Source organism: Mustelus asterias, chromosome 7 (assembly GCF_964213995.1).
Source record: "Mustelus asterias chromosome 7, sMusAst1.hap1.1, whole genome shotgun sequence".
Classification (NCBI taxonomy): domain Eukaryota; kingdom Metazoa; phylum Chordata; class Chondrichthyes; order Carcharhiniformes; family Triakidae; genus Mustelus; species Mustelus asterias.
Window position 1 is genome coordinate 35,134,290 of NC_135807.1, and position 72,089 is coordinate 35,206,378.

A 72,089-nucleotide genomic window follows, 5' to 3' on the forward strand; every position below is an offset into this window, starting at 1 on the left:
CTATCTCCCTTTTGAAACCATTCAACGATTCAGTCTCCACCATGTTACGGGGCAGCGAGTTGCACAAATTCACCACCCTCTGTGAGAAGTAGTTCCTCCTCACCTCAGTTTTAAATCTACTGCCTCTCACCCTCTACCTGTGACCTCGTGGTTGTGATGTGGCTTCAATTCACTTTCCTGCCTGTTCCCGCATAACCCTTGACTCCCTTGTTGAGCAAAACTCTGCCTAACTCAGTCTTGAATAGATTCAGTGATCCAGCTTCAACTGCTTACTGGGGAGAGAAAATTCCAAAGGCTAATGACCATCTAAGAGAAGAAATTCCTCCTCATTACTATCTTAAATAGGAGACCCCTTATTTTGAAAATGTGTCCCCTGGTCATAGGTTTCCCCCATGAAGGGAAACATCCTCTCAGCATCTATCCTATCAAGCCCACTCAGAATCTTATGTGTCAATAAAATCATCCCTTGTATCCCCCCCAGGAGTACAAGCACAAACTGTTCATGGGGGAAGGGAGTGAGCCATGCAAATTGCCATTAACTTGGGCGGGCCTAGAATATCCCAGCAGCACCCAATAACACACCACCTCCATCGCAGAAAAACCCAACCATAGTGGGGGCTGTGAAATTCCAGTCATTGTGTAATTGTGTACAATCTTCAAGGTCAGAACAGAAGAACTTCATCCCGTTAGAGTGGGTAGAATTCAAAACACAGGCTAGAGCTATTATTAAACTACTGATTACTGTGTTGGAGTGTAAAAGCATATCTCCTTCTCTTCCAGGGAAATGAATAGTAAGAGCGACCTAGAAAACAGACACCATCAGATTTCAGCAGAAAACAGAAACTTTATTGCGAGCACCCGATTATAAAGCATAACATCATAACAACGTGAACTCTGAGCAATGTGGCGATAAATTACCCAGAACTCTTAAATTCTGTGTTGTAACTTGCAGTTTTTACTCTGTTTTAATAAAGGCATCAATATATGAACTGTGCCCAAAGAAATGCGTTGCTAAGAAATTAGTTTGAAGGAAAAGATTTTGTGTTAGTAATTTGAACACAGGAAGAGCTAGCATGGATTGGTGCAAAGAATTGTGGGAAATGTTCATTGTAAGTGACTGAAAGTGGCCAACGTGTACCAGTGATTGGGCTCCCATCGATGGGATCAACATCTGTGATCTCAGCTGGAGATGTGCAACCTCAATGGTTCATCTGCTGAATGAAGATAGCCCAGTCCCTTTGGAGGAACTTCAAAATAGCTTCTGGTTGAATTTGAAGGAAAATTAAAATAGGGTGCAGAATTTTACAGTCCCCTGCTGGTGCATGTTTAGGTGGGGAGGTGGGGAAAGACCCATCAAATTCCCCAAGTGGCCTTCTTGCCCCCTCCTCTGACCTGTCTGCAATTTTACAGGGGTGAAGTGAACCCAGGGTGGCCCGCACACCTTTGTCCAAATTAAGGCTCTTAAGTGTTTACTCAAGGACCACTTTTCACCCGGCCTCAATTTTGAGGCTTTCTGAAGGAATTCGGGGGGAGAGTGGAAGCTTGGTAGGCTACCCTGCTCAGGCGTCAGATGAGAAGTGAGGGGACCATCTCCCCCAAGGGCCCCCTTCCCACATCAAACATCACGGCCGGAATTTTCCAGCCATTCACACTCCGCCACCGCTGTAAGCGAAGTCAGAGAATTTGGGCTCAGCCAAACCTCTGTTCAAAGAACAAAGAGAACAAAGAACGAAGAAAATTACAGCACAGGAACAGGCCCTTCGACCCTCCAAGCCTGCACCAACCATACTGCCTGACTTAACTAAAAATCCCTACCCTTCTGGGGACCATATCCCTCTATTCCTGTCCTATTCATGTATTTGTCAAGATGCCCCTTAAAAGTCACTACCGTGTCCACTTCTACTACCTCCCCTGGCAACAAGTTCCAGGCGCCCACCACCCTCTGTGTAAAAAAATCTGCCTCATACATTTCCTTTAAACCTTGCCCCTTGCATCTTAAACCTGTGCCCCCTAGTAATTGACTCATCCACCCTGGGAAAAAGCTTCTGACTATCCACTCTGTCCATGCCTCTCATAATCTTGTAGACTCCTATCAGGTCACCCCTCAACCTCCGTCGTTCCAGTGAGAACAAACCAAGTTTCTCCAACCTCTCCTCATAGCTAATGCCCTCCATACCAGGCAACATTCTGGTAAATCTTTTCTGTACCCTCTCCAAAGCCTCCACATCCTTCTGGTAGTGTGGCGACCAGAATTGAACACAATATTCCAAGTGCGGCCTAACTAAGGTTCTATAAAGCTGCAACATGACTTGCCAATTTTTAAACTCAATGCCCCGACCGATGAAGGCAAGCATGCCGTATGCCTTCTTGACTACCTTCTCCACCTGCATTGCCACTTTCAGTGACCTGTGTACCTGTACACCCCTTGCCTATCAATATTCTTAAGGGTTCTGCCATTCACTGTATATTTCCTTTCTGTATTAGACCTTCCAAAATGCATTACCTCACATCACTGCAGCGGGACCAGAGAATCCCGCCAAAGTGAATGGCCAGAAAACTCCAGCCCCCATTTCCACATCAAGCATCATACCCTACTCTCCTCTCCCCACTCACCCGGCCCCGACCTCCTCTCCCAACTGTGAGATTCCCACACTTCCCTACTCCATCCTGGAAACTGGGGTTTAGAATCTGGAAACTGCTTGTCCCAGTCCTGGTGTAATGATATATTGTTGGAGATTACTTTAGTAGAATAAAAGAGCTTTATTTACAAGACAGTTACATGAGCTGCATTCACAGCTAGTCCAAAGAACCTTTACCCTAGGAAAACTCTTCCCCCTGGAGAGATTCCCTGCTCTGGGGCTTTATTGGTTGTTCAAAGCACGGGACATTTATCAGTTATATTGCTCTTAAAAGGACAGCCACCTCACCTGGCCACCTCCAGTTAACACTTAAATGGCTGCTGTGAATGGCAGGGATGCATTCCCTGCCAATCCTTTGGATAGAAAACCTCACCTGCAGAAAAATTGTGCCCAAAGATATTAATTTACAATTCCAGTAATGTTTTAGTCTAGTAGCATTCTGACGAGTTGGAAGATTGTGGGCTCAAGGATACTCCAGGACTTGAGCACAAAACCCAAGGCTGAAACTCTGCTACATTACTCAGGGAGTGCTGCATTGCTCAAGGCGCCATCTTTCGGAAGATATGCAAAAGCCAAGTCCTGCCTGCGCTCTCAGGTATCCGTGGCTCTCATGTGGAGGAGATGTTCTCGCAAAGAAGCCCAACATTGTAATTTCTGAATTGTACACGGAGTGTGAAAGATGGAAAGCGGACTTCTAACTAACATGTCCACCACCTCAGTCCCAGCTCCCTGGCTAAAATACCAGGAGGCGGGGGAAGCCTAGCCCATGGCCACCCTGCTGCAATTTAATACTGGGAACAACTCGATTGATGCAGCAATGGTGTAATGGGCGTGGCTGTGTGCTGGATAAATGAATTAAGATGGGTCTTCACGATCACAAGGTTTTTTTTCCTGAGTGATGAGATGGCTGAGCTGCTTGCAGTCCTGATTCTAAAATGGTGGCCTGAACAACACAAAGAGATCAACCCATTGGATTCACTGGAATCAAGATTGTCGGGATAGATTTCCGGAATTAGCGCTTCCCATGCAGAGCTTCATGTGACAGGAGTGATTATTTGGAGACTCGGGTGTAATGATCAGTGCGTATCCCTTGGTTACTCATCCTTTAATCCAGATTAGTGCCGCTCGTGCATCGCCTGTCACAACATTAGAATTCAGACCATTGTGCTGAGGATGATTCACCTCAACAGATGATAAATCGATCAAGTGACATCCAAGTCCCCAAAGTGCACTTCCATTGCATAAATACCTTAGCATAAATCCAAAATTGACCTGGATGAGGGGATATCACCCCCCACCTGCTTCATACCACATAGGAACTAACTCTAGTGTAGTATCAAATCTAAAGTTAAAAGATCCCCCAAGCCTTGGACGTTCTGGGTACTTGTCAAATGTACCCGAAGTAATGAAAATATATGGATAGGGGGCACTACCTTTTTAAAATTCATTCATGGGATGTGGGTGCTTCACGAGAAAAAGCTTTTTCACATAACAAGTGGTTAAGGTCGTGAATGCACTGTCGAGTGGAGGCAGGTTCAATCGAAGAATTCAAAAGGAAATTAATTGGACTGTTATCTGAAGAGGAAGAATGTGCAAAGTTACAGGAGAAGATGGGAGAATGGTGCTGGGTAAATTGGTAATTCAGAGAGTCGGCCCCAACACAGAATGGACTCCTTCTGCACTGTAACAATTCTGCGAAACATGTGGATAGAAATTGTCCCATTGGGAAGACGCAGCACGGGTTTATGAAAGGCAAATCATGTTTAACTAATTTAGTGGAATTCTTTGAGGACATTACGAATGCGGTAGACAACAGGGAGTCGGTGAATGTGGTGTATCTGGATTTCCAGGAGGCATTTGGTAAGGTGCCGCACAAAAGGCTGCTGCATAAGATAAAGGTGCACGGCATTACGGGTAACGGATTAGCATGGATAGAGGATTGGTCAACTAACAGAAAGCAAAGAGTGGGGACAAATGGGTGTTTTTCTGGTTGGCGATCAGTGACTAGTAGTGTGCCTCAGGGATCAGTGTTGGGTCTGCAATTGTTTGCAATTTACATAGGTGATTTGGAGTTGGGGACCAAGTGTAGTGTGTCAAAGTTCGCAGATGATACTGAGATGAGTGGTAGAGCAAAGTGTGCAGAGGGCACTAAACATCTGCAAAGTTTAAGTGAGCGGGCAAGGGTCTGGCAGATGGAGTGCAATGTTGGTATATGTGAGGTCATCCATTTTGGTAGGAACAACAGCAAAATGGACTACTATTTAAATGGTAAAAAATTGTAGCATGCTGCTGTGCAGAGGGACCTGGGTGTCCTTGTGCATGAATCATAAAAAGTTGGTTTGCAGGTGCAGCAGGTAATTAAGGAGGCAAATGGAATTTTGTCCTTCATTGCTATAGGGATGGAGTTTAAAAACAGCGAGGTTATGTTGCAGCTGTATAAGGTGCTGGTGAGGCCACACCTGGAGTACTGTGTACAGTTTTGTTCTCCTTACTTAAGAAAGGATATACTGGCCCTGGAGGGGGTGCAGAGGAGATTCACTAGGTTGATTCCGGAGTTGAGAGGGTTGGCTTATGAGGAGAGACTGAGTAGACTAGGGCTATACTCATTGGAATTCAGAAGAATGAGGGGAGTTCTTATAGAAACATATAAGATTATGAAGGGAATAGATAAGATAGAAGCAGGGAAGTTGTTTCCACTGGCAGTGAAACTAGAACTTGGGGGCATAGCCTCAAAATAAGGGGAAACAGATTTAGGACTGAGTTGAGGAGGAACTTCTTCACACAAAGGATTGTGAATCTGTGGAAATTCCCTGCCCAGTGAAGCAGTTGAGGCTACCTCATTGAATGTTTTTAAGGCAAGGATAAATACATTTTTGAACAGTAAAGGAATTAAGGGTTATGGTGAGCGGGCGGGTAAGTGGAGCTGAGTCCACAAAGATTAGCCATGATCTTATTGAATGGCGGAGCAGGCTCGAGGGGCCAGATGGCCTACTCCTGCTCCTAGTTCTTATATTCTTATTAAACCGTCATTGACAAAAACTGCCATGCAAACCAGCTCAATGAGCAAAGGAGCTGCCTTTGGGTCCAGCACTAATGGAATAACTGGCAGAGGTGACAACTGTAGAACTCCAACAACCATTGTTCTTGTTGCCATCCACTAACTGAGCAGTGAACAGGAATTGAACCCTGGAGCCTTTGTCTAGCGGCTTGGTTTCACAATTGGGAATGCATTTACAAATGGAAGCACAGCAGCCGCATTAAGAAAATTACAGATCAGCACATTAAATATCAAATTCAAAACTATTGATATTTTAAAAGATGCACATTCTTCCCATGTCTGCATGGGTTTCCTCCGGGTGCTCCAGTTTCCTCCCACACTCTAAAGATGTGCAGGTTAGGTTGATTGGCCATGTTAAATTGCCCCTTTGTGCCAGGGGGATTAGCAGGGTAAATACATGGGGTTACGGGGATGGGGCCTGTGTGGGATTGTTGCCGGTGCAGGTTGATGGGCTGAATGACTTCATCCTGTACTGTAGGGATTCTCTGAAGAAATCCAGATAAGATCTATGGCTTATATTGTAAAGTCTGAAACAGAATCCAATAAAATTGATAAAATATTAAAAATGTTTATTAAGGCAGGCTGTGGAATATAAAAAGAAGAAAATACTTAGCAAACAGTTCACAGGCAGAAAGATAATAGAGAAGCTGATACATTGTGTTGGATGTAATTAAAGTATCAGGGAAACTTGAGGGAAAAAAATGAATAGTAATTCAAAATGGTAGTCTAATTACAATCACAACACTACAACTCTTCAGTAAAATACAGGAAACACTGGAGATATGCTACACACGAGGGGGTAATTTAAACATTGAGAGATGGTGTGAAACTGGTAACATTGGTAATATTGGCACCCAATACATGATTTCCTGTTCCATTCGACAGAAAAATTGGGAGTGATATATAAAAAGTGGCTAATTCGATTAAAATACGTATTACACCATTGCCCAAAGTTAAAATTATCCCCTGCTACCCCCTCCACCGTTGAGTCCAAATGTCATTGTCAAAAGCAGTGTTGAACCGAGGAGCAGTGACATATGAAAACAGAATAGATGGTCAATATTGTGATCGTAAGCCCTTAGTCAAAGTTCAACTCTGTTAAGGATTTACATCTTAAACAACATTAACTCGTCGTTTCTCTTTTCAGATGTTGACGAGTTTGCATTAAACTTCTAGATTTTCATTTCAAGTCTCCACTTTTTTTTCTTCTTCTGGAAGAAATGGTGAAGAGCGGTTGGCACTTTTAGTGTGGGTCCTCCATTAGCAGTGGATCTTCTACCTGCTTGTGCCAGTCTGAGGAGGTGCCCACACTTAACCCATCCCTTCAGATGCTGACCAGGCCTGCTGTGCACTTGCAAGACCTTTTTTGGTTTGATTTCAGATTTCTTGCTTCATGTTTTATTTTCTTCCCAGCATTATGTTCCTCGTACACAGTGCCGTAGGTTGCACTTTAAAGGAACCCGGTGTGACTCCAAGATTTAACATCTCCTGGCTGAATTGGGATTGCCATAGGAAACAAAGACCACTCCACTTTCTTTAGCATTTGGATGTGAATCTTCTGCCAGCTTCACTGGGCTCTGCAGGTCCCTGTTAAGAAGGGGAGAAGTAGCAACTTCATATCTGGGTGGCGCTTGAACAACTTCATATGTTGATGAGGTTCTGGACTCTGATTGCTTTGTGACTGTGGTTGAGGTTTTTGATGTAATAATTTTGTTCCCAAATCGATCAATCTCTTCGTATTTTTCCATGACAGTCTTCGTACCAACTATCTCACCTCCATCAGGCCCCGTCTTAAACTCTATGACACTTTTGCTTCTCTGAGGGACCGGGCTCTGCGTTCTATCAATGACATTGCCTTTAAATCCACTTAAAGGACTACAGCCAGTGGGGGCATTTTCGCAGGCACTGACAATGTTGCTTCCATTCCTATTCTTGGCATGAATGAACTCATCGGTGTCTCTCAGCGTGGAGTTCTTCCTGCATTCAGACTGCTGCTTCATTGTCTCAGCTTTAGCACTCTGCATCCTAACGTCCTGGTATCCATTGCAAAGAATTGAATCCTCAAGGTCGTTGCATGTCGTCACTTCCGGAGATCGGGGTGGGACATCCTGCTTATGAGGAGCGGGAGAAATGCACACACACTCTCTCGGTTGAGCTGACAGGTCTTTTTTTAAAGAATCTGTAGGTTTTCTAGCTGCCGATTCGATGGAAATGTAGGAAGGAGATGATGGTGTGCTCACACGGGCTGGGATAGCTGGAATATTTAACTGTGGCCTGGCTTGTTTCTCTGAATTGTTTAACTTTTCTTTTCCCTCTTTAAGTTCTTTAGTTTTTTCTGCACCTGACTTGCTGGAGACCAAACTGATTTTTTTGATATTGCCGGACAGGGGGCTTGAAGCAGCTCCCAATGATTCTCCGAAGAGGCCAGAGAGTCCTGCAATGTCAGATTCCGATTTCAGATTGGAGACAGAATAGAGAGCCTTTTTAATGGACTCTTCAATGTGTAACAGTTTTGCCAATGTCTGCTCCTTCAGATAGATGATCTCTACACTTGCCCTTTCAAGATCTTCAAAAACAAGTTCCACAGAGGACAAACCTTCGAATTCCTCCTTGGCTACCCTTGGCTGATTCTGCAGTGCATCCTTTCGGCGATCAATTGGTTTGATTGGCTTAACCATCTTATTCTTAGGGACCACCCAATCAGGCACATTCTCAAATAAACTCTTGAGTCCTTTCACATCTACTTTGAAAGTTTCCTCTTCAAACTCTTTCACTTGAGACAAGATCTTCTGCAGCTCTTCTCGCTTCCTCAGGTTTTCAAATATCTCCATTGCTGCCTTCACATTTCCTCGCATTATTTCCTCCTTGTGAACAGATAGTCTTTTCCTGCGATCGTCTTCAGTCTCTTTCCCCTGCTGTCGGTTTCCTCTCATTATAACCGTCTCTGATTGCAGGCTGCTTTGCTGCTCTGTGCGCAACGGTTCCCGTTGGCGATTTGCAACTGATACCTGGTTACTGAACCCATGCTGATCAACACGTCTTTGGCACTGGGTAATTTGGGACTGCGGTTGTTCGGGTGACACGCTGACTGACTGTTGCGGGTGCAACTCTGGACTCGGTTGAGGCTGTTGATGACTCTTTTGTGTCTTAGCCGTGGCTGAGGTTTTTGGCATAATTTTAACTTTGTTTGGTAAAGCAGGCACACCCTCTGTCATTATCACATCCTCCTTCAGACCATTGGCCTGGTTCGTTTGGAGAGAACTTGGCCTGTTCTGGGTGCCAGAAGTATGAAGAGCAGCTTTAAATCCTTGAGACATTTCAACACTCACTGCGCTTTGCTCTGAATATGATGACTTGAATCCCTGGATCTTTCCTGTTGCAGTCAATTCCTTTGATACAACTTGTTCCCTGTTCATTGGGCCACTGGCCTCGACAAGGCTTTCAGAGCAGCTCCTCCCTCTTGGTTGACACATCTCTTGTGATGCCACACTTTCTGCGGGGCTAGTTAACATTACAGTTGGCAGGCTGAGTCCTTCCTTCCTTTGCTTGAATTTCTCTTCTGCCAACTGCAAGGGAGTTCTCGTTAGTTTGATGGAAGGTGCCGCTGTCCTAGATTTTGGTTCTGATAGAGACTGCTCATTGTGCCCTTTCATCTGAACACTCTCACCTTCTGACAGACGGGCAGCTTCTGTATGCAGTGATGCTCTGGTAGGTTTTACTGGGGTCATAAACTTGGGTGAGTTGCAGGCTGTAGAAGGGGTTGAATATGGCATGGCTGGTGCATAGTTTTTTGGTGGATTAGGTGGACTCGGAACAGAATGGTTCGCTTGTAAATGTTCAGGCTTCGGAGGCGGAATGGGTTTGCCCCCCTGCATTGTCAAGTGCCTGGCAGGGACTGCCTGTGGCTTCGGCGCGATAGTTTGCTTGGGCGAGATGTTCCTTTCATGAGTCTTGGGTGGAAGAGGTGGAGGGAACTGGGAAGTAGCTGGGATTTTCGTTGGAACAGCCTCGGACAGGTTGCAGGGAAAAGAGCTGCCCTCTACAGACGGTCGACCGCAAGCCTCTCTCGATGGCTCAGGGGACTTGGTCACTGGAACTGGAGGAGGAAACTCAGTGTCAGATTGTGATAGCGAAATTTGATTACAAACAGCTCTAACACCACTTTTCTTTTGGTCGCACGGCTGTGACTGGCCTGCAGTTCTATATATCATGGCAGCTTTAAAGTCGCCTTTGGAAACATTCATATTAGCTTTTCCCAGAGAATGGAGAGCTGCCTGCAAGTTACCTCGGACCACATCCTCTCTCTCGACAGGCTTCTGCTCTGCCACTGAATTCTTTAAAGATTCTATGGTTGATTTTACGTCTCCCTTGATAATTATCGCCTGATCTGCCACTGCCCGATCTTCCTCCTCTAAGTTAGTGGGCGAGTACTGACCATGAGTCTGCATGTGTTCTGAAGCAGTTCCTATTTCGTCTCTGCCATTTTTAACTATCTTGGTTAAATGTTCACCTTTCTGACCTTCATTAGAGTAAGCTGAATATGACTGAATATGTCCTGGCCCCTCATTGGCACTGACCTGTTGAGTATTCTGTTGGTTCTTTAGCTGGTGAGGCTGAGTGACAGTCACATGGGCACTCGTTCTATGCCTTGGCAACGTGGTGGCTTGCTGCTGAGTGGATGTTTGGGCATTTTCCTTCACCTTTTCCACTGCATTCTTGTACTGAACAGCTTGATGACATTGCTGAGATGTTGCTGAGACTTGGGTGCTACTTTTGAAGTGTTCTCGTGTGCTAGATTTGTGCTGGATTGTCTGCGCTTCAGCTGTAACCTCTCTAAGGCTCTCCATCGCTACTCGAAGGTCCTGACCTGTGGCACTTGCCGTCCTTAACTCTGACACTGCAAGGGATGCATCGCCTCCTGAATGGACAGAAGGTGCTGAATGCTCTCCAACTCTCACTCCTCTTTCACAAACGAATTCCTTTGGTGCAACCAGAGGGCCTTTCACATTGTCATAGATAACTTCTTCCCTGTCCAACTGTCTTCTTTGATACTTTGCATTCTTCAATGACTGCAGTGGAGCCTTAACATCACCAGCCATAAACTCTTCTTTCTCCATCATAACAGACTGAGTCGCAGCCTGACCCAAAGACTGACCCACAGGATTGGTATCACCGCCTGATATTTCTTCTTTCTGACCAATATCATGGGCAGTCTGGGCTTCAGTTAAGAAGTATTTCTTGGTTCCTTTGACATCCCCTGGTACAATGTCGTCTACCGTTCTTTCAATTTGTCCTCTATTCTCTTTCAAATTCCGTATAGCACCTTCCACATCACCACGTACAATCTCCTCTTTCTGGGAAGAAACTGAAGGGTCATCAGATTCCTCATCTCTGTCTTTGAGATGGTCCAGTGTACCTGATTCAATGCACGTTGTGTACAGTTGGACATTCCCCCTCTCATTCTCCTCACGTTTGACTCTCGTTGACATTGTTTGCTGTTTGGTAGAAGCAAGAAGGCTATCAATAGTAGATTTTACATCCCCTTTGATCACCTCTTTCTCAACTCCTTCATTTTGGAGATGATTAACTAGCAAATAAACAGTGATCTGAGCAATTCCCCTTTCAGTCTCCTGAATCAAAATACCTTTGTTGACTTTATTGTCTTGTGTAAGAAGACCATAAAGTTCATTAACAATGTCTCCTTCTTTCCTAACACTAACTTCGGACAGGGAGAACAGCTGAACCTTGTTTGAAGAGATTCTCCCACTTTCATCTTCCTTCAGCACAATGCCTTCAGGATGGAGGGATTCCTTCCTTTGGAGCAACTGCCACAGAATTCTCTGTAAATTACCACCAATAACCTCTTCTTTTAGAATATGTGGACCATCCTGACTCACCAGTTGATATTTGGCCATTTTTAGAACGCCCATCTCACTTGATTCAATGATAAGTCCCCTTGATGTAATGGCATTGCAGTTGTAGAGAGTCTGTAAGCTTGTATAGACACTTTGTTCTGTTGTCTCGGCACTCTCTGTGCTACATTGAGCACAAATGAATGTGTCCAGGGGTGTTGTTTCAAATAACCATGTCGTGGTCTTCACGTCAGCGTCTGTCACTTTTTCATTGGTTTCTTTGCTCATTGAAGTATCTGAATCTTTTAAACTGTCCAATGGTTGGGACTCAAACAACCAAGTGCACCTTTTTACGTCTCCCCTCTGTACATCTTCTCGGTGGACAGTGTTCGCACCAGTGCTTTCTTCAGCTCCTCCCTTCAAGGAGTCAATGGGGAGATTTTCAAACAGCCATGTTGATGTCCTGACATCTCCACTCTGAACATCACTGACACTGACCATCCTCACATACTTGCGGCTTATCTGCTGCTCTTCAAACAGTTGCTTGCTTGCTTGCACGTCTCCTCCTCGGACATCATCCACCACTTTTACTCCTTGGTGCGCTTCATCTATGATTGAATCCAAAGGCTGGGTCTCAAATTTCCATCGAGCTGCTGTCACATCTCCCTGGTGCACATCCTCCTGTGTAACAGCTCTGATCACAAACACTTCCTCCTGTGGCTTGATTGTATCCAATGGTTTGGTTTCAAAGAGCCACCTAGTACCCCTTACATCTGCCCTCATGATTTCCTCCTTCTTTGCTGTAGTAACTTCATGATATTGACCTTCTTTATCTCGGATTGCATAAAGGGGTTGTGTTTCAAACAGCATGGTGCACGATTTCACGTCACCAGTAGCAACTGACTCTTCCTTTCTGGAACTGAGTTCCATGATATCAGTTTCATCTTTTATCTGATCCAATGAGCAGGTCTCGAAAACAAACCTTTTGCCACCAACATCACCTCCCTTTACTTCAGTGATGGTGTTCCTGGGTGTGGTCTCCTCTGCCATGTCTTTAATGGAGTCAATTGGGCAATTCTCAAACAGCCAGGTGAACTTGTGAACACAACCTGACCCAGACTGCGTGGCATCTACCTGCGTGGATTTGAAGCTCTTTCCCTTTTCCACCACATCGCCTATTTCACTGAGCGAGGTGCTTTGGTAGATTTCTTTCACCCTCGATACATTCCCTGACTGGATGTCCACCTCGCTTGTGTATCTCATATTCTGTGCCTCGTCCAACCCCTCAGCGATATTGCCAATTTGTTCTGTTTCAAAAAGGTGCTTTGTGGTCTTCACATTTACCCCTTTAACATCATCCAGGTTTGCACTGAAGACTTTCAGGTGCTGTTCTCCATTCTCATTGATGCTGTCCAGTGCTTGCGTTTCAAACAGCCATGTGTATGATTTGACATCGCCTTTTGGTTGAGCTTCATCCTGCTGCTTGGTCTCTACTTTTTCATACAAAGCATCCATCGGCTGTGTCTCAAACAGCCACTTACATGTCTTCACATCACCCTTTATCACGTCTTTGTTGTCAGAGCTTTGAATTTCTGTTTTATTAACATTGGCGTGTATGACGTCAAGTGGCTGGGTCTCAAATAGCCATCTTGTTGTCTCCATATTGCCAGCTCTCATCTCCTCTTTGGTGATGCCTTTAACCAGTTCCACATTTTTAATATCTTCATCAAACTGATCCAAGCAGCGGGTTTCAAACATCCATCTGTAATGTTTGACATCTCCACTGATGACTTGTTCACGACTGACTGTCTTGACTTGATGGCAATGACCAGCACCATCCATGATGGCGTAAAGAGGGATGGTTTCAAAGAGAGCTTTGTTTTCATTTACATTTCCAGCCAACACTTCAACCTGCCGCTCAGCAGAGATTTCATCTGAATTTTTAATGCTATCAAGAGGTAGAGTTTCAAAGAGAGATTTATAAGTTTTGACATCTCCCTTCTGTATCTCTAATGTCTTGTCGAGGTTGGAGGTCTCACTTTGTTCCTTGCTAATACTATCCAGGGAGCAGCTTTCAAACATATGAGCTCTTTGCTTCACATCTCCCTTCTCTTCTTCTGTCACGACTCTCTTTAAGTGGCCAACTTCAAAGCTGTCCTTCAAACTTTCCATTGGCTGTGTCTCAAACAACCAAAGACTGCTGTGCACATTGCCTCCAATTATTTGTTCTTTAGCAACCTCTTCGGACGAGCTTTCCTTTAATGAGTCAAGGGACTGAGTTTCAAAGAGCCAACACTTCTTATTCACATCTCCTCCTTCTATTATCTTCACACTAGCCATGCAATCTGACTCCTCAGTTTGCTCGTTGATGGTATCCAGTGCCTGTGTTTCAAAGAGCCACCTTTTCCTGCCAACACCACCTTGTTGAGTTTCTTCCAAGGAGATGCCGCGAATAATTTTTACCCTTGAGAAGTCTCTATTAATGCTGCCCAGAGGTTGAGTTTCAAAAAGCCAGCGGGCACTTTGGACATTACCACTCTGTTGGATTTCCTCCCTGCAGATAGACTTGATTTGATGGATGTTCCCGACAGTATCTCGAATGGCACACAGCGGTTCTGTCTCAAATAACTTCACTGTCTTGTTCACATCCCCTTTCAGTTCCTGGATTTCTGAGCGCAGTTGCAGAATGCTGCTCTCTTCCACTGAGTTGCTACGTCCCAAATCACCCAAGGGAAGGGTCTCAAACAACAATTTTGCACCTCTTACATCCCCTTTCTGCACATGTTCTTTCAGGACTGCTTCTTGCAGCTCATTCTCCTTGGAGTAGATTTGATTCAGGGAATCCATAGGCTGAGTTTCAAACAACCACAGCGCTGTGCGGACATCGCCCTTTGTTTGTTCTTTCCCATCGCTTGAGATTCCGGAAAATTCTGAATGCTGGGCACTGATGTCATTAATTGTTTGGTTTTCAAACTTCCATGATGTGCTTTTCACATCACCGCTGACGATGGTCTCTTCCTCCTTCAGCTTCTTAGCCGCTTGGTGATCTCCAATGGTGTCCAGTGGCCAGTTGTCAAATATCCAGCGCATGGATTGCACCTCAGTTTGAAGCGTAGTGTTGGCACTGCCGCTCGCGCCAGATGCTAAAGCAGCAGCTGTCCGTTCAGCATCCAACACCTCAGCCCACTCCTCATTGACAACCTCCTGTAGGTTTTTCCTCAGCTCTGGGTGCATGTGCTTATAAAGCCTCTTCAATTCATTAATTTGGCGCTGCTGGTGAAATTGGGCAAAGGTTTGGTGTGGAGGGGGTGGTATATTTTGCGGTTGGTCTTCCACTGTTACGCTTGGCTTGGTAGCAGCCTCGAGGATGTCAGGCGGTGGGGGTGGTGGTAGAAAATCATTCTCCAAGTTCTGAGTCCCACCTGACTGTTGGATCCTATCCAAGGTCTGTGCCATCTTTAGTAAAACAAGGTTACATGTGAGGATTTAGCAAAAGTACCTTGTGCTGCAGCATGCAAATGTGGTTTAGTATTGATCAAAATTCAAGTCAAACGGTTAATAGTGAATATTTTTTAAAGCATTGCTGTAGCTTTCTCCAGTCCTGTTGACACAGTTCATGCAGTGTGGACTGATGAGAGGTGAATACCAATACGCAAGACCTCTTCACACCACAAAAAGCAGCACCATAAATTATTCCAACAAGATGTTTTCATCCAAAAAAAAATGCCAGTGTGGAAATGACAAGTTTTCTTCAAACTAGGTCAAAATTATCTAAACCCTATGCTGACTATGGGTGAGATTACTCCTGGAATGTATTTTATGGACCTAAACTTCAAAGGAACGTAGATGCTTTGGAAATGCTCAGAGAAAGATGGCTCGAATAATTCCAGAATGGTTCCAGAACTAAAGTATGAGAAAAGATCCTGGAATTGAGCACACGAGGGAGCATCATCCAAAACGTTCAGGTGATATAATAAATACTTGATACTTTGAGAGCTCAAAACGGCTGTGCTGTAGCCTTCTGGAGAAAGGGTGCCATACGTTAGCCTTTAGTGTGCTCTGTAGTCCTCTGAGTTTCCTATCACTTTTGCACTGATGAGTAGCTTAAACCACTTTACATTGATGCAAAGGAGTCAGGAAAAACGCAGCCTAAAATATCACAATGCGTAGATAATGCAGCTGCGAGCAGGCTAACTGGGACTTGTAAGAAGAACAATGTTATAAGTAAACTATGAGTATAGAACTGGAGATGGAAAATTACACATTCAGCAAGAGTTGAACAAGATAAAATTGGAAGTTAAAGGCATACGTGGAAACAGAGATCTGGTGAAAAATAATGGGCCTGGTATTGGTGGAAGTCAACTGGTCAGGACTGAATAAGGTACATGTAAGTATAGATAGGTAGTATGAAGTTTGCTTAACAGAATTAGGGGAACAGAAGACTATTAATGCAGAACTTCTCCTCATGAGAGTAAGTGGGTGAGTTAGAATACATAATAGAATCATAGAATTCCTACAGTGCAGAAGGAGGCCATTCAGCCCATCAAGCCTGCACCGACAACAATCCCACCCGGTTCCTATCCCTGTCACCCCATGTATTTATCCCACTAGCCCCCCTGACACTAAGGGGAAATTTAGCATGGCCAAATCCATCTAACCCGCAATCTTTGGAGTGTGGGAGGAAACCGGAGCACCCAGTGGAAACCCACTCAGACTCAGGAAGAACGTGCAGACTCCACACAGACAGTGACCCAAGGCTGGAATTGAACCCAGGTTCCTGTTGCTAACCACTGTGCTGCCATGCCATCCTAGGGTTTGTTGCCTGTGGAAGGAGCTTAAATGAGTGGGTACAATCTACCAGTCCAGTCTGGAGCTAACCAGCTGCCCAACTGTAATTAAATATTGACTGCATACACTCAAACTATTGTGAAAATTTATTGACATATCAATGGAATGTCTAAAGATACCTATGTATCTTGACAATAAAATCAAACAGGTGATGACATCAGTAGAGTAGGCAATAAATAATAGTTTATGTTAACGGGAACCAGGGCGTACAATATCTCTTGAGTAAGTTAGTTATCAAAGCTAAAAAAAAGATTTCTTTTGGAACCTATGGAATGCCATTACAACTCTCTTTCCTCCATCTCTGTAGTTTACATGATATCGAGTCCAGCCCAGACACGATGGGCTGAAGGCCTCTTTCTGCACCATAACTTTTCTATGGAATGAACTTGGTGCCTTTGATGTAAAGTAAGTGAAGGTTACATCAGAGAAGCAGCAGAAGTCCTACCCCTCGCTAGCCCAGAGTGCCTGAGTATTAATAACACAGCAAACAAAAATGTCTTAAAGGGGAAAACATTATCATTTCAGGAAGAACGATGACCCAAAGAGCTCAATGCAGTATCTTGTCCTACTGTTTTCATGTGCAAATGGTAAAGTTTTTGTGCTATTATGGTGTTTTTGTCAATAGTGTTGGTGAATGCTGTTATAAAAACAGTATAATTAGCCTTTTGTTGACATGATCCCCCTTTAAGACATTTGTTAATCAAAATCACTGCAAATTTCACACACAAACACATATGCAGTGATAGTACTTCCAGGTCAAGGTGTAGCAGATTTTATACAATATTAAAATACCACAGATTACTTTTGCTACTAAGAATATATCAATATTGGCATTGAGGTGGGTGTGTGATATTTTGAATGGTGAACAATAGAATATAGACTTTGTCCTTCTCAACTTGGACCGGAGAAAGGATTTTGAACTGAGCGTCACTAAGGTAAGGAATTGGTGGAAACAAGTTTAACATGTTGGAGAGAGCAAGTTGATGTAATAAATTAGGGCAAACACACAAGTAATCTATTCAAACTTAATGCCTTGTAAGTGATCTTCCTCGAGCATATTGGGTTTCTATTTACGCTGATATGGGGACTATCCAAAGAATTGAGCCTAATCATGTGTTAGTCAATGTCCAAAGATTAATGATAGATGCAACTTATCTTTTGATGAGTTTATGCTGGACATTGAATGTAAACTTAGCACCAAGGTGGCACACATTAGGAAATGTCAAACTCATTTCACTTAGTGTCCATACCACTGGTGGAGAGAGGAGACTTTCATGCCATTAAAGCTAGATTTGAACACAAATACCAGAGGTGGAAATGTGACTTCAAGATCCTTAGCAAGTAGTCTAGTGGATCTATTCCAATTCCTAATTCAAACCTTTGAGTGAAATTAAAAACAATCAGATATCAAAATGTTTATCTTTAAATGTATCTGGCATGGTCCCTTGATCTCTTAGAATTATAAAACTTATAAAATTCTAACAGGATTAGGCAGGGTAGATTCAGAAAGAATGTTCCCGATGGTGGGGGAGTCCAGAACTAGGGTTCATAGTTTGAGGATAAGGAGTAAACCTTTTAGAACTGAGGTGAGGAGAATTTTTTTTCACCCAGAGAGTGTTGAATGTGTGGAATTCAATACCACAGAAAGTAGTTGAGGCCAAAATGTTGTGTGATTTCAAGAAGGAATTAGATATAGATCTTGAGGCTAAAGGGATCAAGGGATATGGGGGGAAGGCAGGATCAGGATATTGGATTTGATGATCAGCCATGATCAAAATGAATGGTGGAACAGGAGCGAAGGGCCGAATGGTCTACTCCGCTCCAAGATTCTAACAGACTGGAAGTTAAAAATGAAAAAAAAACAAAGTAACTTGGCAGAAATCTCTCCTGTCATGAGGCAACAAGCCAGAGTCAGATGCATTCCAATCCCTAACGAGAAGGAATGAAAATGCAGAAGAGGGATGACAGGGGAGGAGGCAGTAAGGTCATTTCCCAGAATCTCTCATGCTATCCTGTTAAAGGCCCTCTTCGGAACATTATTAAAAGGGGTGTCATGGAGGGTAGGCTAGGGACAGTGTGACAATGTGCAGTGTGGACTTGGGAGGATGGAAATGGGAAGTGAGGAATAGAACCAATGTAATGTCAGCCATTGAGGCCACTGGAAAATAAAATCAATGAATGTGTCATTAAACACACTCTTTTCTCCTACCTTGAGCTGGTGAATGTTGTTCACTGATTGATGAATACTCTCTTGAGAAGAAATGATCTAAAAATAAATCAAATAAATTGATAACTATAGGCCTCAGCAGGCACCAACCCATTTTGAAACCCAATGAATCCAGAAGTTTAAATAGAAGTTTACTCAAACATAATTGGTAGTAGATGTTAGCATCGCTCCTCTGCTACACTCAATATGTGCCCATCTGCCACTGCTCCCTCCTCAGGATGCCTCAGTTGCTAATTACATAGATCTGAGACATACAGGTTAGAAAACCCATATTCATAGGTTTCAGTCTCGCTTGGTATTACCAGATTATCTCAGCTGGAGAGAGAAGGAAACGGAGAGAGAAGGAAAATCAGATTGGAATTCCTCTCCCGACCCTAGGGTTTTAAAAAATTACTTCAAGGGATGTGGGCATCACTGGCTAGGCCAGCATTTATTGCCCATCCCTTATTGCCCTTGAGAAGGTAGTGGTAAGCTGCCTTCTTGAAGTGCTGCAGTCCATGGTACACCCACAGTGTTGTTAGCGCAGCAGTAGCAGGGTATTGACCAAGTGACAGTGAAGAAACCGTGATATATTTCCAGGAAGGGATGGCGAGTAACTTGGAGGGGAATTTGCAGGTTGTAGTGAACCCATGTATCCACTGCCCTTGTCTGATGGATGAGGTAGCCAATTGGATACAAAATTGGTTTGATGACAGAAGACAAAGGGTGGTTGTAGAGGGCTGTTTTTCAAAATGTAGGCTTGTGATCAGCAGTGTGCCTCAGGCATTGGTGCTGGGTCCACTGTTATTTGTCATTTATATGAATGGATTGGATGAGAATTTAGTATACATCATTAGTAAGTTTGCAGATATCACCAAGATTGGTGACATAGTGGACAGTGACGAAGGTTATCTAGTATTGCAAAGGGCTGTTGATCAAGTGGGCCAGTGGGCTGATGAATGGCAGATGGAGTTTAATTTAGGTAAATGCAAGGTGATGCATTTGGTAGATTGAACCGGGAAAGGACTTACTTAGTTAATGGTAGGGCATTGGGGAGGGCTATAGAACAAAGAGATCTAGGAGTACAGGTTCATAGCTCCTTGAAAGTGGAGTCACAGGTGGACAGGGTGGTGAAGAAGGCATTTGACATGCTTAGTTTTATTGGCCAGAACATTGAATACAGGAGTTGGGACATCTTGTTGAAGTTGTACAAGACATTGGTAAGGCCACACTTGGAATACTATGTACAGTTCTGGTCACCTATTATAGAGAGGATATTATGAAATTAGAAAGAGTGCAGAAAAGATTTACTAGGATGCTACCGGGACTTGATGGTTTGAGTTATAAGAAGGGGCCGGATAGACTGGAGCTATTTCCCTGGTGCGTAGGAGGCTTAGGGGTGATCTTATAGAGATCTATAAAATAATAAGGGACATAGATCAGCTAGATAGTCAACATCTTTTCCCAAAGATAGGGGAGTCTAAAACTCGAGGGCATAGGTTTAAGGTGAGAGGAGCAGTTTTTTCACATAGAGGGTGGTGATTGTCTGGAACAATCTGTCAGAGGTAGTAGTAGAGGCAGGTACAATTTTGTCTTTTAAAAAGCATTTAGACAGTTACATGGGTAAGATTGGTATAGAGGGATACGGGCCAAACACGGGCAATTGGGACTAGCTTAATGGTAAAACCTGAGTAACATGGACAAATTGGGCTGAAGGGCCTGTTTCCAAGCTGTAAACCTCTATGACTCTAATGGAATAGTGCTCAAACTCTTCAACTTAGGGGTTAAGCATGCTACCAACTAGCCAAGCTGGAAGAAGCTCTGATGTACGCCACAATTTAATAGCCATTTCCAAGTGTATAAAGCAGGGCAGCTAATGCCCTTGGAAGAGTACCCTGCCATGACCTAGCACCTTAAGCACATCCATCAGCTGTGGCCTTTACAGATTACTGACTTTGTGTTCTCCAACAACATCATCCTTACTTTCAAATCCCTTGGCAGCCTCATTCTGCTTCTAAAGCCCAGCACACAAAACTGGTTCTGTTGATTTTGGTGGGAAGCTCTGTCGAAGAGCCGGTGCTGTTTTTCAAAATGTAGGCTTGTGATCGGCAGTGTGCCTCAGGTATCGGTGGGCTGAATGGCCTCCTTCTGCGCGGTAGGGATTTTATTATTCTATGGTGTTCTATCTCCCTGAACATTTTTGTCTGGCTACCTCATTGCCGACTATCGGACGCCTCCTTAAAATGTAATTCTTTGACCAGCGTTTCCTGCACCATTTGGACATTTTACTATGTTGTAAATATGGAGTGTTGAGCGCAGCGACAAAAGGATAAATTATGGTGTACATTGTGTCCATTTTACAGTTGGAAAAAGGAGACAACAATCACCAAGTTTGCAGTGTTATGCCCACCACCCCAAGAATGCCTAGAAAGCAACTGGCATCAGACCAAAATGGACATGTGCACATTACATGTGTTAATGAGGATCCTAATGTCTGGTTGGGACCCCTGAGGAAAATTGCTTGGGCTCCAATTGCTTGAGTGACCTTGGTACCATTCTAGTGAATCTTTCCTGCACCCTTTCTGAGGTCATGTTTTAGAAAGGTTTAACATGATTTTCTTGCTTTTCTACTCTTTTCCTCCGAGGGTGGCACGGTGGCTAGCACTACTGCCTCACAGTGCCAGGGAGCCAGGTTCAATTCCGGGCTTGGGTGACTGGCTGTGTGGAGTTTGCACATTCTCCCCGTGTCTGCGTGTGTTTCCTCCGGGTGCTCCGATTTCCTCCCACAGTCCAAAGATGTGCGGGTTAGGTGGATTGGCCATGCTAAATTGCCCCTCAGTATCAGGAGGATAAGAAGGGTAAATACGAAGGGTTACAAGGATAGGGCCTGAGTGGGATTGTTGTCCGTGCAGGCACGATAGGCCGAATGGCCTCCTTCTGCAGTGTAGGGATTCTATGATCTTCTATGATCTTCTATGATCTATGATCTGTTTGTGAAGCCAAGGACCTCATATATTTTTCTAACTCACCCCTTCACCTCCAAAAATGCTGTATGTTCACAACCCGTTTTAGTTTAGATCACCTCTCTTCCTTTCCACAGAAGTGCACCTTCTATGTGTCCTTTTATTTCAGCAATCTGGCTATGTCACCTTCAAATTTTGAAATTATGTCCTATCTCTCTAAGTCCAGGTTATGTATCAAAAAGATCAGTTGTCCTAATAGTCACCCCACGGAGGGCACCATACACTTCCCTCCAGTCCAGGAAACAACTGTTCACAACTGTCCTCAGTTTCCTGTCACAGAATCATTGAAGAATCATAGAATCCCGACAGTGCAGAAGGAAGCCATTCGGCCCATTGATACTACACTGACAACAATCCCACCCAAGCCCTATCCCCTTAACCCTACATATTTACCCAGCTAGTCCCCCTGACACTAAGGGGCAATTTACCATGGTCAATCCATCTAACCCGCACATCTTTGGATTGTCTCCGAGCCAATTCTGTGTCCACACTCTCACTATCCCTTTAATGCCATAGGGTTCAATTTTGTTAACAAGCCTATTTTAGGTGGCTCATTAAAAGCCCTTATGCACAACATCAACCACGCTACTGTTGTTCTCTACAACGGGCAAGCTGCTTATGGAGGCTTGGCAGGTGACAGCAGCTCACCACAATTAGTGAGACAAGGCCCGAGGCTTGGTGCCGGGCTTGCCTCAGGCCTTTCGATTGGGGTGCGTACTGTGCTAATTGTGGGTACGATAGAGGCCCAGGCGAATTTCCACCCTGTTCTTTTTTTTGAGTAGTAGCCCTGCAGTAGCAACATCGTTCCAAAAGGTGTCATGTGAGCATCGTGTACAAGGATGCAGCTATGCGTTCAGCCAAGAGGGTACATTCATGAAGCAGCGCAGCAGCTGCTCTCTGCTGCGGGAAGCAGCCTGCTTGACTGCCTGATCCTTCACTGAGCTGCCAAAGAGCTGCCACTGGCGGGGGAAACACTGAGCAGGTTCATGCGGCAGTCGGATAAAACACTCTTCAGATCCGTAAAAATAACAGGCAGAACGGGATAAAAATAGCTCAGCACAAATGTAACCAACGCACACACATCAGCTACTGTGCTTAACAAATTCCACTGAATCTGATCTTCACAAGGAGTATAATTTCTCCTTGACGGAAGTTTTCACGTTAACCAGTAGCTTGATTGGCAAGCAAGAGACTTTTTAAAATTCAAAGTGCAGGTGTTGATTTGCCCCATTAAAAGACTGTGCTTCCCGTGTCTGGTGGAATATAAATCACTCTGCTCCATACGTGCCTCAGTGGAACTAGTGTTGTCCCATACGTGGTGTAATAAAAAAAAGCATTTACACGGTGTCTTTCACTACCTAAGCATGTCCTTGTACTTCACAGCCTGTTAAGCACTTTTGAAGATCAGTCGTTGCTGTAATTCCATTCTCCTGATGACACAAATTTAAGTGGGTTTTGTTAGCCCTGTAGTTGGAAGCATAAAATTACAAAGACTTATTGCTAGGCGGCACAGTGGTCCAGTAGTTAGCACTGTTGCCTCACAGGGACCTAGGTTCAATTCCTGGCTTGGGTCACTGTCTGGGTGGAGTCTGCATGTTCTCCCCATGTCTGCGTGAGTTTCCTCCGGGTACTCTGGTTTCCTCCCACAGTCCAAAGAAGTGCGGGTTAGGTGCATTGGCCATGCCAAATTGCCCCTTAGTGTCCCAGGATGCGTAGGTTAGAGGGATAAACATGTGGAGTTAGGGGGATAGGGCCGAGGTGGGATTGCTGTTGGTGCAGACTTGATGGGTCGAATGGCCTCCTTCTGCACTGTAGGGATTCTATGATTAAACAAAGAACAAAGAACAGTACAGCACAGGAAACAGGCCCTTCGGCCCTCCAAGCCTGTGCCGCTCCTTGGTCCAACTAGACCAATCGTTTGTATCCCTCCATTCCCAGGCTGCTCATGTGACTATCCAGGTAAGTCTTAAACGATGTCAGCATGCCTGCCTCCACCATCCTACTTGGCAGCGCATTCCAGGCCCCCACCACCCTCTGTGTAAAAAACGTCCCTCTGATATCTGAGTTATACTTCGCCCCTCTCAGCTTGAGCCCGTGACTCCTCGTGATCGTCACCTCCGACCTGGGAAAAAGCTTCCCACTGTTCACCCTATCTATACCCTTCATAATCTTGTACACCTCTATTAGATCTCCCCTCATTCTCCGTCTTTCCAAGGAGAACAACCCCAGTTTACCCAATCTCTCCTCATAGCTAAACGAGTGGACAAAACTCTGGCAGATGGATTTCAAAGCAGATAAGTCTGAGGTCTTTTATTTTGAAGTTGCAGAAGGAGACCATTCGGTCCATCAAGTCTGCACTGACAACAATCCCACCCAGGCCCTAACCCTGTAACCCCATGATTTATCCTGCTAATCCTCCTGACACTAAGGGGCAATTTAGCATGGCCAGTCAACCTAACCCGCACATCTTTGGACTATGGGAGGAAACCGGAGCACTTGGAGGAAACCCATGCAGACACAGGGAGAATGTGCAAACTCCACACAGTCACCCGAGGCCGGAATTGAACCTGGATCCCTGGCAGTGTGAGGCAGCAATGCTAACCACTGCGCCTCTGTGCCGCCCCGAGAGAAGGTTAAAGAAAAGGATAGATCCAGGTATTTTTCGATGATGGAATGCTAGGAACTGTGAAGGTCCAAAGAGATTTTAGGGTTCCGTGTGTACAGTAATCAAAAACTTTAAAAAAAGGGCTAATGGGGAAGGAGGTTTGCTGCAGCTATGCAAAGGCCAGGTTGGACTGCATTTGGAGTATTGTATACTGTTCTGGGCACAAGATCTTTAAAAGGATTTCAGGGACAAATTATGAGGAGTGATGACACAACCTAACAATGTGCTCCCTGGAGTAGAAAAAGTGATCTGATAGAGACGGATAGAGACTTTGACAACAACTAGTTGGATAGACAGCAACTGTTCCCACTAGTCGTTCAGCATTAGAACAAAGGACATTACCTTAAAACCAATGGCAGACCATTCAGGGGGAAAGTTAGAAAATACTTTTTCACACAAAAAGCATGTAACAATCTCTCCTAGAAAAAGCAGTAGATTATCTGATTGATTATGTTAATTCTGATGTCAATAATTTTTAAAAGTTTAAACTCCATTCTTAATGTTACAAAGCCCAGAGTGGACTGGGCGAATCCATCTCCTTGCTTGCTCCAAAAACCAAGTTAAAATTCAAATTGAAACCAATTCCTGGTCCCCACAAGAGAGACAAACAAGATCCAACCTGATAGGATAAGGCATTGCATCCCATTTTGAGCTTGATCCAACACTTATCTTAGCAGTTATTCAGAAATATGAAGCCAAAGCGGGCAGACAGAATTAGGATAAAGATCAACTATGATCTCATTGAATGGCAGAGAAAACTCAAGGAGTTGAATGGCCTAATCCTGTTCCTATTCTGTCCCACAACTGGTGAAATGCAACCCTTCTGTCACCGTTTTATTTCCCGGACTTTTTAACTGAATTTAAGTTCTCAACCCACAGTGGTGGGATTAGAAGTTGTGGATTACTAGTCTAAGCCTCTAGATAACTGGCGAGCTCACATAACCAGTACCATAATACAAAAGCAAAATACTGCGGACACTAGAAACCTGAAATATTAATAGAAAATATCAGAAATAGGTCAGGCAACATTTTTTCCAAAGAGAACAAACACAAACTCTTTAATGTTTCCAGTTTACCTTCCCAATAATACAACTGTTGCACGTTAGTTACTAACAAGTAAATCGAAACATGTGCCAAACAATTTTTTTTTAAATGGAGGTGCCCCTTTAAGAACAGTTCTGCCTCTGCAAGCAATCCAGGAATGTCAGGGTCTGCTTATGATGTCCTCCTGACCTCTACGGTTTGAGAGAGAATGAGTGGAATGCTGAATACTCACAGACTTCACTGTGGAGTCTGCTGCAGATCTTTTAGACAGATAGATGTGGCTGACCTCTCGCTGACAGAGGAGACCTTTTGTCCTCCCAGTGGCTGGTTATTGGTCTTGGATGCCCTCGCGTGTAATAATCTCTTGCCGGCTACAAGAGGAAAGATTTTTATTTCGTCAAATTTCAGGAAATTATTTTAAATTGCTCGACAACAAAATACTACAGGCCTTCTTAAGAAAAATATTTCCGATTTCCAACTGCTACAATCCTAGTCTATCCAGTTCAAGTTGCCACAGGGAGGCCTGAACCCACTGGTTGCCAACCCATGTGGATTGTCCTGGAGTGGCCAGGAATTCGAGATTAATCTAAGGCATAACTTCCTCCCGGTTGCATTCCAACCCCTCGAGATAAAGGCCAACATTCCATTAGCATTTTTGCACCTGTGCACTATGTTTTAGTGACTTGCTCACATGGTAACCCAAGTCCTTCTGCTGCTCCACAGAGCACGATCTCTCCCAGTAAGAAAATATTCAGATGTGTCCTTCTCAGATTCAAACCTCATGCTCTCCCACATTGAATGCCATCTGGTATAATTTTGCCCATGCACTTAATCCTATGTAACCCACTGCTCCCAAGTAAATGACCTCCCAACTTGGCATCATTGCGTCCAAAGGTGCTTCATGGAGGGCAAAGTAGATGTGAACAATGTTAAAACCATTCGGGGAATATTTTGAAGGAGCGGATTTTGAAGAATTTTTGAAAGAAGCTAATGAGGGCAAAGCAGATGGTCTTAGGAAGAGAATTCAAGAAAAGATGGCTGAAAACAGTGCTGCACAATCTATTGAAGAAAACACTTTTTAGAACGGTAGATCAACTCACTTCCCTCAGACACATTCCCATTGCTGCCAATACATATCAAGTTTCAGTCATGAAGTGCACCTTCCAGTTTAACTTGCTCAGCTAATAAGTTCTCCCCAGTCATTCAGGAACCTGGATAGATATCCTGCCATGTTGCATTACTCCTGTTTCTAAAACTCTCCTCCGAACCAATCTTGCAACTGATACAGCCCAGCCCTCTCACTAATGTTCCTCTCTCAATAACTCTCCTGTCTTCCCCTTTCCTGCTCTTATCAGCGTTGTCACTTTTTCATTTTCAACACTTTGAGACAATTTGGGCAGGATTTTCAAGGGCAGAATCTGATTCCGGGATTCCCGTTCCCATTTCCAGTGCTGGAAAGTTTTACCAGCGTGGGATACAGGTGTGGCTAGCGAGCCAGCACCTCCCATCCTGGCCTGGTTCGGCATCTCCTAGCCCCCTGCAATTTCTGAGGAATTAGGCCAGCTCCCCCATAACTTGTAACTACAAGATTTGTGAGATTTGTGAGATTTCCTCTCAGAGAACTCGAGAACCATAGTCTGTATTCGTGAACATTTGAAAGGCATGTTTAAAATGTCTTATCCATGCTCCCATCCACTTCTCAAGGTCCCTCATATCCTCCTCCAACCCAACTCTATGCCAACTCATGCCTCTTCCATGCCCATTCACCCAGTATGCACTATTTGTATTATCAATGAACCATATAACAGTGGTAAATGTGGAAGTGTTGAGAAAAAAACCCATTCAGAAGTTTTCCTTGAGAAAAAAACTGGCATTCTTACAGCCCTATAAAATCAGACAGATCCTTAAAGTGTCAATAACAGAAGCTTCAAACACTTCACACCTCTTAATCTTGTCCAAATAAATGTTGAGACATTGACAAAATAAATCATCGAAATAATAATTTATTGTAACCACTTAAAATGTCAATCAAATAAAGTCACTAATTCACTACACTTGTCAAAACAGATTCCCCGCTGAACGAATCCTTTTATTGATTTAGGCTCTCAGCCAAGCTTGTATAATAAAGTTATGCATGTGTTGGCACTGAGAGTATGAGGAGCCATAGGGAATGGTGTGGGGGAAGCAGATGCTGTGATGGTGTGAAGGGGGAAGACTAAATGACCTAATTGCTTTTATTGCACTTGGGAACGAAACCATAGAGAACAAAGCCAGGCCTTCTAACCAACCTGCGTCTGCGGCTGCCTAGGATCTGCTTCCAGGATCAGTGGACCTGACTCCAGCCCAGAATGCCCCTCCCCCAGAGCTAAAGTTGTGTGTGACTAGTTACTTTGAACCAAAGCGGGTTCAATAAGTCGGCAAATTTCCTGACACAAGCTACCTGTGTTGGTACCGAAAATCTGACCCTTTAATGTATGTGGGGAACTCTATAGAAATGCAGTTTGCTGCTGCTATTGGTATCATGGTGCTATTGGCATCCCGGCTCTGTGTTTGGTCCCCTATTTCTTACAAACGTTGAGTCAACCATGTCTAAGAATCCAGCAAACAGTGTGAGTTGCAGATTTGTTATCAACTGAAATCCTAGGGATATTCATACCTCCTTATTCCACAATCCCAAGCAATGCTTGTCCAAACTATTCATTCCTCATTTGCCTTGAATTCTCTCTTACTCTTGAAATATTATTGGTGGCATCCTACACTATGAACCCCAGCCCCCCTCACCAAGGATTCTTAATGTGCGCATCTTAAAAAGATCATTCATTATCACTCAAAGATACTCTTATTACCCGTCTCTCCCAGGTCCAAAGATCATTCACAAAAAACCAGTAATATTAATCTCAAACTATGCATTTGCAACTGTCTTTCAATCTTTTGGAGCTTTTTCAGATGCACTGTTGCAGTCATTAATGAGCTAATTACTGACCATGAAATACATGCACACGCATGCACGTACAGAGGGAGCTGCAGACTCAGCACGGCACAGCTCTGAATTGTCAGCCAACAATGTGTCAGTCGCTGGAGTTATCAACGCTGAATAAACAACGACCTCAAGCAAAGGGAATGCCAGCCCACCCATTGTGTGGAACAAGGGCAGGAAGAGATTGTGATCCGTCCCTGCAGGAATCGCTGTCAGCTGGCTTTAGGGTCTTAAGTTACTTACACTAAACAATCACAGGATCTGCTGTACAATCACATCATGCTCCTCTGTGTAATAAATGTCCCAATAGCGAGCGAGGCCAGTTCCAACCTTTCATTGTCTCGCCGGCTGTCTGTCTGCCACTGTGTGGGGACCTCACAGTGCGCTCCAAAAAGTCTCCAAATTCAAAATACCGAGAAAGCACCAAAGAGTTCCTTTTACAGCCAAGAGAGAAGTTGGACTTATATAGCCTCTTTCATGTCTTCAGGATATCAAAAATAAATATTCTTGAAGTGTAACCACTGCTGTAATCACAACAGTTAATTTGCGCAGAGCTGGATCCCAATAACAAGGAGATGAATGGCCACCTCACTCTTTGATGATGAAAGGCAAATATTAGCCAAGGTGCCTTTACTTGTCACCAAAAATTGCCATGTCCATGATCTGAAAGGTCAAGCAGGCGCTTAATATAACATCTCATCCCAAAAATGCTACATTAAGCAAAGCTTAATCCTTCTGTATGGCAATTAAGTGCACAAGTCCCAGCATGTGGCACCTGATTCAGGTTGCTCTAATTTCCAAGGCTGATACTTGTTTACCTGATACTTCAAAAACATTTCTTTTGGATGTCTTGAAGGCATGAAAGCTTGAAGTTTATTTATTTACTAGTGTCACAAGTAGGCTTACATTAACACTGCAATGAATTTATGTGAAAATTCCCTAGTTACTTCACTCCGGCGCCTGTTCAGGTACACTGAGGGAGAATTTAGCATGGTCAATGCACCTAACCAGCCGTATGCAGCTATTTCAGTTCCACAGACAGGAACCCTTGGGCAGATACACTCTTTCCCTGTCGCAGTGCCCGCCTTACCGCACTCAGCCGTGAGAATTGAGGGCTAGGAGTGAAATAAGGCATGGGGCAATGATGGTGGAGGGATTGAGCAGAAATGGACAGATGGTGGGAGAAAGACGCGATAGCACTAGGAACCAGTGCATTGTTGGGTTCTGAGCTTGCATTTATATAGCAGTTTATATTACTAAGCAGTTTACGCACAATAAAAACATTGAAGTGCATTCATTATAATTTAATTATTGGCAAATGCAGCAGCCATTTTGCACACAACATCATCACAAGATGTCCCAATAATCGATGTAACAACTGACTAGTTAGATTTAGCTTTGTCTCCTACTGGTGAGGGCAAATGATTGCTTGGACCCTGGAGAAAATCCTTTATTTTTTCAAATGGCATCAGAGATTCTTTGACATTTGCCTGAACAGACAATTAAGGCCTTACTGTTAGTGTCTTATCAGGAACACTGACATGCTTTCCCTTGGTAAAACACTGTCTAATGCTTAAGACCATAAACTCATGGAGTGGTATTTGAACCCATAGGCTGGAATTTTACCGCCACGCCCGCTCCGGAATCGGGGTGGGTGCGGCTCGCAGAACGGAATTCTCCGTTGGCCTCAGGCAGGATTTTACGAGCCTCGTCCGAACGAGATCATAAAATACTGGCCATAGTCTCCCAGCCAAGAAGTGACAGTGCTACTAAATGCTGCAGTTTATTCTGAACATTTAATATCTTCACATCATGAGCCACAGAAATAAGCAGGGAAAATATGATTAATTTAAGGAAGACACCTATTCAGCTTATCTCTTAGAAATTTTCAGAAAGTGTGCTGGAAAATAAATTTGCCTTGGCCAAAACCAGACATATGCTCACCAACCTTATTTGTGATCTCGTCATTAATTATGGATAATCCATTTAATTTGTCTACCGGGTTAGAAAATGTTTAACAGTATAACTCTCTGTGTGTCCACCAGACATGGGGTAAACCGTTTATATTTAAACTGGCACATACACTCCATTGAATATTTTGAGAGTAGCGGTAATATTACTGTTTCTGTCGGTAAGCAATAGGAGCTTGGCTTTGGGCCTGACACGGTCTCTGTGGGCCTAACTGCCTGGTAACTGCACTCATGTGAGGTGCTGGAACTGTTCTCCTATTTCATAATGTGAGGTATCTTCAATCTCCTTAGAACTTTTAATTTTAAAAAAATCAGGGACAATTTTCATTGCAATTTTTAGGCACTGAACATAGGAACATAGAAAATAGAAGTAGGAATAGGCCATTTGGCCCTTCAAGCCTGCTCCACCATTCACTTTGATCATGGCTGATTATCAAATTCAATATTCTGAACCTGCCTTCCTCCCATATCCCTTGACCTCTTCAGTAAGAGATTTGACCAAGATGGAGTATTAAGCTACAAAGCTGGTTTGGAGCATGTCGGCATCAGGGTAAAGTAGTTGAAGCCAGCACTAGGAATGGTCACCTGGAAAAGGGTTTGATTGACAACCATTACAGAGGCAGCATGGCATTTTGGTGGAAAAACCTTTTAACAATCTTTTCCAACAACGACCAGTGGAACAGAGGAAAGCAAGTCATTGCTGAGAATTTTGAATGTTGTTGAAGGTATCACCTTTTACTCTTCATTTCCTGCTAGAGATTCGAAGGGAACATTCGCAACACGTAGGGAGAATTATTGGAGACTTGGTCAAGAGTTTACTTATTGTTAGAATCATAGAAAATCTATAGTGCAAAAGGAGGGAAGGAGGCCATTCGGCCCATCGAGTCTGCACCGACAACAATCCCACCTAGGCCCTATCCCCATGACCCCACATATTTAATCCGCTAATCCCTCTAACATACACATCCTGGGACACTAAGGGGCAATTTAGCATGGCCAATGCACCTAACCCACACATCTTTGGACTGTGGGAAGGAACCAGAGCACCTGGAGGAAACCCACGCAGACACGGGGAGAACGTGCAACTCCACACAGACAGTGATCCAAGCCGGGAATCGAACCCAGGTCCCTGGTGCTGTGAGGCAACAATGCTAACCCTTTATTGTTGATAGAGTATTGGTGAAGAGAAACGTAAAATAATAATTAGGAAGATAAAGAGACAAGGAAACATAGAGGTAAATATCTGAACACGTAGGCAATTATATGGTGACAAAGTCTAGCAAGAGAGAAATCAATAAAGAATTATTGGTAATGATAGAACTACAGGCCAGATTTTCACCACAACAGAGAGCATTTCCATCATGGCGAAAATCCCAGAAATGATCAAAAACTCAAAGTCCTGCCCCTGAACCTGCCATTTCCAGTCTTTGCAGCGGTGGGATTGGAGTCAGACTGGAATTCACACATGCACAACTCACAGAGGCAGCTGGATGTTTAAGTCACCAGCTCCCTCCACTGAAGTGGGATTTATGATACCTATGTGAAACACAGTGTACCGATTAGAGTAGGGTAAGAGGAGATCTGATCTTGGAGGATTCATTCAGGCCCTGGAACACTTTTGTGAGAGGTAAGGCACTCTTTATAAGAGGTAAAGCACCCTTTGGGAGAGGTTAGACACTCTTTATAAGAGGTAAAGTACCCTTTGGGAGAGGTTAGACACTCCTTAGGACTATTAAAATTAAACAAGATTTTGCACTTGTAACACATAAACTCTTTGGAACTGTCAAGCTGTCAAGGAACTGTCCAGCTGTCAAGACACCGCCAAAAAAACCTGTCTAGCTATCAAGGGAATATTTAGAACTCTCAAAGTCATCAAAGCTGTCAAGGAAGGGTCCAAGGCTAATAGGTGAGTTGGCATGGAGGAGATGAGGACAAAGGGTCATATGTGGGGGTTGGAGGGGTGTGGGTTGACATGGGGGGTACGGGGATCAGGAGAGTAGATGGGGGATATGGGTTGACAGAGGTTGGCATGGATCGGCCAAACGGAGTATGTTTTGTGGGTGTGAGGGGTGAGGACTGGGAGTCTGGTTTTTGCTTTAGTATTTTATTTATTTAACTGGCACACAGATGCAGTCCTCCAGGCTTGTTTCAGGGTCACCCACCTCCACTCCTATCTCAGTCTGCCCCACAGACCAAAAATCTGACTTGCAGGTGGGCATTTTTAAAAATTGGGTTCATGGAGTCTGGAAATCTCCCGACTCTACGCACCCAACCTGGGGACAAAGATCTGGGCCTCAAATCTGATATATACAGTTCCTTTTCCAGGACCTTAAAACTGTGAAATGTCTCACAATCTCTGTGCTTTTATAACTCAGACTTAGTGCCTAAATTATTCTTTGATGTATCTCAACCTACCACCTACTCTTTACAAACCTGGCGATGCCTGCGAGCTATGTTCCTACAACATTAGCCTTGTTCCAGCATCCTGAGCACTATTAGTTTGGTCTTGATTCAGCATCATAGGTTTGTTCCTGCATGATGAACCTTGACCCTCTCTCATAAGCCTGGGCCTGTATCATGAACCTTGGTCCTGTGTCTTAGGCCCAGACCTACATCGTAGATCCAGGCTCTACATTATGGATCTTGGGGCAGCATCATAACTGTGGCTGAAAATCAGACAGGGTTCTAAATTCAGCAAAGCACATGTCTGCTTGTTGACTGGATGATTGATGTTCTATTTAAATTGCCAGTTTTAAAATAAGCTGAGCATCATGCTCGTGACAATCGCACTGATAGACAATAGCTATCATAGCTCACAGCTCAGAAAGAAAGTCCATCAAAGCTCCCGACATTTGTCTCGCTTTGCAAGAATGCAAAGTCACTATTCTTGGAAGGGAATCTGAAAGAGGTTTCCCTGCAGTGACAGCTGTTGAAGAATAGCAGAGACCAGTTGGTGAGGTTGGACAGATTCAGCCCATTAAATAATTACTTAGCTCCAAAGCATTTCAGGCTCACAGCTTCAGCCTCCTTAACTCATCAATTTACTCACAGGATACAAATTCCTGAGAATTTCCTTATGGCTGCAGCAGTGGGTTAAAAACTCGAGCCATTCTAATGTTTAAATTCTTAATCTTTGACTTGTAGAAAGTCATTGAGAGAGTGAGGTCAGACTGGATTACACCTTAAGGCGGGCTGCCCCACATCCCAATGTAAGTTTCGGAGGTGACCCCACCTAGAATCCTTACAGTGCAGAAGAAGGCCATTCGGCCCATCACATCTGCACTGACTCTCTGAAAGAACACCTTACCCAGATCCAACCCTCACCCAATCACAGTAACCCCATGCATTTACCATGGCTACTCCACCTAACCTACACATCTTTGGACCGTGGGAGAAAACCGGAGCACCAGGAGGAAACCCACGCAGACATGGGGAGAATGTGCAGCCTCCACACAGACAGTGACCCAAGGCCGGAATCAAACCTGGGTCCTTGGGGCCGTAGCACTGTGAGGCAGCAGTGCTAACCACTGTGCCACCATGCCACCTCCACTTAGCTGATTCTCCCCACTTTAATTTTTTGGGCAAAGGCCCTATAATTAGCATGAGGTGGGTCTTCCGTCCATCCCCAAGAAGACCCATTGAGCTACCAGCCCATCAGAGGCTGGTAAATCTACAGACAGACTGTGCCAGTCGGAGATATAGCCAGTTCTGGTTTTACAGGTAGGGCAAAAAGGTGGTGTTCAGTGATGGACCCGGTCATGCGGATGGGTCTGAGATGTCACTGAGGCCAGACTGTCAAGCCTCAGCAACAGAGAGATAGGGGGTATTTTGAACAGGCAGGGGAGTGAGTGAATGTGGGAAGGCATAACTGCGGGAGGAGAGCCCAGGAAAGAGGCACCTCCTCACCATCACCAATCAGCATGGCTAAACCTGCCAGGCTGAACATCGGTGCAGGCCTCACTGGCTGTTACATTGGAATAGCAGTGGGATAGAGGCCTTTAATTGGGCACTAATTGCCTGCTTAATAGCCTCAATTAGGCCACAGACAGGCTGCCCATCCAATGCCTGACCAGCCACCCATAAAATCGCAATGAGGATGGTCTGGTTGGCAATGGACAGGCTGCTGATGGCACGGAGTCCTGATTTATGGGTCCACCCGCCCCCCCCCCCCCTCTTTTCCCACCCACAGTGGCCTCTAAAATTCAGCTCATCATATCTGAGTCAGAACAGTGTGAGTTCAAGTACCCCTCCAGAAACTTGCACAGAATCTAGGCTCAGTGCTTACTAATCTAGAGCTCTCATCAAGCAATGTCTTAATTTAAAAATTCTCATCCTATTTTTCAAATCCTTCCATGACGTTGTCCCTCCTGCAACCGCCCCCTCACCCGCCCCACATTTGCAATCTCATCCATCCCCAAAATTCTCCAAGATATTTGCTCTCATCTAATTCTGGCCTCTTGAATACCTGCAATATTAATCATTCCGGTATTGGTGGCCCTGATTTCAGTTGTCGAGGCTCTAAGCTCTGGTGTACCCTCCTTATACTTATTTGTCTCTCTATCTGACTTTCATCCTGCAACACGTTCCTTGAAACCTACCTTTTTGACCAAGAATTTGCGGCCAGATTCTCCAACCTTGCCCGTAGCTAGGATCCTCCAGTCCTGCTGCTCAGACCAAATTCTCATTGGTAGCGGTAGCGGGGTGTGCAAGACCAGAGAATTCTGACCTTGGTTATCTTAGACGGCACGGTGACACAGTGGTTAGCACTGCTGCCTTATAGCATCAGGGACCCGGGGTTCGATTCCCCCCAGCTTGGGTTACTGTCTGTGTGGAGTTTGCACGTTCTCCCCATGTCTGCGTGGGTTTCCTCCCACACTCCAACGGTATGTGGATTAGGTGGATTGGCTATGCTAAATTGCCCCTTAGTGTCAGGGGGACTAGCTAGGATAAATAGATGGGGTTACAGGGATAGGGCTGGGTGGGATTGTGGTCAGTGCAGACCCAATGGGCTGAATGGCCTCCTTCTGCACAGTAGGATTCTATGATTCTATCTGACCAATATCTCTTTATGTGACTCTATGTTATATTCTGTTTTAAAATGTGAAGCATTTTGGAATATTTTTAATTCCATTGAAGGCACTATACAAATATACATTGTTGTTGTTGCAGTGTTGAGGAGGTGCTGCACTGTCAGACATTCTGTCAGACATTGAATGTAAGCCCTGTCTGCCATATTCAGCAAGCACTGAGCTGGTTCCCATGAACTATTTCAAAGCAGCGCAGGGGAGTTCTCCCCAGTACTGTCCTGGCCAGTATTTATCCCTGAGTCTTTGGACTTTATTCATTCTTGAGTTTTAGTTTATCTGGTCTATGGCCAGAATTCTCTGGCCATTATCATATTTCTGTTTACATAAGTTTGCTGCGCTCAGATTGGTTGGTACATTCCCTACATTTACAATGACGACGCGTTCCAAAATATCACACTGGCTGTGGGGCATCCTGAGATCATGAAAAGCACGGTGAAATTGTAATTATTTCTTTCTTTGATTCAGGTTTTGTGTGGACGTGGCTACTTCAGGCAGCGTGCACAAACAGACGGTTAATTCGTGATTCCCCTGCCTGCTACAGCAGCAATCTTATACAGAATATGTGCACCCAATTGATCCATTATATATAGAAAGAATGGCAGCACATTTGGCCTTGAACAGTTATTGGATTATTTACAAATACACACCAAAAATAAAGAATCCCCCCAATTATTTTGAGAAAAATTTAAAACATCCTAGTGCTACTACCATTTTGCACATGTCTCTTCTGCTTGCTTGTGGTCTCTGGCTTATTATGGAGATGTGATAGACACAGTATGGCCTGTAACCTCCAGTATCTTATCTATATGATGTTTCCTTTCTAAAATCATTTTTACATTTCCTCCCTGGAACCACTGACCAATGTTGGTGGACAGTTCCATGAGCACCCTTAGGAACCTTGCCAAGTGCCCATTCTTCAAGAGCCCGCACAATGAGCATCTATTAGCTGTTTGAACAAGAGGGGAATCACAGTTGAGACCAGCGTGTAGCCATGTTGACTTTTCAGCAGTGGTTGGTGATTTGACTTGCCTTTTCTGGACTCCATAGGTAGAGGTATATTAGCTCTGGTTCACTGAGTAGCACTCTTATCTCAGAATCACAAGGTTCTGGATTCAAGTCCCACTCCAGGGCTTGAGCACAAAGAAAATCAAAGCTGACACTCCTGAGGGAGTATTGCACTGATGGAGATGCTGTATTTTGGGTGAGATGTTAAATGGAGGCTCCATTTACCTGCTTGGGTAGATATGAAAGATTCTATGGTGCTATTTTGAAGAAGGGAGGTCTTGTGGTGCAGTAGGTAGCATCCCTACCTCTGACCCAGAAACCCCGGATTCGAGTCCCACCCCAGGGGTTGATGACCAGGGAAGATATGTTCATTATGTGGCCAACCTGGAAATCCTTCCAACAGGCCAATGGCTGGTGGTAAGAGCGGGAGAGACTCCTGGTCAGCCACACTCGAAGTGGAGTGGTGCCCCCAGAAACTGTAAGCCTCTGGCAACAGACAGCGACTTGTTCCAGGAATTGCTAGCTATGGAAAAGTCTGCCTTAGTGCACCACTAGGTGAGGGAAGAGAATTGGAATTTTGAAGAAGAGCAGGTGAGTTATTCCCAGTGTTCTGGCTGATATTTGTTCCTCGATCAACATCCCAAAAAAACAGATCATTGTCATATTGCTGTTTGTGGGAGGTTGCTGTGTACAAATTGGCTGCCATGTTTCCTGTACGTCAACAGTGACTACATTTCAAAAGTATTTCTTTGTGTTGTAAAGCACTTTGATACATTGAATTGTTGGGGAAAGTGCTATATAAATGCAAATCTTTCTTTTTATTTCAAAAAACCACCTACTAAAATCAGTTAACACAGGGCTAATATAAGAATTTATATTTCATACAGTACCTTGAATTTAAGTAAACATCCCTAAGTGTTGCATAAAAGCATAATAAACTAAAATTTGGCACCAAGCTGGAAAATGAGATATGGGCACTGGAATGTAACAGCTTGATCAATGAGGTAAGTTATAAGGTGCATCGTAAAAGAGAGGGAAAAGGAGAATAGGTGAAGAGTTTTAGAGAGACAGTGATGTCAGCTATTTGAACCAGTGGGAACTGAGAATGATCTTGTCTAGCAGGAATCATTAGATATCAGGAATAGGAGCCCTAGCTAGGTCCTAGCTTGGTGCCTAGATGGTTGAAGGTATGACCATCGATGAAGGGATCAAAGAAGCTGGGAATGAGCAAGATCCCAGAGTTGGAGGAACACATCTTCTGGAGGGCTGTAGGGCAGGTGACAGGGAGGGATGAGGCCATGGAAGAATTTGAAAATGAGGAGGGGAATTTAAATTATTAACATGAGCAAACTGGGAGCCAATGTAAGGGACAATGGTGATAACTCCTTTTATTATGTTATTTATACTTTGCTTCATTTTCCCATGTTATTTATTCCTCCAGTCAGAACACCTTTTGCTCTGCATTTTGCTATGACCTTTTCATAGAATCTCGACAGTGTCGAAGGAGGCCATTTGGCCCATCGAGCCTGCACCGACAACAATCCCACTCAGACCTTATCCTTATAACCCCATGTATTTACCCCACTAGTCCCTTTGACACTAAGGGACAATTTAGCATGACCAAGCCACCTAACCACCTGGAGTGTGTGAGGAAGCCAGAGCACCTGGAGGAAGCCATGCAGACATGGGGAGAACATGCAAAGTCCACTCAGACAGTCACATGAGGCCGGAATTGAACTCGGGTACCTGGCGCTGTGAAGCAGTGGTGCTAAATTGGATATATTGGTATATATGTGGAAAATTATTTAGGATGCATTCTGGGAACTTGTTGCTGACTCCCACTTTACACTTTTATAGCAAATTAGGATTATCAAATCTATATGAAGATTAAAGTCCTCCATAATCAATGTGTTACCCTTGTTATGTCAATTCCAATTGCCGTGACAATGTATTCCTGCTAAGAAGGATGGGTAAATGATGTGTTCTAATATTAATCACCCAATGGCTCTGGAAGTAGTCTGCAGGTTGGTCAACTATACAGGTTAGCATTGCTCCAGCAACAATCCCTGGTTTGCACTAAGTTAGTTGTTCTTATTGAGAATGATACTGTTAGCATGAAGTGTGCTAGGAACAGAAATATCAACCAGGGCTCCCATTCCAGATTGCTATCAAATGGCTGTTGCTTGACAGGATTGTGTTAGTTCTGATGCTCACTCAGTCCAATGATCTGTATACACTCACTGTCAATACTCATGACAATTGGCCTCACAAGCGAGGTACTGGAGGATCATTGGTATTTTGAAGTATGTGTCTCAGCTTGGGCCCTCAGGGGAGGATGGAGAAATTTGGGAGAGAAAAAGACTTCAACTTATGCCACTGATTTTTGAGATAATTTCTATGTTCAAACTTAATCAACAAATGACAAGTCACTTTAAAACACTTATGCCAGGATTGTGAAATAATCTGTTCCAAACAACTCACTCACAGCATTTTGACAATCTTGTACATTCAGAATTAGCCAAGTTGTTGTTGTTAAATATCTCTGTATCTCCCAGTGCAGTGCTTTCAAAATCCTCAAACATTGGAGGAGGCCTCAGTGAAGATACTCTGGACATTCCTGTAATCTTAGCTCCCAGATAGCACACACTGTTCCATTACGTTTGGTTAGACTTCCCTCCTTGATCCAGACTTCTATGCTCTCTGGAAATTTCTTAACAAACCCCTCGCTACCACATTTCCCACTTCCTTAGCTCCTCTAAACCTATCTTTTTCACCTTGCCTTTGACCTTCCCCCTTAACTTCTAGTTTGTGTTCAATGTCAGATTTTCTGCTCTCTTATGAATCTCTTTTTAAGCAAGAAAAGTCTGTGTAACATCTATCATATCCCCAGGGATGTCCAAAAGCTCTTTGCAACTAGCGAATTACTTTTTAAAGTGTAATCACTATTACATAGGCAAAAGCATTATATTAACATAAGCTCTTGATGTTCTCTGCCACTCATCAAATGGTAGCAAACTAGATGACTACAGAACTTCAAATACATGTTCATCAGCATTTTCGTACACAGAGTGTGTGTCTGTGAATTACACTGACATTTCAGGTCATGGAAACAGTCAGCCAACCTCCTCTACCGAATATTAAGTTACCACAGTATCAATACAATTTCTTTTTAAATGATCACAGTTGACTCCTGAAGGTCTAGCTTCATCATGGTTCAATAACTTGATTGAACCCACATAGACTTGATCTACAAACCTTGCCAGCAGTGTACAGAGGAGGAATCAGTTATTCCATTACTGATAATAGTTTCACACTTATTATGAGAAGGTCAACAAGCAGCTTAGACAGCCTTTGACTATCCTGCCCTGAGCTTCTGCCTTTGTTACAGTATATCTCCCTGCCCCACCCTTTATACAACAACATAGGTGGCATGGTGGCACAGTGGTTGGCACTGCTGCCTCGCAGCGCCAGAGATCCAGGTTCGATTCCTGACTTGGGTCACTGTCTGTGTGGAGTTTGCATGTTCTCCCCGTGTCTGCGCGGGTTTCCTCCGGGTGCTCCTGTTTCCTCCCACACTCTGGGTTAGGTGCATTGACCCGAACAGGTGCCGGAGTGCAGCGACTAGGGGAATTTTGCAGTAACTTCATTGCAATGTTAATGTAAGCCTTACTTGCGACTAATAAATAAACTTTACTTTTTAACTTTACATCCAGTACAGAACTCATACTGGCAATCCAAGTATATCTGTAATTGTGTCGTAAGGTGCAATTATATTTCTACAAAAGGGGTTTGGGCATGTATGAGCATATAAAAATTGACAGCATCATTTGAAAATAGCAGAATAGGATTTGAAAACCACTCTGAAAGGGTTTCTCATACCGGCTCACGTCTACACCAAGTGCACTATCGCTTCAGTCTGAAATGAATCCCAGTTTTAAATGAACATTTTGACCTCCAGGGAACTTTCAAAAACTTTGTGTGGAATCTTTTGAATCCTTAAATCAATTGCTGCTCAGTTAACACTGAAAGATTTCACAGAAAAAGTACAGAAGGTGACATATACATCAAGTCTGCTCAGGTTGAGCTTAGTCTTGGTCTGCCGAAGAATTGAGAGACTTCTGCTCCTTCAATCACCAGCCTCAGATTGGAAAACAAAGTGTAATGCTAGCCTAAATCCTTGGTAGGCAACATACCATGTAATAATACACTTACTGTTACTGGTGAAACTTACCTGAGGGTGAAATTCGTTTTTAACGCTAATCAGACTCATAGTGAGAGTGCTACTGAAGTCAATGCTACAGAAAACTGAGGTGGCGTGAAGTGGACAATCAACCCGCAATTGTACCTTTCACTGAGGCACCAATTCCATCTCCCATTCATCTTCTAAGTGATAAAAATCCAACTTAAATAGGGTTTAAAATCATCTACATAACTTGCAAGAGATATACTGCTTACCAAAATGTTTCTCCTTACTATATCGTCTTCTTTGCCTTTTTTTCTCCAGGTACCCAGTTGAAAAGCTCGAGTCCTCGTAGTTCTAGTGGGGGAAGGAGTCCTGCTCCCAGCTGTGTCTGTGTCTCTTTCAGGCTGAGGGAAAATGCCGACAGCTGATTCTATCGCTGCTCTATGTTTGGGAGAGTAAGCCGGCTCTATTTATAGGGCATTAGGAGGCTGGCTGCTCCATCAGGCTGAGTCAATCACTGCTTCCAGAAATCATCGGGGGACTCACACCATTGACATCCCCGCGAGCTGAGCATGCCAAAGGCACCTACTCACTGGGCTGAGCCCATACAGGCAATGGGGGCCTAGGTGCTCGGCCAAGCCAAGTGCGTGAATCTGTACGATTTCCTTCTCTTTTCTCCGAAGGTGACTTGATAAACAAACGCTAATGACATGACAGTCAATAAACTGTCGTTATGGACACAGCCACATGAAAAAGATGGGAGCGAGTAGGCCGTCAGAGAACCACCAGGACACCAGAAGGAAACTGAGCCCAAATCCACTGAAGCCAACCTCAAAGACTTAGCAATACATCAACCAACATATTCAACACTTTGAGGTGATTTTAAAGCCACGGTTATACCTCCTAGATATCTACAACTAGCCTATATATAAATTCTCTGAAACCCCAATTTCAGACTGTAAATCATTTCCAGCTATCCATTATTCTAGATGGTAACTTTCTGTACCCCTCGATTAAATTTCAACCTGTAAGTTATTTCCAGCTATCTGTTATTCTAGATAGTAACCTTTTGTATTCTTCGATTAAAATTTCAGTCTGTAAATCATTTCCAGATAGAACGTTTGGGTGGAATTCGCCAATTTTGAGACTAAGGGGTGGGATTTTTCGGCTGCAGTTTCCCCAAGGCCAGAAATTTCCGCCCGAGGTCAATAGACCCTTGCACGGTCCGCCGAATTTTCTGTGCTGCCCGCTGCGATTCCCGTGGCGGACGGGATGGGAAAATTCTACCCTAAGTGTGGTGGTGGGTAGAGTGGCGCATGTCCTGTTGATCAGAAGGGTGGGATCCTGCACCAGATTCTGCCCTTGGAACGTCATTAATTTTGCACAGGTGAGTTCCCCTCCAGCTCTCCTGGTGATGATTCGTCCACCTGCCCTCAGCAGGTGGGTTTAAAGGCCCCAGCGCCACTCTAGTCCCGCACACTCATATCATTCTCCCCAGCCCACCTGTCTACACCAGACCGTGCAAGCTGTCAGCAACCCAGAGGCAAAAGGTTTGAGCGCAACACGTTTTTGACAGAGTATGCTTGCCAATTAAGTAAGTATTTAACTGTTTAAGTGCTTTAGCCATAAAAGGTGCAAACAGACAGGTTTCTTTGTAAATAAAAAGAAAAAGGAAAAGTATTTATTGTACTTAAAACCCAATCTAAATAAAAATAATAAAAAACTCCGACTCTCTCTCTCACATAGACAAATACACATACACACATGAACACACCTGCATAAGTTACAAGGTAGGAGTCTGTTCCTTGATTCTATGCCCTCCCCCTAAGCCCATCACCTGCCCATACCACACTTGAACCTCTACCCACCACATCTGGAGTCTTCATTCATCCTCTTCCTGTAAACAGTGTGGCATCTGTTTGACCCTCTTGGTTGGTGAGCTTTTCATACAGCCTTGTTAGAGTCTAGTTTCCCTCCTCTCGGTTAATCTTCTGCCTTCCATCATTCATCTTCTTCGTCCATCTCATTGCCCCTCTGCCAGCAGTCATGATCCCTCACCCTGCCCCCTCTCATTGTACAGCCCTCCTTCCACATTCCCCCCATAGTTTGCCATCCTCTTCCACCCCCCCCCCCTCCTTTCATAGCCCTCCATCAACATTGCCCGCCTTCTCTTCATCAGAGTGTTAGCACACTCTGGATTGCTAAATAAGTGCTGCCCAATGGCAGAATTACATTTAACTCTTGATCTTGTGTTTTGGGTTCTGCAAGAATGCTCTATTACCTGTTATTCACAATATAAACTATCCGAACTTCACAATTAGATTACAACCTGTACCTCACACCTAGGTATCTATTATTCTATATATAAACCATCTGACCTCCTCGATTAGATTCCAGTTTATGTTGACCCTCGGGTGGTCATTCTTCAATTTAGAAATTAATTGTCTAGATTCCAATCTGAACCCACTTTGACTGTCATGTGAGATTCTCCCTTTTCCCAATATTTGTTTGACCACAACACATTTTTTAGAAAGAGTACACTTGTCAATTAAGTGAGTGTTTAATTGTTTAAGTGTTGTAACTCTAAAAGACAAAACCAGACAGATTTCCTTGTAAGTTTTTAAAAAGAAGAAAAATATTTGTTGTACTTAAAACCTACTCTAAACAATAAAAACTCTCTGACTCTCTCTCACACACATACATACACACACATGTGCATAAGTAAAAGATTAGAAGATAAATTAAGCAGTTTTTCAAGTCAAAATATGGCAGTTCTATATGGATCTGGTAGGTGGTGGCTTGAAGGGTTTCCGACTGGGCCCAGTGGTCTTTCTGAATTCCGCAATGAAATGATTTAAAGATGTTGACAGGTGGTTTCCATTAAGTTCGCAGGAGTCAACAGCTGCTGGATTGGTTTCTTAGATGCTGCCTGCGACAGATAGCTGATCAAACAACACGCAGGGCTTCAGCATGCAGGATGGATGGATGAAGAGAGAGAGAGAGAAAAAGTGTGTATGCCGACCGAGGGGCCTTCCTGTCCTGCATTTCTCCTTCTTCTGTTCAGTGGCCTGGAGAATGGCAGCTTCTGAAAACACAAAAGACGGTTATTTGGCTCATCACATGATCCTTTCTCACCAACTAACCAGTTGCCCAAACATGGTCATAGCAAGTTGATTTCAGGTCCATTGTTCAGATATGGTTAGATTATGGCTGGAAACATTCCCTTCTCAGCCAGAATCTATTTTCTAAAGCCAGTACATCTAATGGCTTGTTCCACACTCAATTGAATACATACATTGTCTAGATGGTTTGTAAATGGGTCAGAAGATGGGCCTTCACATTTCTCGAAGGTGATTGTCACTGATGGATTCTTCTAGAAAGATTACTCCATAATGTTTGACTATCTGAGAAGCTGCTGTTTTAAGTCACCAAAGTGCTGTTGTTGCCTTTTAAAACTGAACCAGTGGTTTCAAACCAATAGATGACTAGTCATTTTCAATATAAAACATGGGTTCTATAGCATCACAAATATTTAAAGTCATGAAATTGTTTTTTTTTTATTTTAAAAATTCCTCCATTAGAAAGTGTTGGGTGCTACTTTTTTCTCTTTTGAAAGTGGACCTTCCCCCTGGATTCTACACAATGTATTGCTTTGGGGGTGAGGAGAGTGTTTTGCAGTAAGCATCAATTATGCAATGTAGGTAATGCACTGCTGGCCTTAACAAGACTGTTGGGTTCTCTGACTGATTTTCACAGTAACTTTATTACAGTGTGAATGTAAGCCTACTTGTGACTAATAAATAAACTTTAACTTTTGATCCTGACGGGCCCAGTACATAGAATGAAATGCACCGACACCATGAATCATGGCTTCTCTGATGATGGGAGGAGGGTCCCAGGTGAAGAGGGTGAGGAGGATCAATAGTAAGGACCAGGTGATGGCTCTCACCTCTCAGCATTCCCCATCCTCCCAGTACAGGGTCCCTTGATCAGGCACTGAACCCCTTTGAAAGAGGGACTCTATTGTAAGCCCACAAGCAACCCCACACTGGTTTGCCTGTCATGTTCCCCACATGGCAAATCCCCCACCTGCCATTGGCTTAATATCGGCAGTGGTGCGATGAGGGCATCAGTGGATATTAATTGGCTGACTACAGCCTCAGTTGGCTACAGGACAGGAAAGCTGTCCCTGGGCCTGCCTGCATTGGACTCAATCGGGGTGGAGAAGGGAAAATGGCAGTGTTCCGTCCCCCACCGCTTAAATGCCCTCTACCATGGGAGAGGGCACAACATTTTGCCTACTTTACATAGAAGAGGAGGGATCATTGCAGTGTGTTGGCCAATATACATCCTCAATTAACATCATTAAAACGTGAACATCATCAAGTAGATTCATCAGTCATTCATTCCTTTGCAGTTTCTGAGACCTTCCTCTGTGCAAATCAGTTGCCATCTTTGCCTGCATAACAACATTGTACAGAAAACACCAATTCATTGGCTCTAGAGCACATTGAGGATGTGAAGACTGCTCTAATGTTGTATTCTCAGCCAAAATGTCCTCCAAAATGTTCCAATACGCCTGGGCTGCTGGATGAAAATAAAACAGCTTGAATTCCTGCTCCTGATCATCAATGATTACTGCTACAAATAACTTTATTAGGCTCAATGGTAATGTTCTCCCAATGTTGAACAATCTAGAGAGACTCACATGAAGAATGACCACTTGGATGAGGCAATGGCACAACCATACACCAAATTGGGTCAATAGCTTTGTGAAGGAAATATATGAGTATGTAGGTAAAATTCATATATATTTAGGATATTATACGTTAGAGTTGAGAATGTGGACACATATTCAAGTATAGCCATTTTTACCCAGAGGCCTTAAAGTATAAACATGGCCAACACTTGTTGACAGCTTTGGTTTCAATGGGTGTGAAACAGACTTCATCTGTGCCACACATAGAATCATTCTCATAAAATTCCACCCTAAGCGTCCAGCTAGCATGAAAATGGGAGAGTTCCTGATCCATTTTTTTGGGTGAGTTTTCACACCCAATCTTACAGACTTGGACATTGAGAAAATGGTCTCAATGTCCATTTGACATTTCTAGCTGCTAGTTTCTAGTTTCTAGTAGAAAAGATTTAGCAGGATGTTTCTAGTTTCTGCAGACAGTGTGCTGGGCTTAATTTGCCAGCCAATCTGCAGAGGGAGCTATTGTGCACGTGTAGACCTCTGATTCTGCAGATGCACAATTCCAACAGCAGGGGTCTGACAGACAGATAGAGAGCTGTCAGGCCCCTGCTGTTGCAGGAAGCCTCAAAAACTCTCTCCCCCTTCCGCAATCGTGGGGACCCCGTCTGATCACAAGCCCCACACTGCATGGACATAGTACGTTTGCGGACGACACAAAGGTTGGTGGATTTGTGGATAGCGATGAGGACCATCAGAGGATACAGCAGGATATAGATCGGTTGGAGACTTGGGCGGAGAGATGGCAGATGGAGTTTAATCTGGACAAATGTGAGGTAATGCATTTTGGAAGGTCTAATACAGATAGGAAATATACAGTAAATGGCAGAACCCTTAGGAGTATTGATAGGCAAAGGGATCTGGGTGTACAGGTACACAGGTCACTGAAAGTGGCAATGCAGGTGGAGAAGGTAGTCAAGAAGGCATACGGCATGCTTGCCTTCATCGGCCGGGGTATTGAGTTTAAAAATTGGCAAATCATGTTGCAGCTTTATAGAACCTTAGTTAGGCCGCACTTGGAATATAGTGTTTAATTCTGGTCGCCACACTACCAGAAGGATGTGGAGGCTTTGGAGAGGGTACAGAAAATATTTACCAGGATGTTGCCTGGTATGGAAGGCATTAGCGATGAGGAGAGGTTGGAGAAACTTGGTTTGTTCTCACTGGAACGACAGAGGTTGAGGGGCGACCTGATAGAAGTCTACAAGATTATGAGAGGCATGGACAGAGTGGATAGTCAGAAGCTTTTTCCCAGGGTGGAAGAGTCAATTACTAGGGGGCACAGGTTTAAGGTGCGAGGGGAAAGGTTTAAAGGAGATGGACGAGGCAACTTCTTTACACAGAGAGTAGTGGATGCCTGGAACTCGTTGCCGGGGAGGTAATGGAAGCGGATACGTTAGTGACTTTTAAGGGGCATCTTGACAAATACATGAATAGGATGGGAATAGAGGGATATGGTCCCCGGAAAGGTAGGGGGTTTTAGTTAAGTCGGGCAGCATGGTGGGTGCAGGCTTGGAGGGCCGAAGGGCCTGTTCCTGTGCTGTAATTTTCTTTGTTCTTTATTTTTTGTACCGGTGGCACCCCCGCCGCCCAGACTGATTGTGACCCCCCCCTCCCCCCCCGCTCTGATCGTGATGCAGAGCAGCAGCTGCCCGCCCTCCCTCCCTCATCAGGCCGCCACTTCAGCTCATACTTCCTTTAGGCCCCGCCCCCCACAAGCCTTGCCCCATAGGCATTTTTAAAGTTTTATTGGATTCTGTATTGGAACTAAGACTGCTTTTTATTCTATTTTCTTGTTTTCTATGTTTCTATGTTTATCATTTACAATCATTAATGTTGCAATCTACTTTTCCACTTTAAAGTATATTGTGTGTTAAATAGTTCGGTAATTAACTTGTTGGTAACATATAGTGTCTCTTGTAGTCTGCTGCATGCAACATAAGATCCCACCTTTCTAGCATTTTCTGAAAGTGGGAAGGTATAACTTTTGAAGAGAGACTCCTGGACCCTTATAATTTCCGGGTAGTTATAACATGGCCATCAAATTATTTAACAGGCTATCTGAGAAAAGGTAATATCTCTTGTCGCTTCTCGGCCTTTTGGCTAAGATCAAGTGTGGTGTGGTCGGCAGCCCATGGTCGGCCGCACTTGGTTGAGGTCATTGGGTTCCACTGAGGCTTCATATGTTTCATATGAAGCAATTTTTAAAAGCGGCATCTCGGCCTTTTGGCTAAGATGCAAATGAGCTCAAGTCTTGGAGGAGGAACCTCCCCCTTCTCCAATCAGCTTGGCTCATGTAGATCAGGCCCAGGAGAGGGTGGTTTGGTCGCTCACCCTGTCTTGTCAGCCTAGATCTGAAATGTCTCAACTTGTTGAGACTCTGAATTGGATTTGATTTGATTGAATTGGAAAAGTATTTTAAAAAATATCTCTTGATAGTCATTTTCCTTGGGGGAGACATGGTTCAGTTTCTTAGTGTGAAGTTGTTACCTTGAACGCAGGTTAGGGTGATTGTTGAGGGAGTGCTTCTAATCTAGGGTAATCTACATTTGGGGCTACAGTTATAATCCACTTCAAATTCAGGATAATTAGGTCTGCCTAAGAGCAGGTTGACTGTATCGCAGAATCCTACAGTGCAGAAGGAGGCCATTCGGCCCATCAAGTCTGCTCTGACCGCAATCCCACCTGGGCCCTATCCCCATAACGCAATGCATTTACCCTAGCTAGTCCCCGTGACATTAAGGGGCAATTTAGCATGGCCAATCAATCTAACTTGCACATCTTTGGACTGTGGGAGGAAACCGGAGCACCCTCGAAGGAAACCCACGCAGACACGGGGAGAACATGCAAACTTCGCACAGTCACCCAAGCCGAGAATTGAACCCAGGTCCCTGGCGCTGTGAAGCAGCAGTGCCAACCACTGTGCCACGGTGCTGCCCCTGCTCATTTCTTCATGCCTCACAGTCTCACACTTTACTTTTCAGTTGCAGTTCAATTTCAGTGAGCAATATGACAAGGGAAAATAATACACAAGATGGTTTCCTTTTGCCTTCCTCATGTGTTTTTAAAGGAAACACAACTCCTTTTTCCCAAGGATCCTCCATCTGTCAGCCGCCATTGTCCCTTGAAGTTTTCGCTGTTTCGATATCACCACTGAAAATCCGTTAGTTCCACCATTGGGCGTGGCTGGTGTGAGACCCTTACCTGGGCTTGGCGAAACTAGCAAAAGGGTAGAACAACCACCCTCTGAGGCATCAAATGACTCTCAGGAAAAGAGGAGAGAAAACATAGTGAGGAAAGAATAAAGTTCGATCTCCACATATTCCACAGAGCCACAGGCGTTCAGTTAGTGAAAATCTATGAAATAGCTGCACCAATCAGTAGGCCAGGCACATGCTGTAGGAATGTACAACCATTTACTAACACTTCAGTGTCCACATAAGATTACAGGAATACTGATGACAAAATTAAATGTTAAGACTGCATAGTCACAGGACTTAATCCTGGAACATTTTGTCATGGGAGAACTTAAGATCAAACAGCAATGAGCCTTAAGGAACGGCGCTGAGTGAGATAAGCAGCAGTGTTTGGACGCAGCGAATCCCGTCACATTTGATATACTGATTGAATGGCTTAATTGGCTCAAAATAGCCTCAGCACCTACTTGATATGATTGTATAATTCTGTGAGGATGTTCCCCCACCCCCTACCCTACCATGGCAGCCATTCTTGCCTGGCCTGGAGATTCTTGCGTCGGCCGAGTTGCGGAGTTCACACATGCGTTCGCGCCATGATAGCATCCCCCAGTTCTAGATTTCTGGCGGCGTCAGCTCCGTGCCAGAAACTAATGGGACAGCGAGGAAATCATTTTGATATTAATTTGAATATATTTTAAATGAGATTAGCGGGCCCTGGACTGAAATCTCTGGGCCCACTAACATCTCTCCCCCCTCCCCCCTCTGTCAGGGTGTTTCACTCTACTGGGGTTTACAGTAGCTCCCCATTTTCGAGGAACTGGTGGCCCTACCCTGCTGGAGTGAAGGGGGGCAATCGAGACCACCCCCCCCCAGAGTGTCGGGCGCCAGGAGGGTGCCCCCTGGACATGGGCACCCTGGCAGTGCCCATGGGGCAAAGTGCCAATGCCCAGGGACACCTTGGCACTGCCCATCAGGCATGGGGCAGTACCAAGGGGGTGGGGCCTATGGGGGCAGAGCCTACGGGGGATGGGGCCTGCTAGTGTGATTGGTGGGGGTGGGGGGTCCCGCTGCCACGCTGCAGTCAGGAGCGTGGGGGAAGGAGGGAGGCCAGCGATAATTGGGAAAGGTGAATAAATGCCAGTTTTGCCAGCAACGCCCACATCCTTAGAATTAATTTTATAAAATTGCGTGTCGTGAAATTGTAAACGTGTTCTACATGAAGCATATATCACATCGTACAAGCAGAAAATCTTTCTTTCATAGAATTTGTAAACATTATCACAGAAGCACAGAGTTATTATGGCACAGAAGGAGGCCATTCGGCCCATTATGTCTGCACCAGCTCTCCAAATAAGCATTGTGATGTAGTAATCAAGAAAGATGCCTTCTGTCCACCATTCTAGCAGACCACAGTTGAAGAGGATGATCTTACCGGCTTGTCCCACCGGGCAATGGACAGGTGAGTTGGTAAAATCTCGCGAGAAGCGAAAAATGTGATTCACACCCAATTTCTCACCTCTCGCGATTTTACCAGGCCCGGATTCCTGGCGAGATCAGCCTCATGTCTGGGCGGGGCACAAGACAGATTATAATATTTAAAGACATTAAAATCATGATTTAAATATTATTGGTGAGCCCGGGATGCAATTGTCCGGGTTCACTTGCCTCACCGGCGAGGATCACGTATGGTCCCCATCAGCGGGGACTTGATGTGGTGGCCTTGCTAGTAGGACCAGAGGCCATTGAGGCCCCCCCAGATGGTTGAGGGCAGGGAGGGCAGTGCCAGCCTGGCACAGTCAGCCTGGCACCCTGGCACTGTCGGTCTGGAATTGCCCACTGGACAAGGGAGTGGGGCCTGAAGGAGCAGGGCCAAAAGGGAGTGGGGGTAGGGCCATTATGGAGGCAGGGTCTAAAGGAAGGCATGCAGTGGAGTAGCTGTGCACTCTGCAACTGGCGATTGGCCAGGGTGTCGATTGACTGGGCCCAGGCCAAACGGGCAGCGATCAACAGGGCAGGACTTGAGGGGGGCAACGATTGACTGGGCCACGCTGGGTGGGTTCGATCAGCCGGGAGGGGTGCACTCGGCCAGGCAGGGGGGTGTGATCGGCCGGCAGGAGTGGGGTTGGAGTGCGATCGGCTAGGAGTGGATGGGGAGGCAATATTCAGGGGAGGATGGGGGCCGATCGGCCGGGGAAGCCAGCAACCGCTGGTGGGGGTGGGGCGGGCAGGCAATATCCGTGGTGGTGGGGATGCCTAACAGATCTCTCTGTTCTGTTGCATAGAACAGAGAGAACAGGGCATGTTTATAATTGTGCCCTCTACTGTGAGCTGCTGGCTTTCTGGTGAGCTTAGACTCCACCTCTGCTCCCTCCCCCGACTGGTGGGGAACAGATCGTGCATCATTTTTTACACTATGTGGCGTAAGATTTCATTTGTGGCCTTGCTGAAAAAAAGGGAACTGAATCTCTCCCGTTTTCACGTTTGTTCAGCATTTAGAATTATTGTGGTAAGATTGCCCCCAAAGTCTGGTATATTTGTATGAATCAGTTGGCCATCTTTATGAGAAATAGCTTCCTGTAATATTAACAATATTCTTTAGTTGCTTCATGATTTAAATAAAAATCGGATATAAAAGCCAAGAGCTATCAGATGTTATTGCTCAATGTTTTAGCTCTTCTGTCATGGATTAGTCAGTTCATTTAGAAGCTCATATGACCTAAGGTTTCACCGCACATCCAATGAGCATAATGCTGCTAAATAAGGGAAGACACTTCTATTAAAAGCCCTCAAATTTAGCACATGGTAGAAAGACTGTGAAGGCTGAGCGTATTGGGAAAAAGAGTAGGATGGTTTTTTTAAATGGCAAGGTTCAAAGTTCAAATTCCATGGGCACAACATCTCTGATGTAGAAGCATACATGGGAAGGTGACACCAAGAAGGAATCAATAAGTAGTATAACAGCAAACTTAGGCAGATTGTAATAGAGATGGGAAGTCTGAGGGAGGTAAAATCCAATTCCTAGAATCATAGAGTCCTAGAAGGAGGCCTTTTGACCATCGAGTCTGCACTGACCACAACCCACCCAGGCCCTATCCCCATAACCCCATGCATTTACCCATTAATCCATGTAAGAATTTGAGTAGTAGATGACACAATGGGTCTTCAGTTTGGCATTGTGCTCTGCAACCCAGGGCCATGTGAGGAATTTCTGATACTTATATTGGCTTCCTGCACTTGCCTTCAAACCCAGTGAAAATGCCTGTCATGTACAAACGGGCCTGAGTTTTAACACTGGGGGTCTTTCTATCCTTTTTCCAAAACACTACAACCCATAAACTGGCACACAGCGTGACAAACGCAAAAAAATCATTCCCAGGAAAGCCAATCCTGTTTTTGGAGAGCTAGCACTCAGTAAAATAAAAATTTTAAAAATTGCCCTAGGTTTGACCGGTTGGATGAAGAACGTTGTGAGTACTCAGGGTGAGTGATCACCGAGTTTATTTGGAAACAGTCACTGGTGAGTAAGCGGAGAACTAATAGCACCGGGTCATAGCACCGGGTCATTGCTATGATCTCAGCAGCTATTAGTTGAAGCAGCTCTAAACCCTATCAAATGTTTAAAAGCTCCAAGCCCCTGTAATCTTGTTAAAAACAGTGTTTTTTAAAACTAATTTAATGTTAGGAAGCAAAGAAGCCTCAGCTGACAAATAAATGTTGGCAAAATAAGTGAATGAATACTTAAAACGTTCATATGTTCCTCTGTCTGCTGGCATTCGTTGTAAAATCTATTTTAAAATGTGTTAGCATGTCTGTCAGATGACAAAATGTCACATGATCGTGTTAAGGCCGACATCATCGCCAGTAATATTTAGGTTTCTGTTCCTCATATATCATGGGGGTCTATGCATGTGCTAGTTATTGGAAGTGTTTACATGTTTCTACCTTCTCCTCCACCCCAATAGAAGTGTAAAACAATATCCGGTGACTGATATTCACTGAGAATATGATACCCTACTCCCAGGACTGGCATGTTGGGGAACTTCTCCACTGTCGCACCCATATTCAGCCCCCAGACTAATTTGCTGGATCACTCTCCCACATCCGAATTATATCTGCTGAATGTGTGTATTTGAATCCCGTAGTTTTTGTCAACACTCTTGTTCCTGCTGTTGCTACAAATCAAGCCTACTTGTGACTAATAAATAAACTTACTTTACTCATAGATTTCATTAAGCTTTAAAAAAAAAATTATCCTCCATTAAGAAAGGCTTATTTCACCTTTTCCCGAGCTATAACTCAGTGGTAGCAGTTTGGCTCTGACTCAGAAGGGTTCAAGTCATGCTCCAACAGAACACAAAATTCAGCCTGACAATTCCATGCAGCCTAAGGGATGCTGCACTGTCAGAACTATGAACATAAGAAGTAGAAGCAGGAGAAGACCACATAGCCCATCGAGCCAACTCCTCCACTCAATATGATCGTAGCTGATCTTCAGCTTCAACTCCACTGTCCCACCCGTGTCCCATATTCCTTGATTATCTGAGAGACCAAAAACCTGTCCACCCAACAGTAAAATATACACAATGATGGTGCACCCACAACCCTCTGAGGTACAGAATTCCAAAGATTCAGAATCCTTTGAGTGAAGAAGTTTTCCGCAACTCGGTCCCAAATGATCAGTCCCTTATCTTGAGACCGTGTCCACTTGATCTAGCATCTGCAGCCAGAGAAAACAATGGCCTGAATTTTAAGGCAGGTGGTGATGTAGGTGTCTGAAACCCCCAATGTGCAGATTGGCCCCGATAGGAGCATATCTGAACATGTGGATTTGTTTGGGTAGCCAGGGTACCTTTTGGAGGGGTGAGGCACCCTTTGGGGTACATCAGGTATTCTTTGAGATTGTGAAAAGTAGACATGATTGTACATAAAAATGCATAATAAACTTATTGGACTGTCAAGTTGTGAAAGAACTGGCAAGCTGTCAAAGAACTGCCAAGCTATCAAAAAACTGACAAACCTGTCAAAGAGCAGTCTTTACAAAGAACTGTCAAAATCACTGGAATTTTTAAAATTCGTCCATGGGACGTGGGTGTCGTTGCCTGAATGTTTGTTGCCCATTCCTAATTGCCATTGAGAAGTGTGGTGGTGAGCTGCCTTCTTGAACCACTGCAGTCTATGACATGTAGGTACACCCATATTGCTATTAGGAAGGGAGTGCCAGGTTTTTGATGCAGCAACGGTGAAAGATTGGCCATATAGTTCCAAGTCAAGATGGTGTGTGTCTTGGAGGGGAGCTTGCAGGTGGTGGTGTTCCCATGCATCTGCTGCCCTTGTCCTTCTAGATGGTAATGGTTGTGGGTTTGGAAGATGCTGTCTTATGTGCCTTGGTGAATTCCTGAAGTACATCTTGTAGATGATACATATTTCTGCCACTGTTCATCATTAGTGATAGAGGGAATACATGTAGGATGTGGTGGATGGAGTACCAATCAAGTGGGCTGCATTGTTCTGGGTTGTATTGAGCTTCTTGAGTGTTGTTGGAGTTGTACTCATGCAGGCAAGTGGAGAGTATTCCATCACATTCCTGACTCATGCCTTGAAGATGATGCACAGGCTTTCAGGAGTCAGGAGATAAGTTACTTATCACAGAATTCCCAGCCTCTAACCTGCTCTTGTAGCCATAGTATTTATATGGCTAGTCCAGTTCCGTTTCTGGTTAATAGTGTGTTGATTGTGGGAGTTGTAAATATCATTGGAACTGTCAAAGCTGTCAATGGATTTAACTCTGCTGGGTTTTAATTGACAAAAAAGTGTGGCGTTTAAAGAACGATTATCATTGTAGGATTTGTACTGCATGAAAGATTTTACAACCTAATATTGTCAAGGTGGGGTGGCTACTTAAGCAGTTTGATTGACAGCTCTGGGTGACTACTTTACAGAAATGTTTGTTTTTATAACAGTGCCACTGATCACCCTCCCCCACATCCCCGGCTAATTGCTGCCCTGGCCAATCCCTGATATGGTAAATCCCCCCACTATAGAGCTGCCCCTGCCTTCCTTCATGGCCCTGCCCCTTCAGGCCCTGCCCGTATAGGCCCCACCCCCTTGGCACTGTCCAGTGCCCAGTGGGCAATGCCATGGTGCCTGGTGGGCACTGCCACAACGGCAGTCTGGCAGTGCCAAGGTGTCAGGCTGGCATTGACAAGTTGGTACTGCCCAAAGGCCCTCCTGCCCCCAACCTCCTGAGGGGGCTTCAATGACCTCCATTCTCACCAGCAAGACCATCATGTCAGGTCCCCATTGATGGAGACCATACATGATCCTTGCCGGTAAGGACCTCCACTGCTGAGGACTCACTAGTCACATTTAAATTGCTTACTGAACATTTAAATCAGCCTTGTACCCTTCCCTGCTTGTTTTTTTGGCATTTGCCACCTATCTCTAATTGCCCTTGAATTAAGTGGCTTGTTGGACAAACTCAGAAGATAGTGAAGGGTCAACCACATTGCTTCCCTTCTCCCTTCTCTCTTTTATTAGTCATCTGTCCAGCAGCCCTGGAGCAAAATGTGCAAGATGCCTCTGGGCCCATCCTGGTTGCCTAGGCTCAGCTTTCTTGTGCTTGCTCCAGCTGCATGCATTCTATATACCTGCCCTACGGGCCAATGCGATAAATCCTCCCTTATTTTCTCCCCAGATATTGAACATTCCCCAGACAGAAGGGAGGTATAATCCTCCTAATTGTATATTCCAGTATTTTCTGTTTTCACTTCAGATTTGACTTCTTTTATTTACCAAACCAAGGACTGAACCTCACAACCAAGGCACTTTGTGTATCACAACCAATGATAGTTGTTAATTGCTGCTTTTTCTTTCTCCTGCCTAAACTCTGCATTCTCCTTTTGCCTTTTCCCCTTCATATTCATATGAATAGCTGATCCAAACTCTTCATTCTGGTCACATTTGCTTTGAACCCACAAGTTCTGCAGCATCTAGGCATAGCTACAAGATTTCTGTCACAAACTATCTGATCTAATATATCCTTATGATTCTGAAAGGTGCAAAGGCCAACTTCCCTTCTAGAAAATGTTTCCAGTATGCTTTGTTGCATGTCAGTGTTTTCCGTTCAGAGAATGATAACAAGATGTTCCAACCGGCATCTATGGCTCAGGAGCAGATAATGCAGTGTCACTGCAAATAGAGTTTGACATTACATTCCTGTACCTTTGACCTTCAAGGTTAATTCTGATGTCCTTCCCTTGATGTCCGGGAAGAAATTGAATTGATATTAAAATTTATCCTACTGCATAAATTGATTTTACCATGATGCACAAGGATATTTCTTTAATTTAAAAGCATTTTTATGAAGGTATTGGTTCATAGAATCATAGAATCATAGTGCAGAAGGAGGCCATTCGGCCCATCGAATCTGCATCGACAACAATCTCACCCAGACTCTATTCCCATAGCCCCACATATTTACCCTGCTAATCACCCTGACACTAGGGTCAATTTAGCATGGCCGATCAACCTAACGCGTACATCTTTGCACTAGGGAGGAAACCGGAGCATCCAGAGGAAACCCACGCAGACACGAGGAGAATGTGCAAACTCCACACAGACAGTGACCTGAGGCCGGAATTGAACCTGTATCCTTGGCGCTGTGGGCAGCAGTACTAACCACTCTGCCACCATTCCTTGAGACATCCGCGCAAGTGATTTGAAACTTTGCCACAACTTTGGTCAAACTTTGTTCAATATGCTGCAATCAATGATCAGATGTATATCAGAGAATCATAGAATCCCTACAGTACAGGAGGAGGCCATTTGGCCCATTAAACCCACACCAACAATAACCCCACCCAGGCCCTATCCTCATAACCCCACGTACTTATCCTGCTAATCTCATTGATACTAATTGAGCACGGCCAATCAACCTAACCCGCATATCTTTGAACTGTGGGAAGAAACCAGAGCATCCAGAGGAAATCCACGCAGACACGAGGAGAATGTGCAAACTCCACACAGACGGTGATCCAAGGCCAGAATTGAACTTGGGTCCCTGGCGCTGCGACACATCAGTGCTAACCACTGTGTGAACCAATCCTGTTGTAACGTTTTGAAGGTGTTTTCAGGTGCAGTAATAATGAATTGTCTTTTCTCAGTTTCTACCAGCTCTTTGGAGGCAGTGTATCTTCCTTCACTCACCTTAGTCCTGGGTGACAAACATCTTAAAATTTCGGAGCTTTCAACCTTTACTGTAGTTTGATGAGACCATTTTGACCTTTGACTCTGCTGATACCTGGTAGGAGCCATTTTTACCAACAGGAAGTTCAAAGAGGACTTGCTGCAACCTAATGTGAATGGCAGTGTTCTCAATTTGAGCCATGTTCTCGATTGATTTGCACCTTCATTGAGGGAGGCCAAAAGGTTGCATCTCAAATCACCATTCAGCCCATCGAGTCTGCACCAACCGCAATCCCACCCAAGGCCCTATCCCCATAACCCCATGCATTTACCCTAGTTAGTCCCCCTGACACTAAGGGACAATTTAGCATGGCCAATCTATCTAACCTGTACATCTTTGGACTGAACTCCTGTCTATCTATATCCTGTTCTTTCCTCTGATAATCCCCAGCACTATTAGCAACTCCATCAATCTTCGTGTCATCCGCAAACTTACGAATCAGACCACCCACAATTTCCTCCAGATCATTTATATACATTACAATCAACAGAGGTCCCAGCACTGATCCCTGCGAAATACCACTAGCTACAGATCTCATTCTGAAAAACACCCTTCCACTGCTACTCCCTGTCTTCCAAGTCAGTTCTGTATCCATCTGGCCAGCCCACCCTGAATCCCATGTGATTTTAGTTTTTGTACCATGAGGGACCTTGTCAAATGCCTTACTAAAGTCCCTATAAACTACATCCACAGCCCTTCCCTCATCAATTTTCTTTGTCACCTCTTAAAAAACTCAAAATAAAGTAGTGCAAATAGAAATAGATAAATATGACCTGATAGCCATTACAGAGACATAGCTGCAAGGCGACGTAGATTGGGACCTGAATCATAGAAGAAATCATAGAAACCCTACAGTACAGAAAGAGGCCATTCGGCCCATCGAGTCTGCACCGACCACAAACCCACCCAGGCCTTACCCCCATATCCCTACATTTTTTACCCACTAATCCCTGTAACCTATGCATCTCAGAACACTAAGGGCAATTTTTTTTAGCATGGCCAATGAACCTAACCCGCACATCTTTGGACTGTGGGAGGAAACCGGAGCACCCGGAGGAAACCCACGCAGACACGAGGAGAATGTGCAAACTCCACACAGACAGTGACCCAAGCCGGGAATCGAACCCAGGTCCCTGGAGCTGTGAAGCAGCAGTGCTAACCATTGTGCTACCGTGCCGCCCCTGAATATTGAAAGGTACATGACATTTAGGAAGGACAGGAAGGTAGGAAAAAGTGGAGGGTGACTGTTAATTAATGATGGCATTTGCAAAATAGCAGTGGATGACCTAAGTTCAGGAAAGCAGAATGTAGAAGTGGTTTGAGTAAAAATGAGACACAATAAAGGCAAGAAGTCACATGTAACAGTCCCAGATAGTGGGACAGGGTATAGAGGAAGAATTATTGGAAATTTGTCAGAAAGGCATGGTGATAGTCATGGGGGATTTTAATCTGCACATAGACTTGAAATTTCGGGGGCGATTCTCCCATCCCGACGAGCTAATTTTTTAGCGTGGCGGGCCGGGAGAATTGCGTGTGGGCCGATTTGTGGGATTTGCAGATGCGTTCCCGCGCATACGTATCGAGACCACGCAGGAAACCGGCGGGAACAGGAGGTAAGTTATTTTAATCTATTTTTAATGTAATTTAAATGTCAATATCGGGCCCAGGACTGAAGTCTTAAGTCTTTCACTCTGGCTGGGTTCAGACTCGCTCCCCACTTTTGGGGAACTAGCGGGAGACCCCGCTGGAGTGAAGGGGGGAATTAGGGCCCCCAGGGGGTCAGGCAGCAAGGGAGTGGTGCCCCCTGGGTATGAGCACCCTGGCAGTGCATTCTAGGCTTAGAGCAGTGCCAAGGGGGCAGGACCTAAGGGCAATGCCAAGGAGGGGAGGCGGGGGGCCTAGGGGACAGGGCCTAGGGGCGATTGGTGGGGGTGGTGGGTCCCGCTGCCATTTTGCATTGGGATTGATCGGGGCTGGAGGGAGGCCAGCGATCGGGATGGGCTGGGGGGGTGCGGTCTTCTTGGGGGGCCTGCCTCCCGTGGGGGTGGATCGTCACTGCTGGGGGTAGGGGCAGGACATTGGGGCGCTCCGGGACAAGCGGGGGGGGGGGGGGGTTGGGGCTGGCCTGGGAATACTCGTGGGGGGCCATGGGGTGGGGCTGGAGGGGCAGCACTGCGGGGGTCTCGGGCTGGCCAGCGATCAAACTGGCCAGCAAACTGCAGGCTGACTGTTCGGGGCCACTAGACCATAAGACCATAAGACATGGGAGCAGAATTAGGCCACTCGGCCCATCGAGTCTGCTCTGCCATTCAATCATGGCTGATTTTTTTTTCTCATCCCCATGAGAAAATGGCAGAACCCTTAAGAGTATTGATAGGCAAAGGGATCTGGGTGTGCAGGTACACAGGTCACTGAAAGTGGCAATGCAGGTGGAGAAGGTAGTCAATAAGGCATACGGCATGTTTGCCTTCATTGGTCGGGGCATTGAGTTTAAAAATTGGCAAGTCATGTTGCAGCTTTATAGAACCTTAGTTAGGCCGCACTTGGAATATAGTGTTCAATTCTGGTCGCCACACTACCAGAAGGATGTGGAGGCTTTGGAGAGGGTACAGAAAAGATTTACCAGGATGTTGCCTGGTATGGAGGGCATTAGCTATGAGGAGAGGTTGGAGAAACTTGGTTTGTTCTCACTGGAACAATGGAAGTTGAGGGGCAACCTGATAGAAGTCTACAAGATTATGAGAGGCATGGAAAGAGTGGATAGTCAGAAGCTTTTTCCCAGGTTGGATGAGTCAATTACTTGGGGGCACAGGTTTAAGGTGCGAGGGGCAAGGTTCAAAGGAGATGTACGAGGCAACTTCTTTACACAGAGAGTAGTGGATGCCTGGAACTCGTTGCCGGGGAGGTAATGGAAGCGGATACGTTAGTGACTTTTAAGGGGCATCTTGACAAATACATGAATAGGATGGGAATAGAGGGATATGGTCCCTGGAAGGGTAGGGGGTTTTAGTTCAGTCGGGCAGCATGGTCGGTGCAGGCTTGGAGGGCTGAAGGGCCTGTTCCTGTGCTGTAATTTTCTTTGTTCTTTGTTCTTTGTTCTATTCTCCTGTCTTTTCCCCATAACCCCGATCCCCTTATTAATCAAAAACCTATCTATCTCTGTCTTAAAGACACTCAATGACCTGGCCTCCACAGTCTTCTGCGGCAAAGAGTTCCACAGATTCACCACTCTGAAGAAATTCCTCCTCATCTCTGTTTTAAAGGATCGTCCCTTTGGCCTGAGGTTGTGCCCTCCGGTCTAGCTTTTCCTACGAGTGGAAACATCCTCTCCACGTCCACTCTATCCAGGCCTCCCAGTATCCTGTAAGTTTCAATAAGATCCCCCCTCATCCTTTTAAACTCCAACGAGTACAGACCCAGAGTCCTCAACAATTCCTCATACGACAAGCTCTTCATTCCAGGGATCATTCCTGTGAACCTCCTCTGGATCCTTTCCAAAGTAGTACATCCTTCCTTAGATTTGGGGCCCAAAACTGCTCACAATACTCCAAATGGGGTCTGCCCAAAGCCTGATACAGCCTCAGAAGTACATTCCTGTTCTTGTATTCTAGCCCTCTCGACATGAATGCTAACATTGCATTTGCCTTCCTAACTGCCAATTGAACCTGCACGTTAACCTACGCATGCGCAGAGTTCCAGAACTGTCAGACTCTGGTGTGAATAGACCCCTCCCCCGAGCTTTTAATGATATTCACGATTGTGACCTCTGCAGTGCACAGAGTGAGGGAGATTATTGTCTGAAGTCGCACTGAAAAAACAATCATTATTTACACCAGTTTTCCTGCGAATTCAGCACTTAGAACATTTTTGGGAGAATCGCCCCATCATTTGGGCAAAAATACCATAGATAAGGAATTCATAGAATGTTTTGGAGATAGTTTCTTAAAACAGCATATTTTGGCACCAGAGAGCAGGATATATTAGAACTGATATTGTGCAACAAGATTGGATTAATTAAGACCTCGCAGTGAAAGTACCCCAAAGTAACAGTGATCATAATATGATTGAATTTTATATTCAGTTTGAGGGAAAGAAGAATGGATGTAAGACTAGTATTTTAAAATTAAATAAGGGTAATTATGAGGGCATGAAAGTGGAGCAAGTTAAAGTGAACTGGCAAATTAGGTTAAGGGATAAGTCAAGAGAGATACAGCTGAAGCTATTTAAGGGGATATTTCAGAAAACACAGAATAGATACATTCCAAAGAGAAAGAAAAATTCTAAGGGGTGAATCCACCATTGATGGTTAACTAAAAAAGTTAAAGATAGTCTCAAACTTAGTGAAAAAGACAAACTTAATGACAAAGACAAGTGGCAGATGAGAAGATTGGACAGAATATAAAAAAACAACAAAGAATGACTAAAAGATTAATAAGGAGAGAACAACTGGAGTACAAGAGAAAGATGGCTAGAAATATAAATACAGGTAGTACGAGTTCTGTGGATATTTAAAAAAGAAAAGACTTCACAAAGTGAGCATTGGTCCTATAGAAAGTCACTGTCTGTGAGGAGTCTGCACATTCTCCCCGTGTCTGCATGGGTTTCCTCGGGGTGCTCCGGTTTCCTCCCACAGTCTAACGATGGGTGGGTTAGGTGGATTGGCCATGCTAAATTGCCCATTAGAGTCAGGGGGACTAGCTAGGGTAAATGCATAAGGTTATATGGATAAGGCCTGGGTGGGATTGTGGTCGGTGCAGACTCAATGGGCCAGGTGACCTCCTTCTACAATATGTGATTCTATGACTCTATCAAAGTGAGCCTGGAGAAATAATAATGGAAAATAAGCTGATGACAGGTGAATTGAACAAGTATCTTTAATTAGTCTGCATTATATAGAGGACACAAGTAACATCCCGGAAATATCTGTAAATCAGGAAATGGAAGGGAGGAAGGAACTCAGGAAAATTACAATCACCAGGGATGTGGTACTGAGCAAACTCTTGGGACTGTAAGTTGACAAGTCACCAGGTCCTGATGGACTTCATCCTAGGGTCTTAAAAGAAGTGGCTAGTGAGATAGTTTAATTTTCCAAAATTTCCTAGATTTGGGGAAGGTCCCAGCAGATTGGAAAATAGTGAATGTAACTCCATTATTGAAAAGGAGGGAGCCAGAAAGCAGGAAACTCCAGGCCAATTTGTTTAACATCTGTCATAGAGAAAATTAAAGGTATCATGAAAGACATTGTAGCAGGGCACTTAGGAAAATTCAAGGTAATCAGACAGAATCAACATGGGGCGGGATTCTCCAGCCATTCACGCCAACAGGATTCTCTGGTCCCGCTGCAGTGAATAGAGGTTTGGCTGAGTGCAAAATTCTCTATTCTCGCTGGCAACAGTGGCGAACAGCCAGAGAATTCCAGCCATGGTTTTGTGAAAGGGAAATCATATTTAGCCAAATTATTGGAGATCTGTGTGGACAAAGGGGAACCGGAGGATGTACTGTACTTAGATTTCCAGAAGACACATGAAAAGTAAAAGCTCATGGTGTCAGGGGTAACATCTTAACCTGGATAGAAGATCGGCCAGCTAATAGGAAAGAGATAAAAGCAAAATACTGCGGATGCTGGAATCTGAAACAAAAACAGAAAATGCTGGAAAATCTCAGCAGGTCTGACAGCATGTGTGGGGAGAGAATAGGGCCAACGTTTCAAGTCTAGATGAAGCTCTGATGAAGGGTCATCTAGACTCAAAACGTTGGCTCTATTCTCTCCCCACAGATGCTATCAGACCTGCTGAGATCTTCCAGCATTTTCTGTTTTTGTAATAGGAAACAGAGTTCAGTCATATGGTGGAAGAGGACAAGTCTTCCAACAAAAGCTGTTATATCCACCACCTAGAAGGACAAGGGTACCCATGGCATTAGACTTTGTCAGCATCTCCAAATACACCTCCAAGTTGTTGTGGTATCCTTTGAGGAATATTTGATGAATATTCATGGGCACTTAAGGGCCTTTGTCAGCTTTTTGGCTTGTGGGAGTGGGTGCGAGAAGGGTCTCGTGATTCTTGAGGGTCCAAGGCCGAATACTGACCTTATTTGTGGTGTCACAGATTGTAAAAACCTTCCCAATCACTGGCATGGCGCTAAGGGATAGGAGAAATGTGCTTGGGTCTTGGTGCCTGATTTTTACTCCTCTTGGATTGGCTATCAGAGGGTCATGGGCCATCTTCCGTGCTGTGCCACTGCAATTGCATCCTCACATGGAAACTCATCATTATCACCCTCTTCAGGTTCCTGTAAATACATTTTTGTGATGATGTGGTGGGCATATCCATCATATAAAGTGTCAGTGCCAAGACCCTGCCCTGTGGGAGGCTGTTATTTGAGCGCTGACCTTGCCTCGTAGGTTAAACTTCACACTTCAGTTGCTCAGGAATGTCTACAGCTGCCCACATAGTTTGGCACATGGCAGCAGCAGAGACATTTTGAGCATCAGTCTACGTTTCCACACAGTATCGTGCAGCCTGAAGGAAGATCTTTGAAAGTGGTTCCTGTCCTGACAATGCAATAAAATCCCACCTCAGTGTTTGTGGCATTAGCAAGGATTTGTCCACTGCAACTGTGTTGGGACATTATTGCCAGCGTGCTCCTGGGGGGGAGATGAGTTGGTAAATGGGCAAATTCTTAAAAGAGTGAGACACTCCACGTGTATGGGTCAAAGGCAGGAAGGTGAAATTAGGTTGAAGGATGGTGAAATTGGTTCGATGGACAAAATGGCCTACTCTGGTGCTCCTAATCGGATGTTCCTCATTTCCTCAAGGATTCTCCTGCTCTACCTGTGCACATTAGAGAGGTTTCTGCCAAACATGTGTTAAATGAATGGCGCCATTTTGGGAGAAAGTTTGCACAAATTTTCAGTGACAGTTTGTGACCAGAGTCATATGTGGTCAAATCGAATAGGAGTGACAGACTCCTGTCTCGATGGCACATCTGGTGTTGTTTCTTCCCCTGACAATCCAACAGCTCTCATTGTCCTTTTTTGTTTTTCAACCACAAGTTACCAAGTTGCCAATCTCGTGTCATAATCACTACATTACCATTCCCATATTCAGTCGCAAACTTGGCCTTTTTTTTATTTAAAGAGCCAGCGGCTTTTTGTCATTTGTAATTGAAAATCGGTGTCATTTGGAAATGAATGATTTTACAATACAATTTAAAATTCCTTTCCCTAGCCACGGATGATGTATCACCGAGAGAACATTATAATACAGTTTCTTTTTCTTTCATTTGTCTATTAGCAAAATGTGAACTCAAATGGAGTTTCGGAAACCATTGCAGCATTCCATTCAGGAAAGCAGCCAGCAAATATAGAACCGTGCACATTCCTTCCAGACCTGCCCCTCCCCTTGGCACTTTATGCTGCATTTTTGTCAGGGTCTGGATAATGTTGATGGTTTCCTTCATTCCTCTCTCTCACCCTCGTGTGTAACTCTTTGCTTTCTCCTTGCGACCCCACCCTTGCAGTACATTGCGCATGAGAACCCCAGACCTCAGGAGATTTCCCACATACAGGGCTGAATGAATGACAGTGGTGGTGGTCCCGAAGGTGAGCCGGAAAGCTGATGGCAACTCTTACAGGGATGGTTCCAGATGCCCTGACGCAACGATATGCCCATCAGACATGTAGCTGTCTGGCGACAGGGCCTCAATCCTCGAAAGGATGAAGAGCCCACTGCCAAAAGCTGCTGGCCAATCTGAGGGCCAACACCTCTTAAGTCCCAACAGTGTCACTGGGAGCAGCTAATTGTGAGGAGGATTGTACTTTATTGCCCTGTTTTCTTTTTGCTCTTAACATGAGTATATTAGCAGTGCCTCCCAAAGTACTGAATACCAACGTCGGTCAAAATTGAATGGGTTAGTTTGTCGCAGGTGGCACAGTGGTTAGCACTGCTGCCTCACTGCTCCAGGGACCCAGGTTCAATTCTGGCCTTGGGTGACTGTGTGTGGAGCTGGCATGTTCTCCCTGTGTCTGCGTGGGTTTCCTCCCGGTGCTCCGGTTTCATCCCACACTCCAAAGATGTGCAGGTTAGGTGGATTGGTCATGTTAAATGTGTGGGATTACAGGGACAGGGTGGGGGGGCGAGGACCTGGGTAAAATAATGTATCGGAGAGTTGATGTAGACTCGATAGGCCAAACAGCCACTTCTGCACAGTGGGGATTCTATGATTCTAGGAGTTTGAGTTGGAGACTCTCAAACGCTATTACCAGCATTTTCCTATGAGTGCAGAGTAAGAAATTACCATCGTGTAATGGGCTCCTTGCGTGAAGCAAAAAAGAATTATATTTAATGTAACCTCACCCTCTGCTGGCTGGTGTGAGTTAATGAATATATAGAAGTCTGAATTGGCAACTCGTTCAATAGCAGTGACTGATGTGTTGTGTGCAGCTGATATAATGTTATATATGAGTGTTTCACAGATCATGAACACATGTGTGGCAGAAGGAGAACACTGATCCATATGTTAGGAACATTGTGCATAAGTAATGTAGAGTTTCATGGATTGAATTAGTTTACTGCTGAGAAATTTGGCAAAACTTCTCATTTGCAAGTTGATGGTTTAGAGTCTACAATCGAGTGCATTGTATGTGGTGAGGAAGGGGTAGATGAAACTACTACAGCTTTTCAAACCAGAATCCGGGCGTGGAATTTATGATTTATTTTAATTGGAATGATACAGCACAGAAGGAAGTAATTCGACCCATCATGCCTGTATTACCCATTTGGTATTACCACCCGACTCATCCCACTTACCAGCTCTTTCCCCATATCCCCAAAATTTCTTCCCTTCAAGGATTTATCCAAGTTCCTGCTGAAAGTCACTGTTGGATCTGGTTCCATTATCCTTTCAGGCAATACATCTAAAATAATATCTCACTGTGCAAAAAAAATGTTTCCTCGCGCTTCCTCTGGCTAAACTGCTTAAATCAAAACCTTAAAACCAATCTCCTCATAACAGTCTCTGCTCCTTGAAAAACAGCCCCAGCTTCTCCAGTTTCTTTACAAAAACTGTATGGCTGGAATTTTATCGGTGAGAAGTCTCACAACCCCGGGTTAAAGTCCAACAGGTTTATTTGGTAGCAAATACCATAAGCTTTCAGAGCACTGCTCCTTCGTCAGATGGAGTGGAAATGTGCTCTCAAACAGTGCAAACAGACAAAATCAAGTTACAGAATACTGATTAGAATGCGAATCCTACAGCCAGCCAGGTCTTAAAGGTACAGACAATGTGGGTGGAGGGAACATTAAACACAGGTTAAAGAAATGTGTATTGTCTCCAGACAGAACAACTAGTGAGATTCTACAAGCCCAGGAGGCAAGCTGTGGGGGTTACTGATAATGTGACATAAATCCAACATCCCGGTTTAGGCCATCCTCATGTGTGCGGAACTTGGCTATCAGTTTCTGCTCAGCGACTGCGCTGTCGAATTTTATCGGCAGGCCTGCCCGAGGCTCGTAAGATTGTGCCCGAGGCCAAAGGAGAATGCCGTTCTGCAAGCCTCGCCCACCCCGATTTCAGGGCGGGCGTGCCGGTAAAATCAGGGCCTAGATCTCTCATTCCGCATCCATTCTCGTAAATTCCTTTGCACATTCCTTACATCCTTGATGTTCTTTCTGAATTCCAGAATTCAACACAAACTCCAGATGAGGCCTAATCAGTGTTTTAATAAAGTTTAGTGCAACTTCCTTGCTATTGTGACAACGTTTGACTTGGAAGCAGTAACAGTAAGGAAAATTTGTAATTACTTTAAAACGTTTGGGGGATCTGTAATTGTTTTTTTAATGTTGAAAAGGACATAAAAGAGTTTGTATCACTTGTAAAGGGGTCAGTTATAATCCTTGGATAATAAGAAATACTGGTCCATGTGATCTGGCAGGCCTTGGTGATCTGGAAGCTGTACAGGAAGGAAGTTAAAATCTGGAGACCGTGTGGCAGACACAAGAACAGAAGAAAATGGAAGGGTTGAAGAGAGGAGGAGTTCAGCAAGCCAAGGTGGAGAGCTGGTTTACCAAGTGGTCAATAAGCACTTTAATGATGACATGGCAATCTAGTTGTGAGAGAACCCCTGGGGACAAGTGACCACAAATTAATGGTAGCATTCTTTGTCAAGGTGAATAGTGACGTAGTTCATTCTGAGACCAGGGTCCTGAATCTCAAAAAAGGTAAATATGATGGTATGAGGCATGAATTGGCCATGATAGACTAGGAAACATTACTGAAAGGAAAGACAGTGGACAGGCAATGACAGGCATTTAAAGAACATATAGGCAAGCTCCAGAAGTTGTTTATTCCTGTTTGGTGCAAGAGTGGTAAGGGAATTGTGGCAAAACCGTGGCTTACAAAGGAAATTAAGGAGAGTATCAGATTCAAGGAAGAAGCATACAAATTGGCAAGAAAATGCAATAGGCCTGAGGATTGGGAGCAGTTTAAAATTCAGCAAAGGAAGACCAAGGGATTGATTAAGAAATAAAAAATAGAGTATGAAAGTAAGTTAGCGGGGAACATAAAAACTGACTATAAAAGTTTCTATAGGCATGTAAAGAGAAAAAAACTGACTAAAATGAATGTAGGCCCCTTACAGTCAGAAACAGGAGAATTCATAACGGGGAATAAAGAAATGACTGAGGAATTAAATTTGTACTTTTCTTCAGTCTTCACAAAGGAAGACATGAATAATGTACCAGAAGTGCTGCGAGAAACATGTTTTAGTGAGGAGCTGAAGGAAATCAACATTAATAGAGAAATGGTTTTGGGGAAATTGATGGGATTGAAGGTGGATAAATCTCCAGGTCCTGATAATCTTCATCCCAGGGTTCTTAAAGAAGTGACCCTGGAAATAATAGATTCATTGATGGTTATTTTCCAAAATTCTTTGGACCTTAGACTGGTTCCTACAGATTGGAGGGTAGCTAATGTAAGCCCGCTATTCAAAAAAAAAGGTAGAGAGAAAACAGGGAACTATAGACCAGTGAGCCTAATGTCAGTACTGGGGAGGTTGATGGAGTCCATTTTCAAGGATTTCATAACTCAGCATTTGGAAGGCAGTGGTATAATCAGACAAAATCAGCATGGATTAAAAAATGGAAGTCATGCTTGACGAATCTATTGGAATTCTTTGAGGATGTAACTAGTAGAGTTGACTAAGGAGAACCAGTGGATGTCGTTTATTTAGACTTTCAGAAGGCTTTCGACAAGGTCTCACATAACAGACGACGATGTAAAGTTAAAGCACATGGGATTGCAGGTAATGTCTTGAGATGAATAGAAAACTGGTGAGCAGATAGGAAACCCCCTCCTTCCCCCCCCCGCCCCCCACCCCCCCCCACCCCCCCCACCCTACCAATCGCCTCCTCTACTCTGCAGAGTTCCAGAGCATTGCCAGGGTGCCCAGTGGGAAGCGCTAAGGTGCCTGGTGGACAGTGTCAGGCTGGCACTGCACCATGGGCATGGCACAGCCCTACCCCGACCACCTGGCAGGCTTCAATGGCCTCCGATCCCCCCAGTGAGGCCATCACGTCTGGTCATCATTGGTGGAGACCATATGTGATTCTTGCCAGGGAGAACTCATCATTAATATTTAAATCATCTTCATGCCCTTTCTGGGCTGAAGCCAATTTGGCTGGCAAAACAGTGTGGGCAAGATCAGAGGAGGCGAAGAGTGGGGCGCCAAGTTGATTTTTCGGCCGCCCATCCTATCTTACCACCTCACCCTTGCCGAAAGTTGGGCACTTCCCCTGTCCCCCCCTCCAGCTAGAGCTGCCCAACTTCACGCTTGACATCCCTCCTTTAACTGCTGAGATTCCATCTGTGGTACACACATGACCAGAACTTGCAAGCAACGGACCCCATGGTATAGATCGGAGCCTGACTCCCTTTAGACATCCTCTCTCCCTCTAGTGAGCTGTACTGCCATTTGAGGACCCAACCATCACCCTTTCCCCTCCCCTCAACCTTGCTGCTTCCAAACCATCCAACCTCTGCTCAACCACCCCACCCAGTGTCACTGGGTTGGACAATCATATCTCAGATCCAAAGATTGAACAGCCCTGTCTATTTTAAGCTGTTGGCAAACAGGAGGCATACATTCCTGATGTGTCGTTGTCTTAATTTCAGCTCCTACCTAATCTGCCTCTTTACCTGCTCCTGCATGCGTTATTAAATAATGCTCCTTGAGTATAAAATGTCGGTGGATATTCCAGTGTAGTGCTGAAGGAGTGCTACATTGTTGGATGTATGCCTTTTGGATGAGACACGAAGCTGACACAGGAGATGTTGTGTGAATGCAAACTGAACAAAGTGATAATCCATCACAGATGCACAGTCAATCCCTGCAGCACAAAATAATTATGGGATCCTTTCCCACACACAGCCCTCTCGGAAGGCAGCAAGCCTACGATGCAGTTACTTTATTAGTAAAGCATTTTCACAAAATTCTGGCAGTAATTATAGAGCAAGTTCCTTCAGTTAAGAAAAGGTCAACAGATAGTTTTTTTTTGACTAGAATCATAGAATCCCTACAATGCAGAAGGAGCCATTTGGCCCATCGAGTCTGCACCGATCACAATCCCACCCAGACCCTATTCCCCTAACCCCACATATTTACCCTGCTTACACTAGGGTCAATTTATCATGGCCAATCAACCTAACCCGCACATCTTTGGACTGTGGGAGGAAACCCACGCAGACACGGGGAGAATGTGAAAACTCCACACAGATAGTAAACCGAGGCTGGAATTGAACCCAGGTCCCTGGCGCTCTGAGGCAGCAGTGCCAACCACTGTGCCAACGTGCCACTCCAACTTAACCCAATTAACTTAAACAGTCAAACCTAAACAGCTGGCAAAATCTCCACCCCACTAACCACAGTTACCCTATACGTGCCACAGCAACGCCAGTTGGATTAAACAAATTGTTGGTGTGTAGCAGTGTAGTTGTTGGCCAAACTGCACAGATGTGGTTTTCAAATGGCCTTCAATCTAGGCTGCCTAATGTTTTGAAATAATAAATCAGAGAGTTTGGGGAATGTGAAACAGTCTTGTGAGTTCATGGCCACCAACCTTTGGTCTCCAAATATGTCAGATTATATCCTGTAGATTTATGGGTTCTTTTTAATGACTTGGAAAACTGCAGCCCACAATTCCATCTACGTTTCAATTAATGGGGATTGGGGGGACCTTGTTTTTTCACATGGGATAATGTGTTCATTTCATTAGGAAAGGTTGGGTAGGTTGGGCCCGTGTCCATTGGAGTTTAGAAGAATAAGAGATGACCTTACTGAAACATATAAGATCCTGAGGGGACTTGACAGGTTGGATGCTGAAAGGTCATTTCCCCTTTTGGGAGAGACTAGAACTAGGGAACACAGCTTAAAAATAAAGGGACTTCCATTTAAGACTGAAATGAGAAGATTTTTATTTTCTTTCAAAGGATTGTTTATAATTCTCTTCCCCAGAGGCAGAAGAGGTTTACCAGGGTGTTGCCTGGTCTGGAGGGTATTAACTATGAGGAGAGGTTGGATAAACTCAGTTTGTTCTCACTGGAACGACAGAGGTTGAGGGGTGACCTGATAGAGGTTTACAAGATTATGAGTGGCATGGACAGAGTGGATAGTCAGATGCTCTTTCCTAGGGTAGAAAAGTTAAGTACTTGGGGGCATAGGTTTAAGATGTGTGGGGAAAAGTTTAAGGGAGATGTGCAAGGCAGATTTTTTTACACAGAGGGTGGTGAATGTCTGGAATGCGCTGCCCAAGGAGGTAGTGGGAGCAGGTACAATAGCGGCATTTAAGGGGCAACTAGATGAATACATGAATAGGATGGGAATGGAAGGATATGGACTCTGTAAGTGCATACGGTTGTAGTTTAGGCAGGCATCATGATCAGCGCAGGGTTGGAGGGCCGAAGGGCCTGTTCCTGTACTTTTCTTTGTTCTTTGTTCTTTGAAAGTGGTGGGAGCAGAGTCATTGAATATTTTTAAGGTGGAGTTAGGTATATTATTATCTCACAAGGGAATCAAAGAATATCGGGATGGCTGAAAGGGGAGTTGAAGCCACAGTCAGATCAGCCATGATCTTATTGAATGGCAGAGCGGGCTCAAGGGACCGAATAGCCTACTCCTGCTCCACATTTGTATGTCTGTCATTGCCTTGCCTTGTCACTGGCTTACATAGAGGATAGGAGCAGGAGGAGGCCATTCAGCCCTTCGAGCCTGCTCCACCATTCATCACCATCATGGCTGATCATCCAACTCAATAGCCTCATCCTGCTTTCTCCCCATAACTCTTGATCCCATTCGCCCCAAGTGCTATATCCAGCAGCCTCTTGAATACATTCAATGCTTTGGCATCAACTACTTCCTGTGGTAATGAATTCCACAGGCTCACCACTCTCTGGGTGAAGAAATGTCTCCTCACCTCTGTCCTAAATGGTCCACCCTGAATGGTATCCTGGTCTACCCTTATCCTTATTGCTAAAACCCCTTGTTCTAGATTATACCACAAGAGGAAGCACCCTCTCCACGTCTACCCTGTCCATCCCCTTTCTCATCCTGTACACCTCAATTATCACAGAATCACACAATCCCTACAGTGCAGAAGGAGGCCACTCGGCCCATCGAGTCCGCACCGACCACAATCCCACCCAGACGCTATTCCCGCAACCCCACATTTTTACCCTGCTAGTCCCTCTGACACTAGGGTGAATTTATAAAGTCATAGAGGTTTACAGCATGGAAATAGGCCCTTCGGCCCAACTTGTCCATGCCGCCCAGTTTTTACCACTAAGCTAGTCCCAATTGCCCGCGTTTGGCCCATATCCCTCTATACCCATTTTACCCATGTAACTGTCTAAATGCTTTTTAAAAGACAAAATTGTACCCGCCTCTACTACTACCTCTGGCAGCTTGTTCCAGACACTCACCACCCTCTGTGTGAAAAAACTGCCCCTCTGGGGGACACTTTTGTATCTCTCCCCTCTCACCTTAAACCTATGCCCTCTAGCTTTAGACTCCCCTACCTTTGGGAAAAGATATTGACTATCCAGCTGATCTATTAATTTAGCACGGCCAATCAACCTAACCTGCACATCTTCGGAGCGTGGGAGGAAACCGGAGCACCCGGAGGAAACCCGCGCAGACACGGGGGAGAACGTGCCAACTCCACGCAGACAGCGACCCGAGGCTGGAACTGAACGAGGCCGGAATTAGATCTCCTCTCATCCTTTGAAATGCCAGTGAATGTCGGCCTAAACTGCCCAATCTCTCTTCGTAAGCCAAACCCCTCAT

The 72,089-nt window shown here is 44.6% G+C and overlaps 2 protein-coding genes across 5 annotated transcripts in view; one reads left to right on the plus strand and one right to left on the minus strand.

Annotated features, from left to right (window-relative positions):
- Positions 1-917, plus strand: part of slc22a13b (solute carrier family 22 member 13b) — a 58,765-nt gene extending 57,848 nt beyond the window's left edge. Inside the window, exon 10 of the mRNA XM_078215852.1 lies at positions 781-917. Coding sequence (XP_078071978.1) covers positions 781-868 — 88 coding nt within the window. The 3' untranslated portion in view covers positions 869-917. The remainder of the gene's footprint in view (positions 1-780) is intronic.
- A 5,175-nt stretch (positions 918-6,092) lies between these two features.
- Positions 6,093-41,002, minus strand: LOC144495620 (xin actin-binding repeat-containing protein 1-like). Of its 4 annotated transcripts, XM_078215845.1 has the most exons (5): positions 40,830-41,002; positions 25,568-25,706; positions 18,607-18,663; positions 10,275-15,005; positions 6,250-9,793 (listed from the first exon to the last, which is right to left on the minus strand). In XM_078215845.1, the coding sequence occupies exons 4-5, from the start codon at positions 15,003-15,005 to the stop codon at positions 9,785-9,787; spliced, it is 4,740 nt and encodes a 1,579-aa protein (XP_078071971.1). In that variant the 5' UTR covers positions 18,607-18,663; positions 25,568-25,706; positions 40,830-41,002; the 3' UTR covers positions 6,250-9,784. The 4 variants fall into 4 exon arrangements, 3 of the variants coding, with proteins under 3 accessions (XP_078071971.1, XP_078071969.1, XP_078071970.1); XR_013498301.1 differs by lacking the exons at positions 6,250-9,793; positions 10,275-15,005 and adding an exon at positions 6,093-6,224 and having other exon boundaries at positions 40,830-40,985; XM_078215843.1 differs by having other exon boundaries at positions 6,250-15,005.
- Between the last annotated feature and the right edge of the window lie 31,087 nt (positions 41,003-72,089).

Bases quoted from the DNA above. Each gene is read 5' to 3' on its own strand.
- LOC144495620 (XM_078215843.1), bottom strand. From the start codon at position 15,005: ATGGCACAGACCTTGGATAGGATCCAACAGTCAGGTGGGACTCAGAAC.